Raw genomic sequence first — 72,089 nt, 5'->3', positions numbered from 1 at the left:
GCCCCTCCATCAAACTGATCCACCCACAGAACTCGGCCCGGTTACCTAGGATCCAACAGCCACAACAAGCCTCGTGGAACACACCAACATTCCACCTGGAATCCAACCGGTAACTGCCATCCCCAATGGTTGCTGCATCTTGTCAGTGTTGGGGGAGGGGCTGGATCCGACGAGAGGTTCCTAAAGTCAATGTGGTTCTGCCCACTAGGGTCCCATGGGCCTTTCTTCTTCCCTCTTTCCCTTTGTTCAGATCTGTATGCACAGTACCAATGGAGAGAAGTGTGTCCCTTTTCAGTTGAAGGTTTCACACGTCTTTAAACTTTCTAAGAGTTCACAGTACACAGAGACCCAGTAAAGGAGACTTATGTTCCTATAATATCCGTACAACCGGAATACATATGCGTCGCATGATTTCTGCTGAAAAACCCACACTCTCAGGACATGGATCTATTGGTTTCATGGGGGCTGAATTTCCAAGAAATGAAACCAACCCCAATGTGCACTTTACTGTCTGTCTCTTTTGCTCTTAGTACACTTTGGCAGAGCTACTTGCCTTTGTTATAGGCTTCTTACAATTCTTCTCTACGTAGCGTAGAATATGGCATTCCTTCGTCCTGTTGGAAGACATACAAGACTACATCACGGACTAGGAATCCATTGGATTCCAAATCGGCATTTGGGTGAGGTCACGATATGCTCTTATGAATCTATATTTACGAATATGAATGCACGCCTCTGATTTCCGAATACAAGTGTGCTGAGTACATGCAAGCCGCAATACTGGGTCGATGCGTGCTGAATGATCCTTGACATCACCTTGAGTATTTTATTTGAATAATCATGTTTCCCATGGTATATGTCAGCCAACCGTACCATTTTGGTGCATGTTTGTTGGTTTGATTCTTTGTTGGTCTGCTTCTCACTTGTTTGGCAAACACGTCAGGACATGCATCTCTCCTTTTGCTTCAAACAGAGAGTCAAATAAGCTGATTCACTTAAGAGAGTGCTTCCAATCACCTATGATTTCCTGCTTCCCTCTCCAATCTTTAAGGTTTTGATGTCCTCCTTGCCTTCTTCTTGTTTCTTCTTTGCCACTGATGCTCTTCTTGCATTTCCAATAATGGTTTTCTTCTTTCCATTTCATCTTGCTGCTTTTCTATTCTGGGGAGTATTCTCAACCTTCCTTTTAGAAGAAGTTTTGAAGTGCTGAATTCTTTTATGATTTGCCGGTCTGTGGATTGCTCTAGCTCTGCCGTTATTAGAAATGGTGGTCATGTGGCATAGGCTACCCTAGGTTGCAGCCTTTGGCCATTCAGGATATGGTCTGTGTCCTGGCACTCCTCCCTGTCTTGCAATATTGCTGCCGAGTTATAAGCTGAAACCTCTCTGGAGGTTCCCTTGTGACTATGTTGTTTCCTACAGGTGCATTTTAAATCATTGTGATATTCGTGAACTTTGTTGATTGGAATCATACAGCTGCTTGTAGGTCTATTGGGATTCCACCTCCTTTGGATGCTGTGTAATTCCTGAATTCGCATAGATGATTTTTTCTTGGCTTTCAACAAGTTTCAGTCTGATATTTCTACAGATAAATTTTCAGACATGTTTTATTTCTTTATCTCTTGCTTTTCCATCTGGGACTCTTATGAATTCTAGTCTTTCATGCCCTGTCTTAACCCAGGATACAACAGCAATATTTTCATTGTTTTGCACTTGCTTTCCTATGTCCGAATCTGACCGAGGGATTTCTGTTCCCCTGTCTTCACAGTCATTCACGCGTCCCTCTGCATTATCTAGTCTGCTAAGGTCTGAATTTTAGCCCTGATATTATCACATCCACTGAGTTTTCTGATATTTTTTGGCTCGTCTTTAGACTTTCTCTTCCCCTTTTCTGGTATTCTGCCTTTTGTGATTCTGAGACCCTTTTGTTCTTCAGTGTTTTCCTGACCTCCATTTTCAACACTTGGACTGCATAGCGTTTTGAAGTCTAGTTGTTTGAAAGCTTATCTTTTGGGCCTTCAATATCTTTGGAACTGAAAATGGTACTTCCTATTTCTTTTACTGTACTTCTTCATCTCTACTGGTCAGGTAATATCAGGTATCTAATGTAGATTTTTAGGGCTATGTTAAGTGAAAATTTTAGACTCTTGTCTCTACGCAATTACAAGGGATTTCTGTGAGGACAATTCCTCCTAGACATTGATGCCATATTCTGTTTCTGTGTGTGTTGTCTTGTATATCTCCAATTTCTGGTGTTGCATTTGTTGTGATGAACAACCCATACTATTTCGATTAGCATAACTTCATTTTGATTACGCTTATCTCACAATTCTGAAAGTGCGCAGGACACGGCCTCTTGTGGAAATGAGGATTCTAAAGGTTCTCAGCTCTGCATTCTGCTCTATGTCATTTTGGAGTGTTTCCAAAACAGCAAACAGAGAGTGCGCTTGTGCTTTGTAGTGCCACGGGAATGTCCCAATGAAAGCAGTTTTTCCCAGAGTTTCTCTGTCTACTGAAACACCAGTGGAAGCACATCCATGGATGTCACAAATCAGGGCCTGCTGGAATGATCCCGCAGACCGACCTTGGTGTCCTCGCTGCCGTACCGTGCCGGTGCCATCCAAAATGTAGCATCCGATTTTGGGAGATAGTGCTGAAGGAAATGCTTCCTCTTCTCACGCTGTGGACTTGGACCACTCTACCTTGTCCTATCATCCTTGTGGCACGTGTGCACGAAGGCCACCACAGAGCTTTTGCGCATCCTGTGCCTCAAACCAAACAATAATCCCATCCCAGGTTATGAATGTAGCAGATCCTAAGGCTTTTCATTCTGATTTCAAACCCAAGGCCCCCTGGATCCCTCAGACCAGATGCACGATAGCTCTGATTCAGCCCCACACGTGCTCTATTGGCAAAATGCCCAATTGGTCCCTGGTCCTGCAGATGCACTGGGTGTGGCCATGGGACATATCGGTAATCTCAACCACGCGAACACTGTGGTTGATTTATCATTGGTACACTGTTCGGTTTGCTCTCTTGATTAGACCCACCACATCCCACAACGCACTCCAGATCCCTGAGACTCAGCGTATGCCATCAACCGTAGCCCTATACCTCACTTACCGATGCCCCTGCTAACTGTAATTTGGCATCACGGATCTTGGTCTCAGAATCAACTGTGGGGATATTTTGCGCTGGTTTCTTTGAGTTCTGTCAGCCAAGCATCTGCTGTGCACTCTTGTAAATCTCAGCACATCACCTTCAATCTCATGTCTCCTGTCCGCTTGAGAGGTTTCGTCCAAGTTAAACAGGGTTTCACCCTTGTTGGTCAGACCCTGCACTGGTTTCCATTCCCTGCTTTGCCTTCTCCTGCTTCCAGGTGTCCTGAGGCCTCATCCTGTCTTTGGAAGTAACAGACCTCTCTTCGGCAAGTGTCCTGTGCCAAAGGCTGGGTGAGTGGAGTTTTACATTTCTCTGTACAAGGGAGTGCGTGAGTGCAGTTTGCACTTCTTCTCTGCCAACTGGGCATCGATGAATCAACACTATCCAGATACATTTCACTGAAATGTGATATTTGCTTAGCTCTTTGTTTTATACAGCCGTGGTGGGAGGGGTTGTCCAAAGAAAACTGTTTTGACATTGTGTTGATATCTCATTTGCAGTCTTTAAGAATTTTAACAGAATTCATTTCCATGTTTTGGGAGTTATACGAAAATGAAGTTATTTTTTGAAACACACTAAATCGACCTAGAAGCCAGACTTGTCAATTTTGGTAACATTTTGTCTGCTCTAAGGAAAACCTAGACAGATAGAATGCAAACTAGCAGTCCAAACTGTTAAAGGAGTCATGTCTGCTCTTTACGGTTGAAGCCTTCGAGACCAACAGGAAACATGAAATAACTATTGGAAACATGAAATAACCCCCAACCTTGGATACACTTGGGCATGTGGTGCCCTTTAGACCTATTTGTCACCTACTGGCCAATGTTGGCATTTCAAGGGGTAACATCCCTCTCTAGGAAAATACAAGAGGTAACAAACCAAATATATACATTTAGGTTTGAATCCAAAAGCAACTAGAGGCATTATAACTAGGACAACTCTGCTGCATTTATGCTTGTCTATGGAGAACCAGGTGTTATTCTATCAGTGATGAGAACAGTTAATCCTCCTATCATGTTGGGTAAAGCCATTTAACGCAACCAAGTCTGCACCCACATGATATAGTGCCCCCGGGGGCTTGACTGAAGTGAAAGACGATCCACATAAGCTGTGTCATTTATGTCATTGGCGACTTTTACAGTACACTTCACTTTCTGACTTGTACTATTTACCTATACTGTCTTGATAAACTGAGGCCTAATACAGATTCAAGTTCAGTCCAAGATTCCCCTCACTTACCACACTCCCTTCACCCCAGGGAAGACATAAACACAACATCTGTTGAATCTAGCGGAAGGCCATCGTTTCTAGGTGTGAGCTAAGTATTCAATTCCTATCTATTTCAGCCGAGACTATTTGACCTTTAAGGAGTTCACTGTTGTTCACATATTGTGAAGCTGGAGGAACTCTGATTCTAGGAGGGACTTGCCCTTCTCCTAATGGCTTCATTGCCGCTCAGGTACTGAACCTTCAAAATGGTTGCGTGAGTGGAGGGGAGGGAAGGGCAAGTGCTTGCTAGCTAGGCCCAAACCTGGGAAAAGGCTTACCTGGGCTTGGTGAATTTTGGTCTGAATGGCTTGGGAAGGCCCCTTGGGACGTGTGGATTCTCACGACCTCTTCCAAGAACAGGAGCGTTTTGATCATCTCTGCCATCTCTTCTCTTGCACACGTCAGGGACTTTGGACCCGTTCTTGGAGAAGAGAATTGAGGAACTTCCTCAAGTCCACGTTGGCACTCCGTATGTTTCTGCCAGTATCAGCGAGGTTCAATATGTCTCCTGAATGTCTTTTGAGCCTGGTATCCTCTACAGCTGTCTCCACGCCAGTATTCTCCATTGTAGCAGAACATCTCTCATCCTTGTGTTCGCATCTCTCCTCAATCCGTGCAGCCAGCTTTTCGGCCAGCTTCTCTTCGTGACTCCCCTAAAGTCGACTTCACCAGGACTGGGCAAGTCTGAAAGTACCTCGGAGCCTCACCAGTAAGCTGATGACAGGCAGATCTTCCACTGTCTGCCCTTTCAGGTTCTGGAAACTGACCTGTGAACTCAGGTCTTTGGGCAGCAGAAGTATCTCGAACTTACACAGCTTCCCGGACCAAACACCTAAGCCAAGCTCCACAGAGGCCTGCAGCCCCTCCATCAAACTGATACACCCACAGAACTCGGCCCGGTTACCTAGGATCCAACAGCCACAACAAGCCTCGTGGAACACACCAACATTCCACCTGGAATCCAACCGGTAACTGCCATCCCCAATGGTTGCTGCATCTTGTCAGTGTTGGGGGAGGGGCTGGATCCGACGAGAGGTTCCTAAAGTCAATGTGGTTCTGCCCACTAGGGTCCCATGGGCCTTTCTTCTTCCCTCTTTCCCTTTGTTCAGATCTGTATGCACAGTACCAATGGAGAGAAGTGTGTCCCTTTTCAGTTGAAGGTTTCACACGTCTTTAAACTTTCTAAGAGTTCACAGTACACAGAGACCCAGTAAAGGAGACTTATGTTCCTATAATATCCGTACAACCGGAATACATATGCGTCGCATGATTTCTGCTGAAAAACCCACACTCTCAGGACATGGATCTATTGGTTTCATGGGGGCTGAATTTCCAAGAAATGAAACCAACCCCAATGTGCACTTTACTGTCTGTCTCTTTTGCTCTTAGTACACTTTGGCAGAGCTACTTGCCTTTGTTATAGGCTTCTTACAATTCTTCTCTACGTAGCGTAGAATATGGCATTCCTTCGTCCTGTTGGAAGACATACAAGACTACATCACGGACTAGGAATCCATTGGATTCCAAATCGGCATTTGGGTGAGGTCACGATATGCTCTTATGAATCTATATTTACGAATATGAATGCACGCCTCTGATTTCCGAATACAAGTGTGCTGAGTACATGCAAGCCGCAATACTGGGTCGATGCGTGCTGAATGATCCTTGACATCACCTTGAGTATTTTATTTGAATAATCATGTTTCCCATGGTATATGTCAGCCAACCGTACCATTTTGGTGCATGTTTGTTGGTTTGATTCTTTGTTGGTCTGCTTCTCACTTGTTTGGCAAACACGTCAGGACATGCATCTCTCCTTTTGCTTCAAACAGAGAGTCAAATAAGCTGATTCACTTAAGAGAGTGCTTCCAATCACCTATGATTTCCTGCTTCCCTCTCCAATCTTTAAGGTTTTGATGTCCTCCTTGCCTTCTTCTTGTTTCTTCTTTGCCACTGATGCTCTTCTTGCATTTCCAATAATGGTTTTCTTCTTTCCATTTCATCTTGCTGCTTTTCTATTCCGGGGAGTATTCTCAACCTTCCTTTTAGAAGAAGTTTTGAAGTGCTGAATTCTTTTATGATTTGCCGGTCTGTGGATTGCTCTAGCTCTGCCGTTATTAGAAATGGTGGTCATGTGGCATAGGCTACCCTAGGTTGCAGCCTTTGGCCATTCAGGATATGGTCTGTGTCCTGGCACTCCTCCCTGTCTTGCAATATTGCTGCCGAGTTATATGCTGAAACCTCTCTGGAGGTTCCCTTGTGACTATGTTGTTTCCTACAGGTGCATTTTAAATCATTGTGATATTCGTGAACTTTGTTGATTGGAATCATACAGCTGCTTGTAGGTCTATTGGGATTCCACCTCCTTTGGATGCTGTGTAATTCCTGAATTCGCATAGATGATTTTTTCTTGGCTTTCAACAAGTTTCAGTCTGATATTTCTACAGATAAATTTTCAGACATGTTTTATTTCTTTATCTCTTGCTTTTCCATCTGGGACTCTTATGAATTCTAGTCTTTCATGCCCTGTCTTAACCCAGGATACAACAGCAATATTTTCATTGTTTTGCACTTGCTTTCCTATGTCCGAATCTGACCGAGGGATTTCTGTTCCCCTGTCTTCACAGTCATTCACGCGTCCCTCTGCATTATCTAGTCTGCTAAGGTCTGAATTTTAGCCCTGATATTATCACATCCACTGAGTTTTCTGATATTTTTTGGCTCGTCTTTAGACTTTCTCTTCCCCTTTTCTGGTATTCTGCCTTTTGTGATTCTGAGACCCTTTTGTTCTTCAGTGTTTTCCTGACCTCCATTTTCAACACTTGGACTGCATAGCGTTTTGAAGTCTAGTTGTTTGAAAGCTTATCTTTTGGGCCTTCAATATCTTTGGAACTGAAAATGGTACTTCCTATTTCTTTTACTGTACTTCTTCATCTCTACTGGTCAGGTAATATCAGGTATCTAATGTAGATTTTTAGGGCTATGTTAAGTGAAAATTTTAGACTCTTGTCTCTACGCAATTACAAGGGATTTCTGTGAGGACAATTCCTCCTAGACATTGATGCCATATTCTGTTCCTGTGTGTGTTGTCTTGTATATCTCCAATTTCTGGTGTTGCATTTGTTGTGATGAACAACCCATACTATTTCGATTAGCATAACTTCATTTTGATTACGCTTATCTCACAATTCTGAAAGTGCGCAGGACACGGCCTCTTGTGGAAATGAGGATTCTAAAGGTTCTCAGCTCTGCATTCTGCTCTATGTCATTTTGGAGTGTTTCCAAAACAGCAAACAGAGAGTGCGCTTGTGCTTTGTAGTGCCACGGGAATGTCCCAATGAAAGCAGTTTTTCCCAGAGTTTCTCTGTCTACTGAAACACCAGTGGAAGCACATCCATGGATGTCACAAATCAGGGCCTGCTGGAATGATCCCGCAGACCGACCTTGGTGTCCTCGCTGCCGTACCGTGCCGGGGCCATCCAAAATGTAGCATCCGATTTTGGGAGATAGTGCTGAAGGAAATGCTTCCTCTTCTCACGCTGTGGACTTGGACCACTCTACCTTGTCCTATCATCCTTGTGGCACGTGTGCACGAAGGCCACCACAGAGCTGTTGCGCATCCTGCGCCTCAAACCAAACCATAATCCCAGCCCAGGTTATGAATGTAGCAGATCCTAAGGCTTTTCATTCTGATTTCAAACCCAAGGCCCCCTGGATCCCTCAGACCAGATGCACGATAGCTCTGATTCAGCCCCACACGTGCTCTATTGGCAAAATGCCCAATTGGTCCCTGGTCCTGCAGATGCACTGGGTGTGGCCATGGGACATATCGGTAATCTCAACCACGCGAACACTGTGGTTGATTTATCATTGGTACACTGTTCGGTTTGCTCTCTTGATTAGACCCACCACATCCCACAACGCACTCCAGATCCCTGAGACTCAGCGTATGCCATCAACCGTAGCCCTATACCTCACTTACCGATGCCCCTGCTAACTGTAATTTGGCATCACGGATCTTGGTCTCAGAATCAACTGTGGGGATATTTTGCGCTGGTTTCTTTGAGTTCTGTCAGCCAAGCATCTGCTGTGCACTCTTGTAAATCTCAGCACATCACCTTCAATCTCATGTCTCCTGTCCGCTTGAGAGGTTTCGTCCAAGTTAAACAGGGTTTCACCCTTGTTGGTCAGACCCTGCACTGGTTTCCATTCCCTGCTTTGCCTTCTCCTGCTTCCAGGTGTCCTGAGGCCTCATCCTGTCTTTGGAAGTAACAGACCTCTCTTCGGCAAGTGTCCTGTGCCAAAGGCTGGGTGAGTGGAGTTTTACATTTCTCTGTACAAGGGAGTGCGTGAGTGCAGTTTGCACTTCTTCTCTGCCAACTGGGCATCGATGAATCAACACTATCCAGATACATTTCACTGAAATGTGATATTTGCTTAGCTCTTTGTTTTATACAGCCGTGGTGGGAGGGGTTGTCCAAAGAAAACTGTTTTGACATTGTGTTGATATCTCATTTGCAGTCTTTAAGAATTTTAACAGAATTCATTTCCATGTTTTGGGAGTTATACGAAAATGAAGTTATTTTTTGAAACACACTAAATCGACCTAGAAGCCAGACTTGTCAATTTTGGTAACATTTTGTCTGCTCTAAGGAAAACCTAGACAGATAGAATGCAAACTAGCAGTCCAAACTGTTAAAGGAGTCATGTCTGCTCTTTACGGTTGAAGCCTTCGAGACCAACAGGAACCATGAAATAATTATTGGAAACATGAAATAACCCCCAACCTTGGATACACTTGGGCATGTGGTGCCCTTTAGACCTATTTGTCACCTACTGGCCAATGTTGGCATTTCAAGGGGTAACATCCCTCTCTAGGAAAATACAAGAGGTAACAAACCAAATATATACATTTAGGTTTGAATCCAAAAGCAACTAGAGGCATTATAACTAGGACAACTCTGCTGCATTTATGCTTGTCTATGGAGAACCAGGTGTTATTCTATCAGTGATGAGAACAGTTAATCCTCCTATCATGTTGGGTAAAGCCATTTAACGCAACCAAGTCTGCACCCACATGATATAGTGCCCCCGGGGGCTTGACTGAAGTGAAAGACGATCCACATAAGCTGTGTCATTTATGTCATTGGCGACTTTTACAGTACACTTCACTTTCTGACTTGTACTATTTACCTATACTGTCTTGATAAACTGAGGCCTAATACAGATTCAAGTTCAGTCCAAGATTCCCCTCACTTACCACACTCCCTTCACCCCAGGGAAGACATAAACACAACATCTGTTGAATCTAGCGGAAGGCCATCGTTTCTAGGTGTGAGCTAAGTATTCAATTCCTATCTATTTCAGCCGAGACTATTTGACCTTTAAGGAGTTCACTGTTGTTCACATATTGTGAAGCTGGAGGAACTCTGATTCTAGGAGGGACTTGCCCTTCTCCTAATGGCTTCATTGCCGCTCAGGTACTGAACCTTCAAAATGGTTGCGTGAGTGGAGGGGAGGGAAGGGCAAGTGCTTGCTAGCTAGGCCCAAACCTGGGAAAAGGCTTACCTGGGCTTGGTGAATTTTGGTCTGAATGGCTTGGGAAGGCCCCTTGGGACGTGTGGATTCTCACGACCTCTTCCAAGAACAGGAGCGTTTTGATCATCTCTGCCATCTCTTCTCTTGCACACGTCAGGGACTTTGGACCCGTTCTTGGAGAAGAGAATTGAGGAACTTCCTCAAGTCCACGTTGGCACTCCGTATGTTTCTGCCAGTATCAGCGAGTTTCAATATGTCTCCTGAATGTCTTTTGAGCCTGGTATCCTCTACAGCTGTCTCCACGCCAGTATTCTCCATTGTAGCAGAACATCTCTCATCCTTGTGTTCGCATCTCTCCTCAATCCGTGCAGCCAGCTTTTCGGCCAGCTTCTCTTCGTGACTCCCCTAAAGTCGACTTCACCAGGACTGGGCAAGTCTGAAAGTACCTCGGAGCCTCACCAGTAAGCTGATGACAGGCAGATCTTCCACTGTCTGCCCTTTCAGGTTCTGGAAACTGACCTGTGAACTCAGGTCTTTGGGCAGCAGAAGTATCTCGAACTTACACAGCTTCCCGGACCAAACACCTAAGCCAAGCTCCACAGAGGCCTGCAGCCCCTCCATCACACTGATCCACCCACAGAACTCGGCCCGGTTACCTAGGATCCAACAGCCACAACAAGCCTCGTGGAACACACCAACATTCCACCTGGAATCCAACCGGTAACTGCCATCCCCAATGGCTGCTGCATCTTGTCAGTGTTGGGGGAGGGGCTGGATCCGACGAGAGGTTCCTAAAGTCAATGTGGTTCTGCCCACTAGGGTCCCATGGGCCTTTCTTCTTCCCTCTTTCCCTTTGTTCAGATCTGTATGCACAGTACCAATGGAGAGAAGTGTGTCCCTTTTCAGTTGAAGGTTTCACACGTCTTTAAACTTTCTAAGAGTTCACAGTACACAGAGACCCAGTAAAGGAGACTTATGTTCCTATAATATCCGTACAACCGGAATACATATGCGTCGCATGATTTCTGCTGAAAAACCCACACTCTCAGGACATGGATCTATTGGTTTCATGGGGGCTGAATTTCCAAGAAATGAAACCAACCCCAATGTGCACTTTACTGTCTGTCTCTTTTGCTCTTAGTACACTTTGGCAGAGCTACTTGCCTTTGTTATAGGCTTCTTACAATTCTTCTCTACGTAGCGTAGAATATGGCATTCCTTCGTCCTGTTGGAAGACATACAAGACTACATCACGGACTAGGAATCCATTGGATTCCAAATCGGCATTTGGGTGAGGTCACGATATGCTCTTATGAATCTATATTTACGAATATGAATGCACGCCTCTGATTTCCGAATACAAGTGTGCTGAGTACATGCAAGCCGCAATACTGGGTCGATGCGTGCTGAATGATCCTTGACATCACCTTGAGTATTTTATTTGAATAATCATGTTTCCCATGGTATATGTCAGCCAACCGTACCATTTTGGTGCATGTTTGTTGGTTTGATTCTTTGTTGGTCTGCTTCTCACTTGTTTGGCAAACACGTCAGGACATGCATCTCTCCTTTTGCTTCAAACAGAGAGTCAAATAAGCTGATTCACTTAAGAGAGTGCTTCCAATCACCTATGATTTCCTGCTTCCCTCTCCAATCTTTAAGGTTTTGATGTCCTCCTTGCCTTCTTCTTGTTTCTTCTTTGCCACTGATGCTCTTCTTGCATTTCCAATAATGGTTTTCTTCTTTCCATTTCATCTTGCTGCTTTTCTATTCCGGGGAGTATTCTCAACCTTCCTTTTAGAAGAAGTTTTGAAGTGCTGAATTCTTTTATGATTTGCCGGTCTGTGGATTGCTCTAGCTCTGCCGTTATTAGAAATGGTGGTCATGTGGCATAGGCTACCCTACGTGGCAACATTTGGCCATTCAGGATATGGTCTGTGTCCTGGCACTCCTCCCTGTCCTGCAATATTGCTGCCGAGTTATAAGCTGAAACCCCTCTGGAGGTTCCCTTGTGACTATGTTGTTTCCTCCAGGTGCATTTAAAATCAGTGTGATATTCGTGAACTTTGTTGATTGGAATCATACAGCTGCTTTTAGGTCTATTGGGATTCCACCTCCTTTGGATGCTGTGTAATTCCTGAATTCGCATAGATGATTTTTTCTTGGCTTTCAACAAGTTTCAGTCTGATATTTCTACAGATAAATATTCAGACATATTTTATTTCTTTATCTCTTGCCTTTCCATCTGGGACTCTTATGAATTCTAGTCTTTCATGCCCTGTCTTTACCCAGGATACAACAGCAATATTTTCATTGTTTTGCACTTGCTTTCCTATGTCCGAATCTGACCGAGGGATTTCTGTTCCCCTGTCTTCACAGACATTCACGCGTCCCTCTGCATTATCTAGTCTGCTAAGGACTGAATTTTAGCCCTGATATTATCACATCCACTGAGTTTTCTGATATGTTTTGGCTCGTCTTTAGACTTTCTCTTCCCCTTTTCTGGTATTCTGCCTTTTGTGATTCTGAGACCCTTTTGTTCTTCAGTGTTTTCCTGACCTCCATTTTCAACACTTGGACTGCATAGCGTTTTGCAGTCTAGTTGTTTGAAAGCTTATCTTTTGGGCCTTCAATATCGTTGGAACTGAAAATGGTACTTCCTATTTCTTTTACTGTATTTCTTCATCTCTACTGGTCAGGTAATATCAGGTATCTAATGTAGATTTTTAGGGCTATGTTAAGTGAAAATTTTAGACTCTTGTCTCTACGCAATTCCAAAGGATTTCTGTGAGGACAATTTCTCCTAGACATTGATGCCCAATTCTGTTCCTGTGTGTGTTGTCTGGTATATCTCCAATTGCTGGTGTTGCATTTGTTGTGATGAACAACCCATACTATTTCGATTAGCATAACTTCATTTTGATTACGCTTATCTCACAATTCTGAAAGTGCGCAGGACACGGCCTCTTGTGGAAATGAGGATTCTAAAGGTTCTCAGCTCTGCATTCTGCTCTATGTCATTTTGGAGTGTTTCCAAAACAGCAAACTGAGAGTGCGCTTGTGCTTTGTAGTGCCACGGGAATGTCCCAATGAAAGCAGTTCTTCCCAGAGCTTCTCTGTCTACTGAAACACCAGTGGAAGCACATCCATGGATGTCACACATCAGGGCCTGCTGGAATGATCCCGCAGACCGACCTTGGTGTCCTCGCTTCCGTACCGTGCCGGTGCCATCCAAAATGTAGCATCCGATTTTGGGAGATAGTGCTGAAGGAAATGCTTCCTCTTCTCACGCTGTGGACTTGGACCACTCTACCTTGTCCTATCATCCTTGTGGCACGGGTGCACGAAGGCCACCACAGAGCTGTTGCGCATCCTGTGCCTCAAACCAAGCCATAATCCCAGCCCAGGTTATGAATGTAGCAGATCCTAAGGCTTTTCATTCTGATTTCAAACCCAAGGCCCCCTGGATCACTCAGACCAGATGCACGATAGCTCTGATTCAGCCCCACACGTGCTCTATTGGCAAAATGCCCAATTGGTCCCTGGTCCTGCAGATGCACTGGGTGTGGCCATGGGACATATCGGTAATCTCAACCACGCGACCAGTGTGGTTGATTTATCATTGGTACACTGTTCGGTTTGCTCTCTTGATTAGACCCACCACATCCCACAACGCACTCCAGATCCCTGAGACTCAGCGTATGCCATCAACCGTAGCCCTATACCTCACTTACCGATGCCCCTGCTAACTGTAATTTGGCATCACGGATCTTGGTCTCAGAATCAACTGTGGGGATATTTTGCGCTGGTTTCTTTGAGTTCTGTCAGCCAAGCATCTGCTGTGCACTCTTGTAAACCTCAGCACATCACCTTCAATCTCATGTCTCCTGTCCGCTTGAGAGGGTGCGTCCAAGTTAAACAGGGTATCAATTTTTGGTCAGAACCTGCCCTGGTTTCCATTCCCTGCTTTGCCTTCTCCTGCTTCCAGGTGTCCTGAGGCCTCATCCTGTCTTTGGAAGTAACAGACCTCTCTTCGGCAAGTGTCCTGTGCCAAAGGCTGGGTGAGTGGAGTTTTACATTTCTCTGTACAAGGGAGCGCGTGAGTGCAGGTTGCACTTCTTCTCTGCCAACTGGGCATCGATGAATCAACACTATCCAGATACATTTCACAGAAATGTGATATTTGCTTAGCTCTTGGTTTCTATACAGCCGTGGTGGGAGGGGTTGTCCAAAGAAACCTGTTTTGACATTGTGTTGATATCTCATTTGCAGTCTTTAAGAATTTTAAAAGAATTCATTTCCATGTTTTGGGAGTTATACGAAAATGAAGTTATTATTTGAAACACACTAAATCGACTTAGAAGCCAGACTTGTCAATTTTGGTAACATTTTTTCAGCTCTACGGAAAACCTAGACAGATAAAATGCAAACTAGCAGTCCAAACTGTTAAAGGGGTCATGTCAGCTCTTTATGGTTGAAGCCTCCGAGACCAACAGGAACCATGAAATAACTATTGGAAACATGAAATAACCCCCAACCTTGGATACAATTGGGCATGTGGTGCCCTTTAGTCCTATTTGTCACCTACTGGCCAATGTTGGAATTTCAAGGGGTAACATCCCTCTCTAGGAAAATACAAGAGGAAACAAACCAAATATATACATTTAGGTTTGAATCCAAAAGCACCTAGAGGCATTATAGCTAGAAGAACCCTTCTGCAGTTATGCTTGTCTATGGAGAACCAGGTGTTCTTCTATCAGTGATGAGAAGAGTTAATCTTCCGATCATGTTGGGTAAAGCCATTTAACGCAACCAAGTCTGCACCCACATGATATAGAGCCCCCGGGGGCTTGACTCAAGTGAAAGACGATCCACATAAGCTATGTCTTTAATGTTAATGGCGACTTTTACAGTACACTTCACTTTCTGACTTGTACTATTTACCTATACTGTCTTGAAAAACTGAGGCCTAATACAGATTCAAGTTCAGTCAAAGATTCCCCTCACTTACCACACTCCCTTCACCCCAGGGAAGACATAAACACAACATTTGCTGAATCTAGCGGAAGGCCATCGTTTCTAGGTGTGAGCTAAGTATTCAATTCCTATCTATTTCAGCCGAGACTATTTGACCTTTAAGGAGTTCACTGTTGTTCACATATTGTGAAGCTGGAGGAACTCTGATTCTAGGAGGGACTTGCCCTTCTCCTAATGGCTTCATTGCCGCTCAGGTACTGAACCTTCAAAATGGATGCGTGAGTGGAGGGGAGGGAAGGGCAAGTGCTTGCTAGCTAGGCCCAAACCTGGGAAAAGGCTTACCTGGGCTTGGTGAATTTTGGTCTGAATGTCTTGGGAAGGCCCCTTGGGACGTGTGGATTCTCACGACCTCTTCCAAGAACAGGAGCATTTTGATCATCTCTGCCATCTCTTCTCTTGCACACGTCAGGGACCTTGGACCCGTTCTTGGAGAAGAGAATTGAGGAACTTCCTCAAGTCCACGTTGGCACTCCGTATGTTTCTGCCAGTATCAGCGAGGTTCAATATGTCTCCTGAATGTCTTTTGAGCCTGGTATCCTCTACAGCTGTCTCCACGCCAGTATTCTCCATTGTAGCAGAACATCTCTCATCCATGTGTTCGCATCTCTCCTCAATGCGTGTAGCCAGCTTTTCGGCAAGCTTCTCTTCGTGACTCCCCTAAAGTCGACTTCACCAGGACTGGGCAAGTCTGAAAGTACCTCGGAGCCTCACCAGTAAGCTGATGACAGGCAGATCTTCCACTGTCTGCCCTTTCAGGTTCTGGAAACTGACCTGTGAACTCAGGTCTTTGGGCAGCAGAAGTATCTCGAACTTACACAGCTTCCCGGACCAAACACCTAAGCCAAGCTCCACAGAGGCCTGCAGCCCCTCCATCACACTGATCCACCCACAGAACTCGGCCCGGTTACCTAGGATCCAACAGCCACAACAAGCCTCGTGGAACACACCAACATTCCACCTGGAATCCAACCGGTAACTGACATCCCCAATGGCTGCTGCATCTTGTCAGTGTTGGGGGAGGGGCTGCATCCGACGAGAGGTTCCTAAAGTAAATGTGGTTCTGCCCACTAGCGTCCCATGGGCCTTTCTTCTTCCCTCTTTCCTTTTGTTCAGATCTGTATGCACAGTACCAATGGAGAGAAGTGTGTCCCTTTTCAGTTGAAGGTTTCACACGTCTTTAAACTTTCTAAGAGTTCACAGTACACAGAGACCCAGTAAAGGAGACTTATGTTCCTATAATATCCGTACAACCGGAATACATATGCGTCGCATGATTTCTGCTGAAAAACCCACACTCTCAGGACATGGATCTATTGGTTTCATGGGGACTGAATGTCTAAGAAATGAAACCAACCCCAATGTGCACTTTACTGTCTGTCTCTTTTGCTCTTAGTACACTTTGGCAGAGCTACTTGCCTTTGTTATAGGCTTCTTACTATTCTTCTCTACGTAGCGTAGAATATGGCATTCCTTCATCCTGTTGGAAGACATACAAGACTACATCACGGACTAGGAATCCATTGGATTCCAAATCGGCATTTGGGTGAGGTCACGATATGCTCTTATGAATCTATATTTACGAATATGAATGCACGCCTCTGATTTCCGAATACAAGTGTGCTGAGTACATGCAAGCCGCAATACTGGGTCGATGCGTGCTGAATGATCCTTGACATCACCTTGAGTATTTTCTTTTGAATAATCATGTTTCCCATGGTATATGTCAGCCAACCGTACCATTTTGGTGCATGTTTGTTGGTTTGATTCTTTGTTGGTCTGCTTCTCGCTTGTTTTGCAAACACGTCAGGACATGCATCTCTCCTTTCGCTTCAAACAGAGAGTCAAATAAGCTGATTCACTTAAGAGAGTGCTTCCAATCACCTATGATTTCCTGCTTCCCTCTCCAATCTTTAAGGTTTTGATGTCCTCCTTGCCTTCTTCTTGTTTCTTCTTTGCCACTCATGCTCTTCTTGCATTTCCAATAATGGTTTTCTTCTTTCCATTTCATCTTGCTGCTTTTCTATTCCGGGGAGTATTCTCAACCTTCCTTTTAGAAGAAGTTTTGAACTGCTGAATTCTTTTATGATTTGCCGGTCTGTGGATTGCTCTAGCTCTGCCGTTATTAGAAATGGTGGTCATGTGGCATAGGCTACCCTATGTGGCAGCCTTTGGCCATTCAGGATATGGTCTGTGTCCTGGCACTCCTCCCTGTCCTGCAATATTGCTGCCGAGTTATAAGCTGAAACCCCTCTGGAGGTTCCCTTGTGAATATGTTGTTTCCTCCAGGTGCATTTTAAATCACTGTGATATTCGTGAACTTTGTTGAATGGAATCATACAGCTGCTGGTAGGTCTATTGGGATTCCACCTCCTTTGGATGCTGTGTAATTCCTGAATTCGCATAGATGATTTTGTCTTGGCTTTCAACAAGTTTCAGTCTGATATTTCTACAGATAAATTTTCAGACATATTTTATTTCTTTATCTCTTGCTTTTCCATCTGGGACTCTTATGAATTCTAGTCTTTCATGCCCTGTCTTAACCCAGGATACAACAGCAATATTTTCATTGTTTTGCACTTGCTTTCCTATGTCCGAATCTGACCGAGGGATTTCTGTTCCCCTGTCTTCACAGTCATTCACGCGTCCCTCTGCATTATGTAGTCTGCTAAGGACTGAATTTTAGCCCTGATATTATCACATCCACTGAGTTTTCTGATATTTTTTGGCTCGTCTTTAGACTTTCTCTTCCCCTTTTCTGGTATTCTGCCTTTTGTGATTCTGAGACCCTTTTGTTCTTCAGTGTTTTCATGACCTCCATTTTCAACACTTGGACTGCATAGCGTTTTGCAGTCTAGTTGTTTGAAAGCTTATCTTTTGGGCCTTCTATATCTTTGGAACTGAAAATGGTACTTCCTATTTCTTTTACTGTACTTCTTCATCTCTACTGGTCAGGTAATATCAGGTATCTAATGTAGATTTTTAGGGCTATGTTAAGTGAAAATTTTAGACTCTTTTCTCTACGCAATTCCAAGGGATTTCTGTGAGGACAATTTCTCCTAGACATTGATGCCCTATTCTTTTCCTGTGTGTGTTGTCTGGTATATCTCCAATTGCTGGTGTTGCATTTGTTGTGATGAACAACCCATACTATTTCGATTAGCATAACTTCATTTTGATTACGCTTATCTCACAATTCTGAAAGTGAGCAGGACACGGCCTCTTGTGGAAATGAGGATTCTAAAAGTTCTCAGCTCTGCATTCTGCTCTATGTCATTTTGGAGTGTTTCCAAAACAGCAAACTCAGAGTGCGCTTGTGCTTTTTATTGCCACGGGAATGTCCCAATGAAAGCAGTTCTTCCCAGAGCTTCTCTGTCTACTGAAACACCAGTGGAAGCACATCCATGGATGTCACAAATCAGGGCCTGCTGGAATGATCCCGCAGACCGACCTTGGTTTCCTCGCTGCCGTACCGTGCCGGTGCCATCCAAAATGTAGCATCCGATTTTGGGAGATAGTGCTGAAGGAAATGCTTCCTCTTCTCACGCTGTGGACTTGGACCACTCTACCTTGTCCTATCATCCTTGTGGCACGGGTGCACGAAGGCCACCACAGAGCTGTTGCGCATCCTGTGCCTCAAACCAAACCATAATCCCAGCCCAGGTTATGAATGTAGCAGATCCTAAGGCTTTTCATTCTGATTTCAAACCCAAGGCCCCCTGGATCCCTCAGACCAGATGCACGATAGCTCTGATTCAGCCCCACACGTGCTCTATTGGCAAAATGCCCAATTGGTCCCTGGTCCTGCAGATGCACTGGGTGTGGCCATGGGACATATCGGTAATCTCAACCGCGCGACCAGTGTGGTTGATTTATCATTGGTACACTGTTCGGTTTGCTCTCTTGATTAGACCCACCACATCCCACAACGCACTCCAGATCCCTGAGACTCAGCGTATGCCATCAACTGTAGCCCTATACCTCACTTACCGATGCTCCTGCTAACTGTAATTTGGCATCACGGATCTTGGTCTCAGAATCAACTGTGGGGATATTTTGCGCTGGTTTCTTTGAGTACTGTCAGCCAAGCATCTGCTGTGCACTCTTGTAAATCTCAGCACATCACCTTCAATCTCATGTCTCCTGTCCGCTTGAGAGGGTGCGTCCAATTTAAACAGGGTTTCACCCTTGTTGGTCAGACCCTGCACTGGTTTCCATTCCCTGCTTTGCCTTCTCCTGCTTCCAGGTGTCCTGAGGCCTCATCCTGTCTTTGGAAGTAACAGACCTCTCTTCGGCAAGTGTCCTGTGCCAAAGGCTGGGTGAGTGGGGTTTTGCATTTCTCTGTACAAGGGAGCGCGTGAGTGCAGGTTGCACTTCTTCTCTGCCAACTGGGCATTGATGAATCAACACTATCCAGATACATTTCACAGAAATGTGATATTTCCTTAGCTCTTGGTTTCTATACAGCCATGGTGGGAGGGGTTGTCCAAAGAAACCTGTTTTGACATTGTGTTGATATCTCATTTGCAGTCTTTAAGAATTTTAACAGAATTCATTTACATATTTTGGGAGTTATACGAAAATGAAGTTATTTTTTGAAACACACTAAATCGACCTAGAAGCCAGACTTGTCAATTTTGGTAACATTTGGTCAGCTCTACGGAAAACCTAGACAGATAGAATGCAAACTAGCAGTCCAAACTGTTAAAGGGGTCATGTCAGCTCTTTACGGTTGAAGCCTCCGAGACCAACAGGAACCATGAAATAACTATTGGAAACATGAAATAACCCCCAACCTTGGATACACTTGGGCATGTGGTGCCCTTTAGTCCTATTTGTCACCGACTGGCCAATGTTGGCATTTCAAGGGGTAACATCCCTCTCTAGGAAAATACAAGAGGAAACAAACCAAATATATACATTTAGGTTTGAATCCAAAAGCACCTAGAGGCATTATAGCTAGGAGAACCCTGCTGCAGTTATGCTGGTCTATGGAGAACCAGGTGTTCTTCTATCAGTGATGAGAACCGTTAATCTTCCTATCATGTAGGGTAAAGCCATTTAACGCAACCAAGTCTGCACCCACATGATATAGTGCCCCCGGGGGATTGACTCAAGTGAAAGACGATCCACATAAGCTGTGTCTTTAATGTCATTGGCGACTTTTACAGTACACTTCACTTTCTGACTTGTACTATTTACCTATACTGTCTTGAAAAACTGAGGCCTAATACAGATTCAAGTTCAGTCAAAGATTCCCCTCACTTACCACACTCCCTTCACCCCAGGGAAGACATAAACACAACATTTGCTGAATCTAGCGGAAGGCCATCGTTTCTAGGTGTGAGCTAAGTATTCAATTCCTATCTATTTCAGCCGAGGCTATTTGACCTTTAAGGAGTTCACTGTTGTTCACAGAGTGTGAAGCTGGAGGAACTCTGATTCTAGGAGGGACTTGCCCTTCTCCTAATGGCTTCATTGCCGCTCAGGTACTGAACCTTCAAAATGGATGCGTGAGTGGAGGGGAGGGAAGGGCAAGTGCTTGCTAGCTAGGCCCAAACCTGGGAAAAGGCTTACCTGGGCTTGGTGAATTTTGGTCTGAATGGCTTGGGAAGGCCCCTTGGGACGTGTGGATTCTCACGACCTCTTCCAAGAACAGGAGCGTTTTGATCATCTCTGCCATCTCTTCTCTTGCACACGTCAGGGACCTTGGACCCGTTCTTGGAGAAGAGAATTGAGGAACTTCCTCAAGTCCACGTTGGCACTCCGTATGTTTCTGCCAGTATCAGCGAGGTTCAATATGTCTCCTGAATGTCTTTTGAGCCTGGTATCCTCTACAGCTGTCTCCACGCCAGTATTCTCCATTGTAGCAGAACATCTCTCATCCATGTGTTCGCATCTCTCCTCAATGCGTGCAGCCAGCTTTTCGGCCAGCTTCTCTTCGTGACTCCCCTAAAGTCGACTTCACCATGACTGGGCAAGTCTGAAAGTACCTCGGAGCCTCACCAGTAAGCTGATGACAGGCAGATCTTCCACTGTCTGCCCTTTCAGGTTCTGGAAACTGACCTGTGAACTCAGGTCTTTGGGCAGCAGAAGTATCTCGAACTTACACAGCTTCCCGGAACAAACACCTAAGCCAAGCTCCACAGAGGCCTGCAGCCCCTCCATCACACTGATCCACCCACAGAACTCGGCCCGGTTACCTAGGATCCAACAGCCACAACAAGCCTCGTGGAACACACCAACATTCCACCTGGAATCCAACCGGTAACTGACATCCCCAATGGCTGCTGCAGCATGTCAGTGTTGGGGGAGGGGCTGCATCCGACGAGAGGTTCCTAAAGTCAATGTGGTTCTGCCCACTAGAGTCCCATGGGCCTTTCTTCTTCCCTCTTTCCTTTTGTTCAGATCTGTATGCACAGTACCAATGGAGAGAAGTGTGTCCTTTTTCAGTTGAAGGTTTCACACGTCTTTAAACTTTCTAAGAGTTCACAGTACACAGAGACCCAGTAAAGGAGACTTATGTTCCTATAATATCCGTACAACCGGAATACATATGCGTCGCATGATTTCTGCTGAAAAACCCACACTCTCAGGACATGGATCTATTGGTTTCATGGGGGCTGAATTTCCAAGAAATGAAACCAACACCAATGTGCACTTTACTGTCTGTCTCTTTTGCTCTTAGTACACTTTGGCAGAGCTACTTGCCTTTGTTATAGGCTTCTTACAATTCTTCTCTACGTAGCGTAGAATATGGCATTCCTTCATCCTGTTGGAAGACATACAAGACTACATCACGGACTAGGAATCCATTGGATACCAAATCGTCATTTGGGTGAAGTCACGATATGCTCTTATGAATCTATATTTACTAATATGAATGCACGCCTCTGATTTCCGAATACAAGTGTGCTGAGTACATGCAAGCCGCAATACTGGGTCGATGCGTGCTGAATGATCCTTGACATCACCTTGAGTATTTTCTTTTGAATAATCATGTTTCCCATGGTATATGTCAGCCAACCGTACCATTTTGGTGCATGTTTGTTGGTTTGATTCTTTGTTGGTCTGCTTCTCGCTTGTTTTGCAAACACGTCAGGACATGCATCTATCCTTTCGCTTCAAACAGAGAGTCAAATAAGCTGATTCACTTAAGAGTGTGCTTCCAATCACCTATGATTTCCTGCTTCCCTCTCCAATCTTTAAGGTTTTGATGTCCTCCTTGCCTTCTTCTTGTTTCTTCTTTGCCACTCATGCTCTTCTTGCATTTCCAATAATGGTTTTCTTCTTTCCATTTCATCTTGCTGCTTTTCTATTCCGGGGAGTATTCTCAACCTTCCTTTTAGAAGAAGTTTTGAACTGCTGAATTCTTTTATGATTTGCCGGTCTGTGGATTGCTCTAGCTCTGCCGTTATAAGAAATGGTGGTCATGTGGCATAGGCTACCCTAGGTGGCAGCATTTGGCCATTCAGGATATGGTCTGTGTCCTGGCACTCCTCCCTGTCCTGCAATAATGCTGCCGAGTTATATGCTGAAACCTCTCTGGAGGTTCCCTTGTGACTATGTTGTTTCCTCCAGGTGCATTTTAAATCACTGTGATATTCGTGAACTTTGTTGATTGGAATCATACAGCTGCTTGTAGGTCTATTGGGATTCCACCTCCTTTGGATGCCGTGTAATTCCTGAATTCGCATAGATGATTTTTTCTTGGCTTTCAACAAGTTTCAGTCTGATATTTCTACAGATAAATTTTCAGACATATTTTATTTCTTTATCTCTTGGTTTTCCATCTGGGACTCTTATGAATTCTAGTCTTTCTTGCCGTGTCTTAACCCAGGATACAACAGCAATATTTTCATTGTTTTGCACTTGCTTTCCTATGTCCGAATCTGACCGAGGGATTTCTGTTCCCCTGTCTTCACAGTCATTCACGCGTCCCTCTGCATTATCTAGTCTGCTAAGGACTGAAGTTCAGCCCAGATATTATCACATCCACTGAGTTTTCTGATATATTTTGGATCGTCTTTAGACTTTCTCTTCCCCTTTTCTGGTATTCTGCCTTTTGTGATTCTGAGACCCTTTTGTTTTTCAGTGTTTTCCTGACCTCCATTTTCAACACTTGGTCTGCATAGCGTTTTGCAGTCTAGTTGCTTGAAAGCTTATCTTTTGGGCCTTCAATATCTTTGGAACTGAAAATGGTACTTCCTATTTCTTTTACTGTACTTCTTCATCTCTACTGGTCAGGTAATATCAGGTATCTAATGTAGATTTTTAGGGCTATGTTAAGTGAAAATTTTAGACTCTTGTCTCTACGCAATTCCAAGGGATTTCTGTGAGGACAATATCTCCTAGACATTGATGCCATATTCTGTTCCTGTGTGTGTTGTCTGGTATATCTCCAATTGCTGGTGTTGCATTTGTTGTGATGAACAACCCATACTATTTCGATTAGCATAACTTCATTTTGATTACGCTTATCTCACAATTCTGAAAGTGCGCAGGACACGGCCTCTTGTGGAAATGAGGATTCTAAAGGTTCTCAGCTCTGCATTCTGCTCTATGTCATTTTGGAGTGTTTCCAATACAGCAAACTGAGAGTGCGCTTGTGCTTTGTAGTGCCACGTGAAAGTCCCAATGAAAGCAGTTCTTCCCAGAGCTTCTCTTTCTACTGAAACACCAGTGGAAGCACATCCATGGATGTCACAAATCAGGGCCTGCTGGAATGATCCCGCAGACCGACCTTGGTGTCCTCGCTGCCGTACCGTGCCGGTGCCATCCAAAATGTAGCATCCGATTTTGGGAGATAGTGCTGAAGGAAATGCTTCCTTTTCTCACGCTGTGGACTTGGACCACTCTACCGTGTCCTATCATCCTTGTGGCACGGGTGCACGAAGGCCACCACAGAGCTGTTGCGCATCCTGTGCCTCAAACCAAATCATAATCCCAGCCCAGGTTATGAATGTAGCAAATCCTAAGGCTTTTCATTCTGATTTCAAACCCAAGGCCCCCTGGATCCCTCAGACCAGATGCACAATATCTCTGATTCAGCCCCACACGTGCTCTATTGGCAAAATGCCCAGTTGGTCCCTGGTCCTGCAGATGCACTCGGTGTGGCCATGGGACATATCGGTAATCTCAACCACGCGACCAGTGTGGTTGATTTATCATTGGTACACTGTTCGGTTTGCTCTCTTGATTAGACCCACCACATCCCACAACGCACTCCAGATCCCTGAGACTCAGCGTATGCCATCAACCGTAGCTCTATACCTCACTTACCGATGCCCAAGCTAACTGTAATTTGGCATCACGGATCTTGGTCTCAGAATCAACTGTGGGGATATTTTGCGCTGGTTTCTTTGAGTTCTGTCAGCCAAGCATCTGCTGTGCACTCTTGTAAATCTCAGCACATCATCTTCAATCTCATGTCTCCTGTCCGCTTGAGAGGGTGCGTCCAAGTTAAACAGGGTTTCACCCTTGTTGGTCAGACCCTGCACTGGTTTCCATTCCCTGCTTTGCCTTCTCCTGCTTCCAGGTGTCCTGAGGCCTCATCCTGTCTTTGGAAGTAACAGACCTCTCTTCGGCAAGTGTCCTGTGCCAAAGGATGGGTGAGTGGAGTTTTACATTTCTCTGTACAAGGGAGCGCGTGAGTGCAGGTTGCACTTCTTCTCTGCCAACTGGGCATCGATGAATCAACACTATCCAGATACATTTCACAGAAATGTGATATTTGCTTAGCTCTTTGTTTCTATACAGCCGTGGTGGGAGGGGATGTCCAAAGAAACCTTTTTTGACATTGTGTTGATATCTCATTTGCAGTCTTTAAGAATTTTAACAGAATTCATTTCCATGTTTTGGGAGTTATACGAAAATGAAGTTATTTTTTGAAACACACTAAATGGACATAGAAGCCAGACTTGTCAATTTTGGTAACATTTTGTCAGCTCTACGGAAAACCTAGACAGATAGAATGCAAACTAGCAGTCCAAACTATTAAAGGGGTCATGTCAGCTCTTTACGGTTGAAGCCTCTGAGACCAACAGGAACCATGAAATAAGTATTGGAAACATGAAATAACCCCCAACATTGGATACACTTGGTCATGTGGTGCCCTTTAGTCCTATTTGTCACCTACTGGCCAATGTTGGCCTTTCAAGGGGTAACATACCTCTCTAGGAAAATACAAGATTAAACAAACCAAATATATACATTTAGGTTTGAATCCAAAAGCACCTAGAGGCATTATAGCTAGGAGAACCCTGCTGCAGTTATGCTTGTCTATGGAGAACCAGGTGTCCTTCTATCAGTGATGAGAACAGTTAATCTTCCGATCATGTTGGGTAAAGCCATTTAACGCAACCAAGTCTGCACCCACATGATATAGTGCCCCCGGGGGCTTGACTCAAGTGAAAGACGATCCACATAAGCTGTGTCTTTAATGTCATTGGCGACTTTTACAGTACACTTCACTTTCTGACTTGTACTATTTACCTATACTGTTTTGAAAAACTGAGGCCTAATACAGATTCATGTTCAGTCAAAGATTCCCCTCACTTACCACACTCCCTTCACCCCAGGGAAGACATAAACACAATATTTGCTGAATCTAGCGGAAGGCCATCGTTTCTAGGTTTGAGCTAAGTATTCAATTCCTATCTATTTCAGCCGAGACTATTTGACCTTTAAGGAGTTCACTGTTGTTCACAGAGTGTGAAGATGTAGGAACTCTGATTCTAGGAGGGACTTGCCCTTCTCCTAATGGCTTCATTGCCGCTCAGGTACTGAACCTTCAAAATGGATGCGTGAGTTGGGGGGAGGGAAGGGCAAGTGCTTGCTAGCTAGGCCCAAACCTGGGAAAAGGCTTACCTGGGCTTGGTGAATTTTGGTCTGAATGGCTTGGGAAGGCCCCTTGGGACGTGTGGATCCTCACGACCTCTTCCAAGAACAGGAGCGTTTTGATCATCTCTGCCATCTCTTCTCTTGCACACGTCAGGGACCTTGGACCCGTTCTTGGAGAAGAGAATTGAGGAACTTCCTCAAGTCCACGTTGGCACTCCGTATGTTTCTGCCAGTATCAGCGAGGTTCAATATGTCTCCTGAATGTCTTTTGAGCCTGGTATCCTCTACAGCTGTCTCCACGCCAGTATTCTCCATTGTAGCAGAACATCTCTCATCCATGTGTTCGCATCTCTCCTCAATCCGTGCAGCCAGCTTTTCGGCCAGCTTCTCTTCGTGACTCCCCTAAAGTCGACTTCACCAGGACTGGGCAAGTCTGAAAGTACCTCGGAGCCTCACCAGTAAGCTGATGACAGGCAGATCTTCCACTGTCTGCCCTTTCAGGTTCTGGAAAATGACCTGTGAACTCAGGTCTTTGGGCAGCAGAAGTATCTCGAAATTACACAGCTTCCCGGACCAAACACCTAAGCCAAGCTCCACAGAGGCCTGCAGCCCCTCCATCACACTGATCCACCCACAGAACTCGGCCCGGTTACCTAGGATCCAACAGCCACAACAAGCCTCGTGGAACACACCAACATTCCACCTGGAATCCAACCGGTAACTGCCATCCCCAATGGCTGCTGCATCTTGTCAGTGTTGGGGGAGGGGCTGCATCCGACGAGAGGTTCCTAAAGTCAATGTGGTTCTGCCCACTAGCGTCCCATGGGCCTTTCTTCTTCCCTCTTTCCTTTTGTTCAGATCTGTATGCACAGTACCAATGGAGAGAAGTGTGTCCCTTTTCAGTTGAAGGTTTCACACGTCTTTAAACTTTCTAAGAGTTCACAGTACACAGAGACCCAGTAAAGGAGACTTATGTTCCTATAATATCCGTACAACCGGAATACATATGCGTCGCATGATTTCTGCTGAAAAACCCACACTCTCAGGACATGGTTCTATTTGTTTCATGGGGGCTGAATTTCCAAGAAATGAAACCAACACCAATGTGCACTTTACTGTCTGACTCTTTTGCTCTTAGTACACGTTGGCAGAGCTACTTGCCTTTGTTATAGGCTTCTTACAATTCTTCTCTACGTAGCGTAGAATATGGCATTCCTTCATCCTGTTGGAAGACATACAAGACTACATCACGGACTAGGAAACCATTGGATTCCAAATCGGCATTTGGGTGAGGTCACGATATGCTCTTATGAATCTATATTTACGAATATGAATGCACGCCTCTGATTTCCGAATACAAGTGTGCTGAGTACATGCAAGCCGCAATACTGGGTCGATGCGTGCTGAATGATCCTTGACATCACCTTGAGTATTTTATTTGAATAATCATGTTTCCCATGGTATATGTCAGCCAACCGTACCATTTTGGTGCATGTTTGTTGGTTTGATTCTTTGTTGGTCTGCTTCTCACTTGTTTGGCAAACACGTCAGGACATGCATCTCTCCTTTCGCTTCAAACAGAGAGTCAAATAAGCTGATTCACTTAAGAGAGTGCTTCCAATCACCTATGATTTCCTGCTTCCCTCTCCAATCTTTAAGGTTTTGATGTCCTCCTTGCCTTCTTCTTGTTTCTTCTTTGCCACTCATGCTCTTCTTGCATTTCCAATAATGGTTTTCTTCTTTCCATTTCATCTTGCTGCTTTTCTATTCCGGGGAGTATTCTCAACCTTCCTTTTAGAAGAAGTTTTGAACTGCTGAATTCTTTTATGATTTGCCAGTCTGTGGATTGCTCTAGCTCTGCCGTTATAAGAAATGGTGGTCATGTGGCATAGGCTACCCTAGGTGGCAGCATTTGGCCATTCAGGATATGGTCTGTGTCCTGGCACTCCTCCCTGTCCTGCAATATTGCTGCCGAGTTATAAGCTGAAACCCCTCTGGAGGTTCCCTTGTGACTATGTTGTTTCCTCCAGGTGCGTTTTAAATCACTGTGATATTCGTGAACTTTGTTGATTGGAATCATACAGCTGCTTGTAGGTCTATTGGGATTCCACCTCCTTTGGATGCTGTGTAATTCCTGAATTCGCATAGATGATTTTTTCTTGGCTTTCAACAAGTTTCAGTCTGATATTTCTACAGATAAATTTTCAGACATATTTTATTTCTTTATCTCTTGCTTTTCCATCTGGGACTCTTATGAATTCTAGTCTTTCATGCCCTGTCTTAACCCAGGATACAACAGCAATATTTTCATTGTTTTGCACTTGCTTTCCTATGTCCGAATCTGACCGAGGGATTTCTGTTCCCCTGTCTTCACAGTCATTCACGCGTCCCTCTGCATTATCTAGTCTGCTAAGGACTGAATTTTAGCCCTGATATTATCACATCCACTGAGTTTTCTGATATCTTTTGGCTCGTCTTTAGACTTTCTCTTCCCCTTTTCTGGTATTCTGCCTTTTGTGATTCTGAGACCCTTTTGTTCTTCAGTGTTTTCCTGACCTCTTTTTTCAACACTTGGTCTGCATAGCGTTTTGCAGTCTAGTTGTTTGAAAGCTTATCTTTTGGGCCTTCAATATCTTTGGAACTGAAAATGGTACTTCCTATTTCTTTTACTGTACTTCTTCATCTCTACTGGTCAGGTAATATCAGGTATCTAATGTAGAATTTTAGGGCTATGTTAAGTGAAAATTTTAGACTCTTGTCTCTACGGAATTCCAAGGGATTTCTGTGAGGACAATTTCTCCTAGACATTGATGCCATATTCTGTTCCTGTGTGTGTTGTCTGGTATATCTCCAATTGCTGGTGTTGCATTTGTTGTGATGAACATCCCATACTATTTCGATTAGAATAACTTCATATTGATTAGGCTTATCTCACAATTCTGAAAGTGCGCAGGACACGGCCTCTTGTGGAAATGAGGATTCTAAAGGTTCTCAGCTCTGCATTCTGCTCTGTGTCATTTTGGAGTGTTTCCAGAACAGCAAACTGAGAGTGCGCTTGTGCTTTGTAGTGCCACGGGAATGTCCCAATGAAAGCAGTACTTCCCAGAGCTTCTGTGTCTACTGAAACACCAGTGGAAGCACATCCATGGATGTCACAAATCAGGGCCTGCTGGAATGATCCCGCAGACCGACCTTGGTGTCCTCGCTGCCGTACCGTGCCGGTGCCATCCAAAATGTAGCATCCGATTTTGGGAGATAGTGCTGAAGGAAATGCTTCCTCTTCTCACGCTGTGGACTTGGACCACTCTACCTTGTCCTATCATCCTTGTGGCACGGTTGCACGAAGGCCACCACAGAGCTGTTGCGCATCCTGTGCCTCAAACCAAACCATAATCCCAGCCCAGGTTATGAATGTAGCAGATCCTAAGGCTTTTCATTCTGATTTCAAACCCAAGGCCCCCTGGATCCCTCAGACCAGATGCACGATAGCTCTGATTCAGCCCCACACGTGCTCTATTGGCAAAATGCCCAATTGGTCCCTGGTCCTGCAGATGCACTGGGTGTGGCCATGGGACATATCGGTAATCTCAACCGCGCGACCAGTGTGGTTGATTTATCATTGGTACACTGTTCGGTTTGCTCTCTTGATTAGACCCACCACATCCCACAACGCACTCCAGATCCCTGAGACTCAGCGTATGCCAACAACCGTAGCCCTATTCCTCAATTACCGATGCCCCTGCTAACTGTAATTTGGCATCACAGATCTTGGTCTCAGAATCAACTGTGGGGATATTTTGCGCTGGTTTCTTTGAGTACTGTCAGCCAAGCATCTGCTGTGCACTCTTGTAAATCTCAGCACATCACCTTCAATCTCATCTCTCCTGTCCGCTTGAGAGGGTGCGTCCAAGTTAAACAGGGTTTCACCCTTGTTGGTCAGACCCTGCACTGGTTTCCATTCCCTGCTTTGCCTTCTCCTGATTCCAGGTGTCCTGAGGCCTCATCCTGTCTTTGGAAGTAACAGACCTCTCTTCGGCAAGTGTCCTGTGCCAAAGGCTGGGTGAGTGGAGTTTTACATTTCTCTGTACAAGGGAGCGCGTGAGTGCAGGTTGCACTTCTTCTCTGCCAACTGGGCATCGATGAATCAACACTATCCAGATACTTTTCACAGAAATGTGATATTTGCTTAGCTCTTGGTTTCTATACAGCCGTGGTGGGAGGGGTTGTCCAAAGAAATCTGTTTTGACATTGTGTTGATATCTCATTTGCAGTCTTTAAGAATTTTAACAGAATTCATTTCCATGTTTTGGGAGTTATACGAAAATGAAGTTATTTTTTGAAACACACTAAATCGACCTAGAAGCCAGACTTGTCAATTTTGGTAACATTTTGTCAGCTCTACGGAAAACCTAGACAGATAGAATGCAAACTAGCAGTCCAAACTGTTAAAGGGGTCATGTCAGCTCTTTACGGTTGAAGCCTCCGAGACCAACAGGAACCATGAAATAACTATTGGAAACATGAAATAACACCCAACTTTGGATACACTAGGGCATGTGGTGCCCTTTAGTCCTATTTGTCACTGACTGGCCAATGTTGGCATTTCAAGGGGTAACATCCCTCTTTAGGAAAATACAAGAGGAAACAAACCAAATATATACATTTAGGTTTGAATCCAAAAGCACCTAGAGGCATTATAGCTAGGAGAACCCTGCTGCAGTTATGCTTGTCTATGGAGAACCAGGTGTTCTTCTATCAGTGATGAGAACAGTTAATCTTCCGATCATGTTGGGTAAAGCCATTTAACGCAACCAAGTCTGCACCCACATGATATAGTGCCCCCGGGGGCTTGACTCAAGTGAAAGACGATCCACATAAGCTGTTTCTTTAATGTCATTGGCGACTTTTACAGTACACTTCACTTTCTGACTTGTACTATTTACCTATACTGTCTTGAAAAACTGAGGCCTAATACAGATTCAAGTTCAGTCAAAGATTCCCCTCACTTACCACACTCCCTTCACCCCAGGGAAGACATAAACACAACATTTGCTGAATCAAGCGGAAGGCCATCGTTTCTAGGTGTGAGCTAAGTATTCAATTCCTATCTATTTCAGCCGAGACTATTTGACCTTTAAGGAGTTCACTGTTGTTCACAGAGTGTGAAGCTGGAGGAACTCTGATTCTAGGAGGGACTTGCCCTTCTCCTAATGGCTTCATTGCCGCTCAGGTACTGAACCTTCAAAATGGATGCGTGAGTGGAGGGGAGGGAAGGGCAAGTGCTTGCTAGCTAGGCCCAAACCTGGGAAAAGGCTTACCTGGGCTTGGTGAATTTTGGTCTGAATGGCTTGGGAAGGCCCCTTGGGACGTGTGGATTCTCACGACCTCTTCCAAGAACAGGAGCGTTTTGATCATCTCTGCCATCTCTTCTCTTGCACACGTCAGGGACCTTGGACCCGTTCTTGGAGAAGAGAATTGAGGAACTTCCTCAAGTCCACGTTGGCACTCCGTATGTTTCTGCCAGTATCAGCGAGGTTCAATATGTCTCCTGAATGTCTTTTGAGCCTGGTATCCTCTACAGCTGTCTCCACGCCAGTATTCTCCATTGTAGCAGAACATCTCTCATCCATGTGTTCGCATCTCTCCTCAATCCGTGCAGCCAGCTTTTCGGCCAGCTTCTCCTCGTGACTCCCCTAAAGTCGACTTCACCAGGACTGGGCAAGTCTGAAAGTACCTCGGAGCCTCACCAGTAAGCTGATGACAGGCAGATCTTCCACTGTCTGCCCTTTCAGGTTCTGGAAACTGACCTGTGAACTCAGGTCTTTGGGCAGCAGAAGTATCTCGAACTTACACAGCTTCCCGGACCAAACACCTAAGCCAAGCTCCACAGAGGCCTGCAGCCCCTCCATCACACTGATCCACCCACAGAACTCGGCCCGGTTACCTAGGATCCAACAGCCACAACAAGCCTCGTGGAACACACCAACATTCCACCTGGAATCCAACCGGTAACTGCCATCCCCAATGGCTGCTGCATCTTGTCAGTGTTGGGGGAGGGGCTGCATCCGAAGAGAGGTTCCTAAAGTAAATGTGGTTCTGCCCACTAGCGTTCCATGGGCCTTTCTTCTTCCCTCTTTCCTTTTGTTCACATCTGTATGCACAGTACCAATGGAGAGAAGTGTGTCCCTTTTCAGTTGAAGGTTTCACACGTCTTTAAACTTTCTAAGAGTTCACAGTACACAGAGACCCAGTAAAGGAGACTTATGTTCCTATAATATCCGTACAACCAGAATACATATGCGTCGCATGATTTCTGCTGAAAAACCCACACTCTCAGGACATGGATCTATTTGTTTCATGGGGGCTGAATTTCCAAGTAATGAAACCAACCCCAATGTGCACTTTACTGTCTGTCTCTTTTGCTCTTAGTACACTTTGGCAGAGCTACTTGCCTTTGTTATAGGCTTCTTACAATTCTTCTCTACGTAGCGTAGAATATGGCATTCCTTCATCCTGTTGGAAGTCATACAAGACTACATCACGGACTAGGAATCCAGTGGATTCCAAATCGGCATTTGGGTGAGGTCACGATATGCTCTTATGAATCTATATTTACGAATATGAATGCACGCCTCTGATTTCCGAATACAAGTGTGCTGAGTACATGCAAGCCGCAATACTGGGTCGATGCGTGCTGAATGAACCTTGACATCACCTTGAGTATTTTCTTTTGAATAATCATGTTTCCCATGGTATATGTCAGCCAACCGTACCATTTTGGTGCATGTTTGTTGGTTTGATTTTTTGTTGGTCTGCTTCTCGCTTGTTTTGCAAACACGTCAGGACATGCATCTCTCCTTTCGCTTCAAACAGAGAGTCAAATAAGCTGATTCACTTAAGAGAGTGCTTCCAATCACCTAAGATTTCCTGCTTCCCTCTCCAATCTTTAAGGTTTTGATGTCCTCCTTGCCTTCTTCTTGTTTCTTCTTTGCCACTCATGCTCTTCTTGCATTTCCAAAAATGGTTTTCTTCTTTCCATTTCATCTTGCTGCTTTTCTATTCCGGGGAGTGTTCTCAACCTTCCTTTTAGAAGAAGTTTTGAACTGCTGAATTCTTTTATGATTTGCCGGTCTGTGGATTGCTCTAGCTCTGCCGTTATTAGAAATGGTGGTCATGTGGCATAGGCTACCCAAGGTGGCAGCCTTTGGCCATTCAGGATATGGTCTGTGTCCTGCCACTCCTCCCTGTCCTGCAATATTGCTGCCGAGTTATAAGCTGAAACCCCTCTGGAGGTTCCCTTGTGACTATGTTGTTTCCTCCAGGTGCATTTTAAATCATTGTGATATTCGTGAACTTTGTTGATAGGAATCATACAGCTGTTGGTAGGTCTATTGGGATTCAACCTCCTTTGGATGCTGTGTAATTCCTGAATTCGCATAGATGATTTTGTCTTGGCTTTCAACAAGTTTCAGTCTGATATTTCTACAGATAAATTTTCAGACATATTTTATTTCTTTATCTCTTGCTTTTCCATCTGGGACTCTTATGATTTCTAGTCTTTCATGCCCTGTCTTAACCCAGGATACAACAGCAATATTTTCATTGTTTTGCACTTGCTTTCCTATGTCCGAATCTGACCGAGGGATTTCTGTTCCCCTGTCTTCACAGTCATTCACGCGTCCCTCTGCAATATCTAGTCTGCTAAGGACTGAATTTTAGCCCTGATATTATCACATCCACTGAGTTTTCTGATATCTTTTGGCTCGTCTTTAGACTTTCTCTTCCCCTTTTCTGGTATTCTGCCTTTTGTGATTCTGAGACCCTTTTGTTCTTCAGTGTTTTCCTGACCTCCATTTTCAACACTTGGACTGCATAGCGTTTTGCAGTCTAGTTGTTTGAAAGCTTATCTTTTGGGCCTTCAATATCTTTGGAACTGAAAATGGTACTTCCTATTTCTTTTACTGTACTTCTTCATCTCTACTGGTCAGGTAATATCAGGTATCTAATGTAGATTTTAAGGGCTATGTTAAGTGAAAATTTTAGACTCTTGACTCTACGCAATTCCAAGGGATTTCTGTGAGGACAATTTCTCCTAGACATTGATGCCATATTCTGTTCCTGTGTGTGTTGTCTGGTATATCTCCAATGGCTGGTGTTGCATTTGTTGTGATGAACAACCCATACTATTTCGATTAACATAACTTCATTTTGATTAGGCTTATCTCACAATTCTGATAGTGCGCAGGACACGGCCTCTTGTGGAAATGAGGATTCTAAACGTTCTCGTCTCTGCATTCTGCTCTATGTCATTTTGGAGTGTTTCCAAAATAGCAAACAGAGAGTGCGCTTGTGCTTTGTAGTGCCACGGGAATGTCCCAATTAAAGCAGTTCTTCCCAGAGTTTCTCTGTCTACTAAAACACCATTGGAAGCACATCCATGGATGTCACACATCAGGGCCTGCTGGAATGATCCCGCAGACCGACCTTGGTGTCCTCGCTGCCGTACCGTGCCGGTGCCATCCAAAATGTAGCATCTGATTTTGGGAGATAGTGCTGAAGGAAATGCTTCCTCTTTTCACGCTGTGGACTTGGACCACTCTACCTTGTCCTATCATCCTTGTGGCACGGGTGCACGAAGGCCACCACAGAGCTTTTGCGCATCCCGTGCCTCAATCCAAACCATAATCCCAGCCCAGGTTATGAATGTAGCAGATCCTAAGGCTTTTCATTCTGATTTCAAACCCAAGGCCCCCTGGATCACTCAGACCAGATGCACGATAGCTCTGATGCAGCCCCACACTTGCTCTATTGGCAAAATGCCCAAATGGTCCCTGGTCCTGCAGATGCACTGGGTGTGGCCATGGGACATATCGGTAATCTCAACCGCGCAACCAGTGTGGTTCATTTATCATTGGTACACTGTTCGGTTTGCTCCCTTGATTAGACCCACCAAATCCCACAACGCACTCCAGATCCCTGAGACTCAGCGTATGCCATCAACCGTTGCCCTATACCTCACTTACCGATGCCCCTGCTAACTGTAATTTGGCATCACGGATCTTGGTCTCAGAATCAACTGTGGGGATATGTTGCGCTGGTTTCTTTGAGTTCTGTCAGCCAAGCATCTGCTGTGCACTCTTGTAAATCTCAGCACATCACCTTCAATCTCATGCCTCCTGTCCGCTTGAGAGGGTGCGTCCAAGTTAAACAGGGTTTCACCCTTGTTGGTCAGACCCTGCACTGGTTTCCATTCCCTGCTTTGCCTTCTCCTGTTTCCAGGTGTCCTGAGGCCTCATCCTCTCTTTGGAAGTAACAGACCTCTCTTCGGCAAGTGTCCTGTGCCAAAGGCTGGGTGAGTGGAGTTTTACATTTCTCTGTACAAGTGATCGCGTGAGTGCAGGTTGCACTTCTTCTCTGCCAACTGGGCATCGATGAATCAACACTATTCAGATACATTTCACAGAAATGTGATATTTGCTTTGCTCTTGGTTTCTATACAGCCATGGTGGGAGGGGTTGTCCAAAGAAAGCTGTTTTGACATTGTGTTGATATCTCATTTGCAGTCTTTAAGAATTTTAACAGAATTCATTTCCATGTTTTGGGAGTTATACGAAAATGAAGTTATTTTTTGAAACACACTAAATCGACCTAGAAGCCAGACTTGTCAATTTTGGTAACATTTGGTCAGCTCTACGGAAAACATAGACAGATAGAATGCAAACTAACAGTCCAAACTGTTAAAGGGGTCATGTCAGCTCTTTACGGTTGAAGCCTCCGAGACCAACAGGAACCATGAAATAACTATTGGAAACCTGAAATAACCCCCAACCTTGGATACACTTGGGCATGTGGTGCCCTTTAATCCTATTTGTCACCTACTGGCCAATGTTGGCATTTCAAGGGGTAACATCCCTCTCTAGGAAAATACAAGAGGAAACAATCCAAATATATACATTTAGGTTTGAATCCAAAAGCACCTAGAGGCATTATAGCTAGGAGAACCCTGCTGCTGTTATGCTTGTCTATGGAGAACCAGGTGTTCTTCTATCAGTGATGAGAACAGTTAATCTTCCGATCATGTTGGGTAAAGCCATTTAACGCAACCAAGTCTGCACCCACATGGTATAGTGCCCCCGGGGGCTTGACTCAAGTGAAAGACGATCCACATAAGCTGTGTCTTTAATGTCATTGGCGACTTTTACAGTACACTTCACTTTCTGACTTGTACTATTTACCTATACTGTCTTGAAAAACTGAGGCCTAATACAGATTCAAGTTCAGTCAAAGATTCCCCTCACTTACCACACTCCCTTCACCCCAGGGAAGACATAAACACAAAATTTGCTGAATCTAGCGGAAGGCCATCGTTTCTAGGTGTGAGCTAAGTATTCAATTCCTATCTATTTCAGCCGAGACTATTTGACCTTTAAGGAGTTCACTGTTGTTCACAGAGTGTGAAGCTGGAGGAACTCTGATTCTAGGAGGGACTTGCCCTTCTCCTAATGGCTTCATTGCCGCTCAGGTACTGAACCTTCAAAATGGATGCGTGAGTGGAGGGGAGGGAAGGGCAAGTGCTTGCTAGCTAGGCCCAAACCTGGGAAAAGGCTTACCTGGGCTTGGTGAATTTTGGTCTGAATGGCTTGGGAAGGCCCCTTGGGACGTGTGGATTCTCACGACCTCTTCCAAGAACAGGAGCGTTTTGATCATCTCTGCCATCTCTTCTCTTGCACACGTCAGGGACCTTGGACCCGTTCTTGGAGAAGAGAATTGAGGAACTTCCTCAAGTCCACGTTGGCACTCCGTATGTTTCTGCCAGTATCAGCGAGGTTCAATATGTCTCCTGAATGTCTTTTGAGCCTGCTATCCTCTACAGCAGTCTCCACGCCAGTATTCTCCATTGTAGCAGAACATCTCTCATCCATGTGTTCGCATCTCTCCTCAATCCGTGCAGCCAGCTTTTCAGCCAGCTTCTCTTCGTGACTCCCCTAAAGTCGACTTCACCAGGACTGGGCAAGTCGGAAAGTACCTCGGAGCCTCACCAGTAAGCTGATGACAGGCAGATCTTCCACTGTCTGCCCTTTCAGGTTCTGGAAACTGACCTGTGAACTCAGGTCTTTGGGCAGCAGAAGTATCTCGAACTTACACAGCTTCCCGGACCAAACACCTAAGCCAAGCTCCACAGAGGCCTGCAGCCCCTCCATCACACTGATCCACCCACAGAACTCGGCCCGGTTACCTAGGATCCAACAGCCACAACAAGCCTCGTGGAACACACCAACATTCCACCTGGAATCCAACCGGTAACTGCCATCCCCAATGGCTGCTGCATCTTGTCAGTGTTGGGGGAGGGGCTGCATCCGACGAGAGGTTCCTAAAGTAAATGTGGTTCTGCCCACTAGCGTCCCATGGGCCTTTCTTCTTCCCTCTTTCCTTTTGTTCAGATCTGTATGCACAGTACCAATGGAGAGAAGTGTGTCCCTTTTCAGTTGAAGGTTTCACACTTCTTTAAACTTTCTAAGAGTTCACAGTACACAGAGACCCAGTAAAGGAGACTTATGTTGTTATAATATCCGTACAACCGGAATACATATGCGTCGCATGATTTCTGCTGAAAAACCCACACTCTCAGGACATGGATCTATTTGTTTCATGGGGGCTGAATTTCCAAGAAATGAAACCAACCCCAATGTGCACGTTACTGTCTGTCTCTTTTGTTCTTAGTACACTTTGGCAGAGCTACTTGCCTTTGTTATAGGCTTCTTACAATTCTTCTCTACGTAGCGTAGAATATGGCATTCCTTCATCCTTTTGGAAGACATACAAGACTACATCACGGACTAGGAATCCATTGGATTCCAAATCGGCATTTGGGTGAGGTCACGATATGCTCTTATGAATCTATATTTACGAATATGAATGCACGCCTCTGATTTCCGAATACAAGTGTGCTGAGTACATGCAAGCCGCAATACTGGGTCGATGCGTGCTGAATGATCCTTGACATCACCTTGAGTATTTTCTTTTGAATAATCATGTTTCCCATGGTATATGTCAGCCAACCGTACCATTTTGGTGCATGTTTGTTGGTTTGATTCTTTGTTGGTCTGCTTCTCGCTTGTTTTGCAAACACGTCATGACATGCATCTCTCCTTTCGCTTCAAACAGAGAGTCAAATAAGCTGATTCACTTAAGAGAGTGCTTCCAATCACCTATGATTTCCTGCTTCCCTCTCCAATCTTTAAGATTTTGATGTCCTCCTTGCCTTCTTATTGTTTCTTCTTTGCCACTCATGCTCTTCTTGCATTTCCAATAATGGTTTTCTTCTTTCCATTTCATCTTGCTGCTTTTCTATTCCGGGGAGTATTCTCAACCTTCCTTTTAGAAGAAGTTTTGAACTGCTGAATTCTTTTATGATTTGCCGGTCTGTGGATTGCTCTAGCTCTACCGTTATTAGAAATGGTGGTCATGTGGCATAGGCTACCCTAGGTGGCAGCATTTGGCCATTCAGGATATGGTCTGTGTCCTGGCACTCCTCCCTGTCCTGCAATATTGCTGCCGAGTTATAAGCTGAAACCCCTCTTGAGGTTCCCTTGTGACTATGTTGTTTCCTCCAGGTGCATTTTAACTCACTGTGATATTCGTGAACTTTGTTGATTGGAATCATACAGCTGCTTGTAGGTCTATTGGGATTCCACCTCCTTTGGATGCTGTGTAATTCCTGAATTCGCATAGATGATTTTTTCTTGGCTTTCAACAAGTTTCAGTCTGATATTTCTACAGATAAATTTTCAGACATATTTTATTTCTTTATCTCTTGCTTTTCCATCTGGGACTCTTATGAATTCTAGTCTTTCATGCCCTGTCTTAACCCAGGATACAACAGCAATATTTTCATTGTTTTGCACTTGCTTTCCTATGTCCGAATCTGACCGAGGGATTTCTGTTCCCCTGTCTTCACAGTCATTCACGCGTCCCTCTGCATTATCTAGTCTGCTAAGGACTGAATTTTAGCCCTGATATTATCACATCCACTGAGTTTTCTGATATCTTTTGGCTCGTCTTTAGACTTTCTCTTCCCCTTTTCTGGTATTCTGCCTTTTGTGATTCTGAGACCCTTTTGTTCTTCAGTGTTTTCCTGACCTCCATTTTCAACACTTGGACTGCATAGCGTTTTGCACTCTAGTTGTTTGAAAGCTTATCTTTTGGGCCTTCAATATCTTTGGAACTGAAAATGGTACTTCCTATTTCTTTTACTGTACTTCTTCATCTCTACTGGTCAGGTAATATCAGGTATCTAATGTAGATTTTTAGGGCTATGTTAAGTGAAAATTTTAGACTCTTGTCTCTACGCAATTCCAAGGGATTTCTGTGAGGACAATTTCTCCTAGACATTGATGCCATATTCTCTTCCTGTGTGTGTTGTCTGGTATATCTCCAATTGCTGGTGTTGCATTTGTTGTGATGAACAACCCATACTATTTCGATTAGCATAACTTCATTTTGATTACGCTTATCTCACAATTCTGAAAGTGTGCAGGACACGGCCTCTTGTGGAAATGAGGATTCTAAAGGTTCTCAGCTCTGCATTCTGCTCTATGTCATTTTGGAGTGTTTCCAAAACAGCAAACTGAGAGTGCGCTTGTGCATTGTAGTGCCACGGGAATGTCCCAATGAAAGCAGTTCTTCCCAGAGCTTCTCTGTCTACTGAAACACCAGTGGAAGCACATCCATGGATGTCACACATCAGGGCCTGCTGGAATGATCCCGCAGACCGACCTTGGTTTCCTCGCTGCCGTACTGTGCCGGTGCCATCCAAAATGTAGCATCCGATTTTGGGAGATAGTGCTGAAGGAAATGCTTCCTCTTCTCACGCTGTGGACTTGGAACACTCTACCTTGTCCTATCATCCTTGTGGCACGGGTGCACGAAGGCCACCACAGAGCTGTTGCGCATCCTGTGCCTCAAACCAAACCATAATCCCATCCCAGGTTATGAATGTAGCAGATCCTAAGGCTTTTCATTCTGATTTCAAACCCAAGGCCCCCTGGATCCCTCAGACCAGATGCACGATAGCTCTGACTCAGCCCCACACGTGCTCTATTGGCAAAATGCCCAATTGGTCCCTGGTCCTGCAGATGCACTGGGTGTGGCCATGGGACATATCGGTAATCTCAACCGCGCGACCAGTGTGGTTGATTTATCATTGGTACACTGTTCGGTTTGCTCTCTTGATTAGACCCACCACATCCCACAACGCACTCCAGATCCCTGAGACTCAGCATATGCCATCAACCGTAGCCCTATACCTCACTTACCGATGCCCCTGCTAACTCTAATTTGGCATCACGGATCTTGGTCTCAGAATCAACTGTGGGGATATTTTGCGCTGGTTTCTTTGAGTTCTGTCAGCCAAGCATCTGCTGTGCAATCTTGTAAATCTCAGCACATCACCTTCAATCTCATGCCTCCTGTCCGCTTGAGAGGGTGCGTCCAAGTTAAACAGGGTTTCACCCTTGTTGGTCAGACCCTGCACTGGTTTCCATTCCCTGCTTTGCCTTCTCCTGCTTCCAGGTGTCCTGAGGCCTCATCCTGTCTTTGGAAGTAACAGACCTCTCTTCGGCAAGTGTCCTGTGCCAAAGGCTGGGTGAGTGGAGTTTTACATTTCTCTGTACAAGGGAGCGCGTGAGTGCAGGTTGCACTTCTTCTCTGCCAACTGGGCATCGATGAATCAACACTATCCAGATACATTTCATAGAAATGTGATATTTGCTTAGCTCTTGGTTTCTATACAGCCGTGGTGGGAGGGGTTGTCCAAAGAAAACTGTTTTGACATTGTTTTGATATCTCATTTGCAGTCTTTAAGAATTTTAACAGAATTCATTTCCATGTTTTGGGAGTTATACGAAAATGAAGTTATTTTTTGAAACACACTAAATCGACCTAGAAGCCAGACTTGTCAATTTTGATAAAATTTTGTCAGCACTACGGAAAACCTAGACAGATAGAATGCAAACTAGCAGTCCAAACTGTTAAAGGGGTCATGTCAGCTCTTTACGGTTGAAGCCTCCGAGACCAACAGGAACCATGAAATAACTATTGGAAACATGAAATAACCCCCAACCTTGGATACACTTGGGCATGTGGTGCTCTTTAGTCCTATTTGTCACCGACTGGCCAATGTTGGCATTTCAAGGGGTAACATCCCTCTCTAGGAAAATACAAGAGGAAACAAACCAAATATATACATTTAGGTTTGAATCCAAAAGCACCTAGAGGCATTATAGCTAGGAGAACCCTGCTGCAGTTATGCTTGTCTATGGAGAACCAGGTGTTCTTCTATCAGTGATGAGAACAGTTAATCTTCCGATCATGTTGGCTAAAGCCATTTAACGCAACCAAGTCTGCACCCACATGATATAGTGCCCCCGGGGGCTTGACTCAAGTGAAAGACGATCCACATAAGCTGTGTCTTTAATGTCATTGGCGACTTTTACAGTACACTTCACTTTCTGACTTGTACTATTTACCTATACTGTCTTGAAAAACTGAGGCCTAATACAGATTCAAGTTCAGTCAAAGATTCCCCTCACTTACCACACTCCCTTCACCCCAGAGAAGACATAAACACAACATTTGCTGAATCTAGCGGAAGGCCATCGTTTCTAGGTGTGAGCTAAGTATTCAATTCCTATCTATTTCAGCCGAGACTATTTGACCTTTAAGGATTTCACTGTTGTTCACAGAGTGTGAAGCAGGAGGAACTCTGATTCTAGGAGGGACTTGCCCTTCTCCTAATGGCTTCATTGCCGCTCAGGTACTGAACCTTCAAAATGGATGCGTGAGTGGAGGGGAGGGAAGGGCAAGTGCTTGCTAGCTAGGCCCAAACCTGGGAAAAGGCTTACCTGGGCTTGGTGAATTTTGGTCTGAATGGCTTGGGAAGGCCCCTTGGGACGTGTGGATTCTCACGACCTCTTCCAAGAACAGGAGCGTTTTGATCATCTCTGCCATCTCTTCTCTTGCACACGTCAGGGACCTGGGACCCGTTCTTGGAGAAGAGAATTGAGGAACTTCCTCAAGTCCACGTTGGCACTCCGTATGTTTCTGCCAGTATCAGCGAGGTTCAATATGTCTCCTGAATGTCTTTTGAGCCTGGTATCCTCTACAGCTGTCTCCACGCCAGTATTCTCCATTGTAGCAGAACATCTCTCATCCATGTGTTCGCATCTCTCCTCAATGCGTGCAGCCAGCTTTTCGGCCAGCTTCTCTTCGTGACTCCCCTAAAGTCGACTTCACCAGGACTGGGCAAGTCTGAAAGTACCTCGGAGCCTCACCAGTAAGCTGATGACAGGCAGATCTTCCACTGTCTGCCCTTTCAGGTTCTGGAAACTGACCTGTGAACTCAGGTCTTTGGGCAGCAGAAGTATCTCGAACTTACACAGCTTCCCGGACCAAACACCTAAGCCAAGCTCCACAGAGGCCTGCAGCCCCTCCATCACACTGATCCACCCACAGAACTCGGCCCGGTTACCTAGGATCCAACAGCCACAACAAGCCTCGTGGAACACACCAACATTCCACCTGGAATCCAACCGGTAACTGCCATCCCCAATGGCTGCTGCATCTTGTCAGTGTTGGGGGAGGGGCTGCATCCGACGAGAGGTTCCTAAAATAAATGTGGTTCTGCCCACTAGAGTCCCATGGGCCTTTCTTCTTCCCTCTTTCCTTTTGTTCAGATCTGTATGCACAGTACCAATGGAGAGAAGTGTGTCCCTTTTCAGTTGAAGGTTTCACACGTCTTTAAACTTTCTAAGACTTCACAGTACACAGAGACCCAGTAAAGGAGACTTATGTTCCTATAATATCCGTACAACCGGAATACATATGCGTCGCATGATTTCTGCTGAAAAACCCACACTCTCAGGACATGGATCTATTGGTTTCATGGTGGCTGAATTTCCAAGAAATGAAACCAACCCCAATGTGCACGTTACAGTCTGTCTCTTTTGCTCTTAGTACACTTTGGCAGAGCTACTTGCCTTTGTTATAGGCTTCTTACAATTCTTCTCTACGTAGCGTAGAATATGGCATTCCTTCATCCTGTTGGAAGACATACAAGACTACATCACGGACTAGGAATCCATTGGATTCCAAATCGGCATTTGGGTGAGGTCACGATATGCTCTTATGAATCTATATTTACGAATATGAATGCACGCCTCTGATTTCCGAATACAAGTGTGCTGAATACATGCAAGCCGCAATACTGGGTCGATGCGTGCTGAATGATCCTTGACATCACCGTGAGTATTTTCTTTTGAATAATCATGTTTCCCATGGTATATGTCAGCCAACCGTACCATTTTGGTGCATGTTTGTTGGTTTGATTCTTTGTTGGTCTGCTTCTCGCTTGTTTTGCAAACACGTCAGGACATGCATCTCTCCTTTCGCTTCAAACAGAGAGTCAAATAAGCTGATTCACTTAAGAGAGTGCTTCCAATCACCTATGATTTCCGGCTTCCCTCTCCAATCTTTAAGGTTTTGATGTCCTCCTTGCCTTCTTCTTGTTTCTTCTTTGCCACTCATGCTCTTCTTGCATTTCCAATAATGGTTTTCTTCTTTCCATTTCATCTTGCTGCTTTTCTATTCCGGGGAGTATTCTCAACCTTCCTTTTAGAAGAAGTTTTGAACTGCTGAATTCTTTTATGATTTGCCGGTCTGTGGATTGCTCTAGCTCTACCGTTATTAGAAATGGTGGTCATGTGGCATAGGCTACCCTAGGTGGCAGCATTTGGCCATTCAGGATATGGTCTGTGTCCTGGCACTCCTCCATGTCCTGCAATATTGCTGCCGAGTTATAAGCTGAAACCCCTCTGGAGGTTCCCTTGTGACTATGTTGTTTCCTCCAGGTGCATTTTAAATCACTGTGATATTCGTGAACTTTGTTGATTGGAATCATACAGCTGCTTGTAGGTCTATTGGGATTTCACCTCCTTTGGATGCTGTGTAATTCCTGAATTCGCATAGATGATTTTGTATTGGCTTTCAACAAGTTTCAGTCTGATATTTCTACAGATAAATTCTCAGACATATTTTATTTCTTTATCTCTTGCTTTTCCATCTGGGACTCTTATGAATTCTAGTCTTTCATGCCGTGTCTTAACCCAGGATACAACAGCAATATTTTCATTGTTTTGCACTTGCTTTCCTATGTCCGAATCTGACCGAGGGATTTCTGTTCCCCTGTCTTCACAGTCATTCACGCGTCCCTCTGCATTATCTAGTCTGCTAAGGACTGAATTTTAGCCCTGATATTATCACATCCACTGAGTTTTCTGATATCTTTTGGCTCGTCTTTAGACTTTCTCTTCCCCTTTTCTGGTATTCTGCCTTTTGTGATTCTGAGACCCTTTTGTTCTTCAGTGTTTTCCTGACCTCCATTTTCAACACTTGGACTGCATAGCGTTTTGCAGTCTAGTTGTTTGAAAGCTTATCTTTTGGGCCTTCAATATCTTTGGAACTGAAAATGGTACTTCCTATTTCTTTTACTGTACTTCTTCATCTCTACTGGTCAAGTAATATCAGGTATCTAATGTAGATTTTTAGGGCTATGTTAAGTGAAAATTTTAGACTCTTGTCTCTACACAATTCCAAGGGATTTCTGTGAGGACAATTTCTCCTAGACATTGATGCCATATTCTGTTCCTGTGTGTGTTGTCTGGTATATCTCCAATTGCTGGTGTTGCATTTGTTGTGATGAACAACACATACTATTTCGATTAGCATAACTTCATTTTGATTACGCTTATCTCACAATTCTGAAAGTGCGCAGGACATGGCCTCTTGTGGAAATGAGGATTCTAAAGGTTCTCAGCTCTGCATTCTGCTCTATGTCATTTTGGAGTGTTTCCAAAACAGCAAACTGAGAGTGCGCTTGTGCTTTTTATTGCCACGGGAATGTCCCAATGAAATCAGTTCTTCCCAGAGCTTCTTTGTCTACTGAAACACCAGTGGAAGCACATCCATGGATGTCACACATCAGGGCCTGCTGGAATGATCCCGCAGACCGACCTTGGTGTCCTCGCTGCCGTATCGTGCCGGTGCCATCCAAAATGTAGCATCCGATTTTGGGAGATAGTGCTGAAGGAAATGCTTCCTCTTCTCACGCTGTGGACTTGGACCACTCTACCTTGTCCTATCATCCTTGTGGCACGGGTTCACGAAGGCCACCACAGAGCTGTTGCGCATCCTGTGCCTCAAACCAAACCATAATCCCAGCCCAGGTTATGAATGTAGCAGATCCTAAGTCTTTTCATTCTGATTTCAAACCCAAGGCCCCCTGGATCCCTCAGACCAGATGCACGATAGCTCTGATTCAGACCCACACGTGCTCTATTGGCAAAATGCCCAATTGGTCCCTGGTCCTGCAGATGCACTTGGTGTGGCCATGGGAAATATCGGTAATCTCAACCACGCGACCAGTGTGGTTGATTTATCATTGGTACACTGTTCGGTTTGCTCTCTTGATTAGACCCACCACATCCCACAACGCACTCCAGATCCCTGAGACTCAGCATATGCCATCAACCGTAGCCCTATACCTCACTTACCGATGCCCCTGCTAACTCTAATTTGGCATCACGGATCTTGGTCTCAGAATCAACTGTGGGGATATTTTGCGCTGGTTTCTTTGAGTTCTGTCAGCCAAGCATCTGCTGTGCAATCTTGTAAATCTCAGCACATCACCTTCAATCTCATGCCTCCTGTCCGCTTGAGAGGGTGCGTCCAAGTTAAACAGGGTTTCACCCTTGTTGGTCAGACCCTGCACTGGTTTCCATTCCCTGCTTTGCCTTCTCCTGCTTCCAGGTGTCCTGAGGCCTCATCCTGTCTTTGGAAGTAACAGACCTCTCTTCGGCAAGTGTCCTGTGCCAAAGGCTGGGTGAGTGGGGTTTTACATTTCTCTGTACAAGGGAGCGCGTGAGTGCAGGTTGCACATCTTCTCTGCCAACTGGGCATCGATGAATCAACACTATCCAGATACATTTCACAGAAATGTGATATTTGCTTAGCTCTTGGTTTCTATACAGCCGTGGTGGGAGGGGTTGTCCAAAGAAAACTGTTTTGACATTGTTTTGATATCTCATTTGCAGTCTTTAAGAATTTTAACAGAATTCATTTCCATGTTTTGGGAGTTATACGAAAATGAAGTTATTTATTGAAACACACTAAATCGACCTAGAAGCCAGACTTGTCAATTTTGATAAAATTTTGTCAGCACTACGGAAAACCTAGACAGATAGAATGCAAACTAGCAGTCCAAACTGTTAAAGGGGTCATGTCAGCTCTTTACGGTTGAAGCCTCCGAGACCAACAGGAACCATGAAATAACTATTGGAAACATGAAATAACCCCCAACCTTGGATACACTTGGGCATGTGGTGCTCTTTAGTCCTATTTGTCACCGACTGGCCAATGTTGGCATTTCAAGGGGTAACATCCCTCTCTAGGAAAATACAAGAGGAAACAAACCAAATATATACATTTAGGTTTGAATCCAAAAGCACCTAGAGGCATTATAGCTAGGAGAACCCTGCTGCAGTTATGCTTGTCTATGGAGAACCAGGTGTTCTTCTATCAGTGATGAGAACAGTTAATCTTCCGATCATGTTGGCTAAAGCAATTTAACGCAACCAAGTCTGCACCCACATGATATAGTGCCCCTGGGGGCTTGACTCAAGTGAAAGACGATCCACATAAGCTGTGTCTTTAATGTCATTGGCGACTTTTACAGTACACTTCACTTTCTGACTTGTACTATTTACCTATACTGTCTTGAAAAACTGAGGCCTAATACAGATTCAAGTTCAGTCAAAGATTCCCCTCACTTACCACACTCCCTTCACCCCAGAGAAGACATAAACACAACATTTGCTGAATCTAGCGGAAGGCCATCGTTTCTAGGTGTGAGCTAAGTATTCAATTCCTATCTATTTCAGCCGAGACTATTTGACCTTTAAGGAGTTCACTGTTGTTCACAGAGTGTGAAGCTGGAGGAACTCTGATTCTAGGAGGGACTTGCCCTTCTCCTAATGGCTTCATTGCCGCTCAGGTACTGAACCTTCAAAATGGATGCGTGAGTGGAGGGGAGGGAAGGGCAAGTGCTTGCTAGCTAGGCCCAAACCTGGGAAAAGGCTTACCTGGGCTTGGTGAATTTTGGTCTGAATGGCTTGGGAAGGCCCCTTGGGACGTGTGGATTCTCACGACCTCTTCCAAGAACAGGAGCGTTTTGATCATCTCTGCCATCTCTTCTCTTGCACACGTCAGGGACCTTGGACCCGTTCTTGGAGAAGAGAATTGAGGAACTTCCTCAAGTCCACGTTGGCACTCCGTATGTTTCTGCCAGTATCAGCGAGGTTCAATATGTCTCCTGAATGTCTTTTGAGCCTGGTATCCTCTACAGCTGTCTCCACGCCGGTATTCTCCATTGTAGCAGAACATCTCTCATCCATGTGTTCGCATCTCTCCTCAATCCGTGCAGCCAGCTTTTCGGCCAGCTTCTCTTCGTGACTCCCCTAAAGTCGACTTCACCAGGACTGGGCAAGTCTGAAAGTACCTCGGAGCCTCACCAGTAAGCTGATGACAGGCAGATCTTCCACTGTCTGCCCTTTCAGGTTCTGGAAACTGACCTGTGAACTCAGGTCTTTGGGCAGCAGAAGTATCTCGAACTTACACAGCTTCCCGGACCAAACACCTAAGCCAAGCTCCACAGAGGCCTGCAGCCCCTCCATCACACTGATCCACCCACAGAACTCGGCCCGGTTACCTAGGATCCAACAGCCACAACAAGCCTCGTGGAACACACCAACATTCCACCAGGAATCCAACCGGTAACTGCCAACCCCAATGGCTGCTGCATCTTGTCAGTGTTAGGGGAGGGGCTGCATCCGACGAGAGGTTCCTAAAGTAAATGTTGTTCTGCCCACTAGCATCCCATGGGCCTTTATTCTTCCCTCTTTCCCTTTGTTCAGATCTGTATGCACAGTACCAATGGAGAGAAGTGTGTCCCTTTTCAGTTGAAGGTTTCACACGTCTATACACTTTCTAAGAGTTCACAGTACACAGAGACCCAGTAAAGGAGACTTATGTTCCTATAATATCCGTACAACCGGAATACATATGCGTCGCATGATTTCTGCTGAAAAACCCACACTCACAGGACATGGATCTATTGGTTTCATGGGGGCTGAATTTCCAAGAAATGAAACCAACCCCAATGTGCACTTTACTGTCTGTCTCTTTTGCTCTTAGTACACTTTGGCAGAGCTACTTGACTTTGTTATAGGCTTCTTACAATTCTTCTCTACGTAGCGTAGAATATGGCATTCCTTCATCCTGTTGGAAGACATACAAGACTACATCACGGACTAGGAATCCATTGGATTCCAAATCGGCATTTGGGTGAGGTCACGATATGCTCTTATGAATCTATATTTACGAATATGAATGCACGCCTCTGATTTCCGAATACAAGTGTGCTGAGTACATGCAAGCCGCAATACTGGGTCGATGCGTGCTGAATGATCCTTGACATCACCTTGAGTATTTTCTTTTGAATAATCATGTTTCCCATGGTATATGTCAGCCAACCGTACCATTTTGGTGCATGTTTGTTGGTTTGATTCTTTGTTGGTCTGCTTCTCGCTTGTTTTGCAAACACGTCAGGACATGCATCTCTCCTTTCGCTTCAAACAGAGAGTCAAATAAGCTGATTCACTTAAGAGAGTGCTTCCAATCACCTATGATTTCCTGCTTCCCTCTCCAATCTTTAAGGTTTTGATGTCCTCCTTGCCTTCTTCTTGTTTCTTCTTTGCCACTCATGCTCTTCTTGCATTTCCAATAATGGTTTTCTTCTTTCCACTTCATCTTGCTGCTTTTCTATTCCGGGGAGTATTCTCAACCTTCCTTTTAGAAGAAGTTTTGAACTGCTGAATTCTTTTATGATTTGCCGGTCTGTGGATTGCTCTAGCTCTGCCGTTATTAGAAATGGTGGTCATGTGGCATAGGCTACCCTAGGTGGCAGCATTTGGCCATTCAGGATATGGTCTGTGTCCTGGCACTCCTCCCTGTCCTGCAATATTGCTGCCGAGTTATAAGCTGAAACCCCTCTGGAGGTTCCCTTGTGACTATGTTGTTTTCTCCAGGTGCATTTTAAATCACTGTGATATTCGTGAACGTTGTTGAATGGAATCATACAGCTGCTGGTAGGTCTATTGGGATTCCACCTCCTTTGGATGCTGTGTAATTCCTGAATTCGCATAGATGATTTTTTCTTGGCTTTCAACAAGTTTCAGTCTGATATTTCTACAGATAAATTTTCAGACATATTTTATTTCTTTATCTCTTGCTTTTCCATCTGGGACTCTTATGAATTCTAGTCTTTCATGCCATGTCTTAACCCAGGATACAATAGCAATATTTTCATTGTTTTGCACTTGCTTTCCTATGTCCGAATCTGACCGAGGGATTTCTGTTCCCCTGTCTTCACAGTCATTCACGCGTCCCTCTGCATTATCTAGTCTGCTAAGGACTGAATTTTAGCCCTGATATTATCACATCCACTGAGTTTTCTGATATCTTTTGGCTCATCTTTAGACTTTCTCTTCCCCTTTTCTGGTATTCTGCCTTTTGTGATTCTGAGACCCTTTTGTTCTTCAGTGTTTTCCTGACCTCCATTTTCAACACTTGGACTGCATAGCGTTTTGCAGTCTAGTTGTATGAAAGCTTATCTTTTGGGCCTTCAATATCTTTGGAACTGAAAATGGTACTTCCTATTTCTTTTACTGTACTTCTTCATCTCTACTGGTCAGGTAATATCAGGTATCTAATGTAGATTTTTAGGGCTATGTTAAGTGAAAATTTTAGACTCTTGTCTCTACGCAATTCCAAGGGATTTCTGTGAGGACAATTTCTCCTAGACATTGATGCCATATTCTCTTCCTGTGTGTGTTGTCTGGTATATCTCCAATTGCTGGTGTTGCATTTGTTGTGATGAACAACCCATACTATTTCGATTAGCATAACTTCATTTTGATAACGCTTATCTCACAATTCTGAAAGTGCGCAGGACACGGCCTCTTGTGGAAATGAGGATTCTATAGGTTCTCAGCTCTGCATTCTGCTCTATGTCATTTTGGAGTGTTTCCAAAACAGCAAACTGAGAGTGCGCTTGTGCTTTGTAGTGCCACGGGAATGTCCCAATGAAAGCAGTTCTTCCCAGAGCTTCTCTGTCTACTGAAACACCAGTGGAAGCACATCCATGGATGTCACAAATCAGGGCCTGCTGGAATGATCCCGCAGACCTACCTTGGTGTCCTAGCTGCCGTACCGTGCCGGTGCCATCCAAAATGTAGCATCCGATTTTGGGAGATAGTGCTGAAGGAAATGCTTCCTCTTCTCACGCTGTGGACTTGGACCACTCTAACTTGTCCTATCATCCTTGTGGCACGGGTGCACGAAGGCCACCACAGAGCTGTTGCGCATCCTGTGCCTCAAACCAAACCATAATCCCAGCCCAGGTTATGAATGTAGCAGATCCTAAGGCTTTTCATTCTGATTTCAAACCCAAGGCCCCCTGGATCCCTCAGACCAGATGCACTTTAGCTCTGATTCAGCCCCACACGTGCTCTATTGGCAAAATGCCCAATTGGTCCCTGGTCCTGCAGATGCACTGGGTGTGGCCATGGGACATATCGGTAATCTCAACCGCGCGACCAGTATGGTTGATTTATCATTGTTACACTGTTCGGTTTGCTCTCTTGATTAGACCCACCACATCCCACAACGCACTCCAGATCCCTGAGACTCAGCGTATGCCATCAACCGTAGCCCTATACCTCACTTACCGATGCCCCTGCTAACTGTAATTTGGCATCACGGATCTTGGTCTCAGAATCAACTGTGGGGATATTTTGCGCTGGTTTCTTTGAGTTCTGTCAGCCAAGCATCTGCTGTGCACTCTTGTAAATCTCAGCACATCACCTTCAATCTCATGCCTCCTGTCCGCTTGAGAGGGTGCGTCCAAGTTAAACAGGGTTTCACCCTTGTTGGTCAGACCCTGCACTGGTTTCCATTCCCTGCTTTGCCTTCTCCTGCTTCCAGGTGTCCTGAGGCCTCATCCTGTCTTTGGAATTAACAGACCTCTCTTCGGCAAGTGTCCTGTGCCAAAGGCTGGGTGAGTGGAGTTTTACATTTCTCTGTACAAGGGAGCGCGTGAGTGCAGGTTGCACTTCTTCTCTGCCAACTGGGCATCGATGAATCAACACTATCCAGATACATTTCACAGAAATGTGATATTTGCTTAGCTCTTGGTTTCTATACAGACGTGGTGGGAGGGGTTGTCCAAAGAAACCTGTTTTGACATTGTGTTGATATCTCATTTGCAGTCTTTGAGAATTTTAACAGAATTCATTTCCATGTTTTGGGAGTTATACGAAAATGAAGTTATTTTTTGAAACACACTAAATCGACCTAGAAGCCAGACTTGTCAATTTTGGTAACATTGTGTCAGCTCTACGGAAAACCTAGACAGATAGAATGCAAACTAGCAGTCCAAACTCTTAAAGGGTTCATGTCAGCTCTTTACGGTTGAAGCCTCCGAGACCAACAGGAACCATGAAATAACTATTGGAAACATGAAATAACCCCCAACCTTGAATACACTTGGGCATGTGGTGCCCTTTAGTCCTATTTGTCACCTACTGGCCAATGTTGGCATTTCAAGGGGTAACATCCCTCTCTAGGAAAATACAAGAGGAAACAATCCAAATATATACATTTAGGTTTGAATCCAAAAGCACCTAGAGGCATTATAGCTAGGAGAACCCTGCTGCAGTTATGCTTGTCTATGGAGAACCAGGTGTTTTTCTATCAGTGATGAGAACAGTTAATCTTCCGATCATGTTGGGTAAAGCCATTTAACGCAACCAAGTCTGCACCCACATGATATAGTGCCCCCGGGGGCTTGACTCAAGTGAAAGACGATCCACATAAGCTGTGTCTTTAATGTCATTGGCGACTTTTACAGTACACTTCACTTTCTGACTTGTACTATTTACCTATACTGTCTTGAAAAACTGAGGCCTAATACAGATTCAAGTTCAGTCAAACATTCCCCTCACTTACCACACTCCCTTCACCCCAGAGAAGACATAAACACAACATTTGCTGAATCTAGCGGAAGGCCATCGTTTCTAGGTGTGAGCTAAGTATTCAATTCCTATCTATTTCAGCCGAGACTATTTGACCTTTAAGGAGTTCACTGTTGTTCACAGAGTGTGAAGCTGGAGGAACTCTGATTCTAGGAGGGACTTGCCCTTCTCCTAATGGCTTCATTGCCACTCAGGTACTGAACCTTCAAAATGGATGCGTGAGTGGAGGGGAGGGAAGGGCAAGTGCTTGCTAGCTAGGCCCAAACCTGGGAAAAGGCTTACCTGGGCTTGGTGAATTTTGGTCTGATTGGCTTGGGAAGGCCCCTTGGGACGTGTGGATTCTCATGACCTCTTCCAAGAACAGGAGCGTTTTGATCATCTCTGCCATCTCTTCTCTTGCACACGTCAGGGACCTTGGACCCGTTCTTGGAGAAGAGAATTGAGGAACTTCCTCAAGTCCACGTTGGCACTCCGTATGTTTCTGCCAGTATCAGCGAGGTTCAATATGTCTCCTGAATGTCTTTTGAGCCTGGTATCCTCTACAGCTGTCTCCACGCCAGTATTCTCCATTGTAGCAGAACATCTCTCATCCATGTGTTCGCATCTCTCCTCAATCCGTGCCGCCAGCTTTTCGGCCAGCTTCTCTTCGTGACTCCCCTAAAGTCGACTTCACCAGGACTGGGCAAGTCTGAAAGTACCTCGGAGCCTCACCAGTAAGCTGATGACAGGCAGATCTTCCACTGTCTGCCCTTTCAGGTTCTGGAAACTGACCTGTGAACTCAGGTCTTTGGGCAGCAGAAGTATCTCGAACTTACACAGCTTCCCGGACCAAACACCTAAGCCAAGCTCCACAGAGGCCTGCAGCCCCTCCATCACACTGATCCACCCACAGAACTCGGCCCGGTTACCTAGGATCCAACAGCCACAACAAGCCTCGTGGAACACACCAACATTCCACCTGGAATCCAACCGGTAACTGCCAACCCCAATGGCTGCTGCATCTTGTCAGTGTTAGGGGAGGGGCTGCATCCGACGAGAGGTTCCTAAAGTAAATGTTGTTCTGCCCACTAGCATCCCATGGGCCTTTATTCTTCCCTCTTTCCCTTTGTTCAGATCTGTATGCACAGTACCAATGGAGAGAAGTGTGTCCCTTTTCAGTTGAAGGTTTCACACGTCTATACACTTTCTAAGAGTTCACAGTACACAGAGACCCAGTAAAGGAGACTTATGTTCCTATAATATCCGTACAACCGGAATACATATGCGTCGCATGATTTCTGCTGAAAAACCCACACTCTCAGGACATGGATCTATTGGTTTCATGGGGGCTGAATTTCCAAGAAATGAAACCAACCCCAATGTGCACGTTACTGTCTGTCTCTTTTGCTCTTAGTACACTTTGGCAGAGCTACTTGCCTTTGTTATAGGCTTCTTACAATTCTTCTCTACGTAGCGTAGAATATGGCATTCCTTCATCCTGTTGGAAGACATACAAGACTACATCACGGACTAGGAATCCATTGGATTCCAAATCGGCATTTGGGTGAGGTCACGATATGCTCTTATGAATCTATATTTACGAATATGAATGCACGCCTCTGATTTCCGAATACAAGTGTGCTGAGTACATGCAAGCCGCAATACTGGGTCGATGCGTGCTGAATGATCCTTGACATCACCTTGATTATTTTCTTTTGAATAATCATGTTTCCCATGGTATATGTCAGCCAACCGTACCATTTTGGTGCATGTTTGTTGGTTTGATTCTTTGTTGGTCTGCTTCTCGCTTGTTTTGCAAACACGTCAGGACATGCATCTCTCCTTTCGCTTCAAACAGAGAGTCAAATAAGCTGATTCACTTAAGAGAGTGCTTCCAATCACCTATGATTTCCTGCTTCCCTCTCCAATCTTTAAGGTTTTGATGTCCTCCTTGCCTTCTTCTTCTTTCTTCTTTGCCACTCATGCTCTTCTTGCATTTCCAATAATGGTTTTCTTCTTTCCACTTCATCTTGCTGCTTTTCTATTCCGGGGAGTATTCTCAACCTTCCTTTTAGAAGAAGTTTTGAACTGCTGAATTCTTTTATGATTTGCCGGTCTGTGGATTGCTCTAGCTCTGCCGTTATTAGAAATGGTGGTCATGTGGCATAGGCTACCCTAGGTGGCAGCATTTGGCCATTCAGGATATGGTCTGTGTCCTGGCACTCCTCCCTGTCCTGCAATATTGCTGCCGAGTTATAAGCTGAAACCCCTCTGGAGGTTCCCTTGTGACTATGTTGTTTTCTCCAGGTGCATTTTAAATCACTGTGATATTCGTGAACGTTGTTGAATGGAATCATACAGCTGCTGGTAGGTCTATTGGGATTCCACCTCCTTTGGATGCTGTGTAATTCCTGAATTCGCATAGATGATTTTTTCTTGGCTTTCAACAAGTTTCAGTCTGATATTCTACAGATAAATTTTCAGACATATTTTATTTCTTTATCTCTTGCTTTTCCATCTGGGACTCTTATGAATTCTAGTCTTTCATGCCATGTCTTAACCCAGGATACAACAGCAATATTTTCATTGTTTTGCACTTGCTTTCCTATGTCCGAATCTGACCGAGGGATTTCTGTTCCCCTGTCTTCACAGTCATTCACGCGTCCCTCTGCATTATCTAGTCTGCTAAGGACTGAATTTTAGCCCTGATATTATCACATCCACTGAGTTTTCTGATATCTTTTGGCTCGTCTTTAGACTTTCTCTTCCCCTTTTCTGGTATTCTGCCTTTTGTGATTCTGAGACCCTTTTGTTCTTCAGTGTTTTCCTGACCTCCATTTTCAACACTTGGACTGCATAGCGTTTTGCCGTCTAGTTGTATGAAAGCTTATCTTTTGGGCCTTCAATATCTTTGGAACTGAAAATGGTACTTCCTATTTCTTTTACTGTACTTCTTCATCTCTACTGGTCAGGTAATATCAGGTATCTAATGTAGATTTTTAGGGCTATGTTAAGTGAAAATTTTAGACTCTTGTCTCTACGCAATTCCAAGGGATTTCTGTGAGGACAATTTCTCCTAGACATTGATGCCATATTCTCTTCCTGTGTGTGTTGTCTGGTATATCTCCAATTGCTGGTGTTGCATTTGTTGTGATGAACAACCCATACTATTTCGATTAGCATAACTTCATTTTGATAACGCTTATCTCACAATTCTGAAAGTGCGCAGGACACGGCCTCTTGTGGAAATGAGGATTCTATAGGTTCTCAGCTCTGCATTCTGCTCTATGTCATTTTGGAGTGTTTCCAAAACAGCAAACTGAGAGTGCGCTTGTGCTTTGTAGTGCCACGGGAATGTCCCAATGAAAGCAGTTCTTCCCAGAGCTTCTCTGTCTACTGAAACACCAGTGGAAGCACATCCATGGATGTCACAAATCAGGGCCTGCTGGAATGATCCCGCAGACCTACCTTGGTGTCCTAGCTGCCGTACCGTGCCGGTGCCATCCAAAATGTAGCATCCGATTTTGGGAGATAGTGCTGAAGGAAATGCTTCCTCTTCTCACGCTGTGGACTTGGACCACTCTTACTTGTCCTATCATCCTTGTGGCACGGGTGCACGAAGGCCACCACAGAGCTGTTGCGCATCCTGTGCCTCAAACCAAACCATAATCCCAGCCCAGGTTATGAATGTAGCAGATCCTAAGGCTTTTCATTCTGATTTCAAACCCAAGGCCCCCTGGATCCCTCAGACCAGATGCACTTTAGCTCTGATTCAGCCCCACACGTGCTCTATTGGCAAAATGCCCAATTGGTCCCTGGTCCTGCAGATGCACTGGGTGTGGCCATGGGACATATCGGTAATCTCAACCGCGCGACCAGTGTGGTTGATTTATCATTGTTACACTGTTCGGTTTGCTCTCTTGATTAGACCCACCACATCCCACAACGCACTCCAGATCCCTGAGACTCAGCGTATGCCATCAACCGTAGCCCTATACCTCACTTACCGATGCCCCTGCTAACTGTAATTTGGCATCACGGATCTTGGTCTCAGAATCAACTGTGGGGATATTTTGCGCTGGTTTCTTTGAGTTCTGTCAGCCAAGCATCTGCTGTGCACTCTTGTAAATCTCAGCACATCACCTTCAATCTCATGCCTCCTGTCCGCTTGAGAGGGTGCGTCCAAGTTAAACAGGGTTTCACCCTTGTTGGTCAGACCCTGCACTGGTTTCCATTCCCTGCTTTGCCTTCTCCTGCTTCCAGGTGTCCTGAGGCCTCATCCTGTCTTTGGAATTAACAGACCTCTCTTCGGCAAGTGTCCTGTGCCAAAGGCTGGGTGAGTGGAGTTTTACATTTCTCTGTACAAGGGAGCGCGTGAGTGCAGGTTGCACTTCTTCTCTGCCAACTGGGCATCGATGAATCAACACTATCCAGATATATTTCACAGAAATGTGATATTTGCTTAGCTCTTGGTTTCTATACAGACGTGGTGGGAGGGGTTGTCCAAAGAAACCTGTTTTGACATTGTGTTGATATCTCATTTGCAGTCTTTGAGAATTTTAACAGAATTCATTTCCATGTTTTGGGAGTTATACGAAAATGAAGTTATTTTTTGAAACACACTAAATCGACCTAGAAGCCAGACTTGTCAATTTTGGTAACATTGTGTCAGCTCTACGGAAAACCTAGACAGATAGAATGCAAACTAGCAGTCCAAACTCTTAAAGGGTTCATGTCAGCTCTTTACGGTTGAAGCCTCCGAGACCAACAGGAACCATGAAATAACTATTGGAAACATGAAATAACCCCCAACCTTGAATACACTTGGGCATGTGGTGCCCTTTAGTCCTATTTGTCACCTACTGGCCAATGTTGGCATTTCAAGGGGTAACATCCCTCTCTAGGAAAATACAAGAGGAAACAATCCAAATATATACATTTAGGTTTGAATCCAAAAGCACCTAGAGGCATTATAGCTAGGAGAACCCTGCTGCAGTTATGCTTGTCTATGGAGAACCAGGTGTTTTTCTATCAGTGATGAGAACAGTTAATCTTCCGATCATGTTGGGTAAAGCCATTTAACGCAACCAAGTCTGCACCCACATGATATAGTGCCCCCGGGGGCTTGACTCAAGTGAAAGACGATCCACATAAGCTGTGTCTTTAATGTCATTGGCGACTTTTACAGTACACTTCACTTTCTGACTTGTACTATTTACCTATACTGTCTTGAAAAACTGAGGCCTAATACAGATTCAAGTTCAGTCAAACATTCCCCTCACTTACCACACTCCCTTCACCCCAGAGAAGACATAAACACAACATTTGCTGAATCTAGCGGAAGGCCATCGTTTCTAGGTGTGAGCTAAGTATTCAATTCCTATCTATTTCAGCCGAGACTATTTGACCTTTAAGGAGTTCACTGTTGTTCACAGAGTGTGAAGCTGGAGGAACTCTGATTCTAGGAGGGACTTGCCCTTCTCCTAATGGCTTCATTGCCACTCAGGTACTGAACCTTCAAAATGGATGCGTGAGTGGAGGGGAGGGAAGGGCAAGTGCTTGCTAGCTAGGCCCAAACCTGGGAAAAGGCTTACCTGGGCTTGGTGAATTTTGGTCTGATTGGCTTGGGAAGGCCCCTTGGGACGTGTGGATTCTCATGACCTCTTCCAAGAACAGGAGCGTTTTGATCATCTCTGCCATCTCTTCTCTTGCACACGTCAGGGACCTTGGACCCGTTCTTGGAGAAGAGAATTGAGGAACTTCCTCAAGTCCACGTTGGCACTCCGTATGTTTCTGCCAGTATCAGCGAGGTTCAATATGTCTCCTGAATGTCTTTTGAGCCTGGTATCCTCTACAGCTGTCTCCACGCCAGTATTCTCCATTGTAGCAGAACATCTCTCATCCATGTGTTCGCATCTCTCCTCAATCCGTGCCGCCAGCTTTTCGGCCAGCTTCTCTTCGTGACTCCCCTAAAGTCGACTTCACCAGGACTGGGCAAGTCTGAAAGTACCTCGGAGCCTCACCAGTAAGCTGATGACAGGCAGATCTTCCACTGTCTGCCCTTTCAGGTTCTGGAAACTGACCTGTGAACTCAGGTCTTTGGGCAGCAGAAGTATCTCGAACTTACACAGCTTCCCGGACCAAACACCTAAGCCAAGCTCCACAGAGGCCTGCAGCCCCTCCATCACACTGATCCACCCACAGAACTCGGCCCGGTTACCTAGGATCCAACAGCCACAACAAGCCTCGTGGAACACACCAACATTCCACCTGGAATCCAACCGGTAACTGCCAACCCCAATGGCTGCTGCATCTTGTCAGTGTTAGGGGAGGGGCTGCATCCGACGAGAGGTTCCTAAAGTAAATGTTGTTCTGCCCACTAGCATCCCATGGGCCTTTATTCTTCCCTCTTTCCCTTTGTTCAGATCTGTATGCACAGTACCAATGGAGAGAAGTGTGTCCCTTTTCAGTTGAAGGTTTCACACGTCTATACACTTTCTAAGAGTTCACAGTACACAGAGACCCAGTAAAGGAGACTTATGTTCCTATAATATCCGTACAACCGGAATACATATGCGTCGCATGATTTCTGCTGAAAAACCCACACTCTCAGGACATGGATCTATTGGTTTCATGGGGGCTGAATTTCCAAGAAATGAAACCAACCCCAATGTGCACGTTACTGTCTGTCTCTTTTGCTCTTAGTACACTTTGGCAGAGCTACTTGCCTTTGTTATAGGCTTCTTACAATTCTTCTCTACGTAGCGTAGAATATGGCATTCCTTCATCCTGTTGGAAGACATACAAGACTACATCACGGACTAGGAATCCATTGGATTCCAAATCGGCATTTGGGTGAGGTCACGATATGCTCTTATGAATCTATATTTACGAATATGAATGCACGCCTCTGATTTCCGAATACAAGTGTGCTGAGTACATGCAAGCCGCAATACTGGGTCGATGCGTGCTGAATGATCCTTGACATCACCTTGATTATTTTCTTTTGAATAATCATGTTTCCCATGGTATATGTCAGCCAACCGTACCATTTTGGTGCATGTTTGTTGGTTTGATTCTTTGTTGGTCTGCTTCTCGCTTGTTTTGCAAACACGTCAGGACATGCATCTCTCCTTTCGCTTCAAACAGAGAGTCAAATAAGCTGATTCACTTAAGAGAGTGCTTCCAATCACCTATGATTTCCTGCTTCCCTCTCCAATCTTTAAGGTTTTGATGTCCTCCTTGCCTTCTTCTTCTTTCTTCTTTGCCACTCATGCTCTTCTTGCATTTCCAATAATGGTTTTCTTCTTTCCACTTCATCTTGCTGCTTTTCTATTCCGGGGAGTATTCTCAACCTTCCTTTTAGAAGAAGTTTTGAACTGCTGAATTCTTTTATGATTTGCCGGTCTGTGGATTGCTCTAGCTCTGCCGTTATTAGAAATGGTGGTCATGTGGCATAGGCTACCCTAGGTGGCAGCATTTGGCCATTCAGGATATGGTCTGTGTCCTGGCACTCCTCCCTGTCCTGCAATATTGCTGCCGAGTTATAAGCTGAAACCCCTCTGGAGGTTCCCTTGTGACTATGTTGTTTTCTCCAGGTGCATTTTAAATCACTGTGATATTCGTGAACGTTGTTGAATGGAATCATACAGCTGCTGGTAGGTCTATTGGGATTCCACCTCCTTTGGATGCTGTGTAATTCCTGAATTCGCATAGATGATTTTTTCTTGGCTTTCAACAAGTTTCAGTCTGATATTCTACAGATAAATTTTCAGACATATTTTATTTCTTTATCTCTTGCTTTTCCATCTGGGACTCTTATGAATTCTAGTCTTTCATGCCATGTCTTAACCCAGGATACAACAGCAATATTTTCATTGTTTTGCACTTGCTTTCCTATGTCCGAATCTGACCGAGGGATTTCTGTTCCCCTGTCTTCACAGTCATTCACGCGTCCCTCTGCATTATCTAGTCTGCTAAGGACTGAATTTTAGCCCTGATATTATCACATCCACTGAGTTTTCTGATATCTTTTGGCTCGTCTTTAGACTTTCTCTTCCCCTTTTCTGGTATTCTGCCTTTTGTGATTCTGAGACCCTTTTGTTCTTCAGTGTTTTCCTGACCTCCATTTTCAACACTTGGACTGCATAGCGTTTTGCCGTCTAGTTGTATGAAAGCTTATCTTTTGGGCCTTCAATATCTTTGGAACTGAAAATGGTACTTCCTATTTCTTTTACTGTACTTCTTCATCTCTACTGGTCAGGTAATATCAGGTATCTAATGTAGATTTTTAGGGCTATGTTAAGTGAAAATTTTAGACTCTTGTCTCTACGCAATTCCAAGGGATTTCTGTGAGGACAATTTCTCCTAGACATTGATGCCATATTCTCTTCCTGTGTGTGTTGTCTGGTATATCTCCAATTGCTGGTGTTGCATTTGTTGTGATGAACAACCCATACTATTTCGATTAGCATAACTTCATTTTGATAACGCTTATCTCACAATTCTGAAAGTGCGCAGGACACGGCCTCTTGTGGAAATGAGGATTCTATAGGTTCTCAGCTCTGCATTCTGCTCTATGTCATTTTGGAGTGTTTCCAAAACAGCAAACTGAGAGTGCGCTTGTGCTTTGTAGTGCCACGGGAATGTCCCAATGAAAGCAGTTCTTCCCAGAGCTTCTCTGTCTACTGAAACACCAGTGGAAGCACATCCATGGATGTCACAAATCAGGGCCTGCTGGAATGATCCCGCAGACCTACCTTGGTGTCCTAGCTGCCGTACCGTGCCGGTGCCATCCAAAATGTAGCATCCGATTTTGGGAGATAGTGCTGAAGGAAATGCTTCCTCTTCTCACGCTGTGGACTTGGACCACTCTTACTTGTCCTATCATCCTTGTGGCACGGGTGCACGAAGGCCACCACAGAGCTGTTGCGCATCCTGTGCCTCAAACCAAACCATAATCCCAGCCCAGGTTATGAATGTAGCAGATCCTAAGGCTTTTCATTCTGATTTCAAACCCAAGGCCCCCTGGATCCCTCAGACCAGATGCACTTTAGCTCTGATTCAGCCCCACACGTGCTCTATTGGCAAAATGCCCAATTGGTCCCTGGTCCTGCAGATGCACTGGGTGTGGCCATGGGACATATCGGTAATCTCAACCGCGCGACCAGTGTGGTTGATTTATCATTGTTACACTGTTCGGTTTGCTCTCTTGATTAGACCCACCACATCCCACAACGCACTCCAGATCCCTGAGACTCAGCGTATGCCATCAACCGTAGCCCTATACCTCACTTACCGATGCCCCTGCTAACTGTAATTTGGCATCACGGATCTTGGTCTCAGAATCAACTGTGGGGATATTTTGCGCTGGTTTCTTTGAGTTCTGTCAGCCAAGCATCTGCTGTGCACTCTTGTAAATCTCAGCACATCACCTTCAATCTCATGCCTCCTGTCCGCTTGAGAGGGTGCGTCCAAGTTAAACAGGGTTTCACCCTTGTTGGTCAGACCCTGCACTGGTTTCCATTCCCTGCTTTGCCTTCTCCTGCTTCCAGGTGTCCTGAGGCCTCATCCTGTCTTTGGAATTAACAGACCTCTCTTCGGCAAGTGTCCTGTGCCAAAGGCTGGGTGAGTGGAGTTTTACATTTCTCTGTACAAGGGAGCGCGTGAGTGCAGGTTGCACTTCTTCTCTGCCAACTGGGCATCGATGAATCAACACTATCCAGATATATTTCACAGAAATGTGATATTTGCTTAGCTCTTGGTTTCTATACAGACGTGGTGGGAGGGGTTGTCCAAAGAAACCTGTTTTGACATTGTGTTGATATCTCATTTGCAGTCTTTGAGAATTTTAACAGAATTCATTTCCATGTTTTGGGAGTTATACGAAAATGAAGTTATTTTTTGAAACACACTAAATCGACCTAGAAGCCAGACTTGTCAATTTTGGTAACATTGTGTCAGCTCTACGGAAAACCTAGACAGATAGAATGCAAACTAGCAGTCCAAACTCTTAAAGGGTTCATGTCAGCTCTTTACGGTTGAAGCCTCCGAGACCAACAGGAACCATGAAATAACTATTGGAAACATGAAATAACCCCCAACCTTGAATACACTTGGGCATGTGGTGCCCTTTAGTCCTATTTGTCACCTACTGGCCAATGTTGGCATTTCAAGGGGTAACATCCCTCTCTAGGAAAATACAAGAGGAAACAATCCAAATATATACATTTAGGTTTGAATCCAAAAGCACCTAGAGGCATTATAGCTAGGAGAACCCTGCTGCAGTTATGCTTGTCTATGGAGAACCAGGTGTTTTTCTATCAGTGATGAGAACAGTTAATCTTCCGATCATGTTGGGTAAAGCCATTTAACGCAACCAAGTCTGCACCCACATGATATAGTGCCCCCGGGGGCTTGACTCAAGTGAAAGACGATCCACATAAGCTGTGTCTTTAATGTCATTGGCGACTTTTACAGTACACTTCACTTTCTGACTTGTACTATTTACCTATACTGTCTTGAAAAACTGAGGCCTAATACAGATTCAAGTTCAGTCAAACATTCCCCTCACTTACCACACTCCCTTCACCCCAGAGAAGACATAAACACAACATTTGCTGAATCTAGCGGAAGGCCATCGTTTCTAGGTGTGAGCTAAGTATTCAATTCCTATCTATTTCAGCCGAGACTATTTGACCTTTAAGGAGTTCACTGTTGTTCACAGAGTGTGAAGCTGGAGGAACTCTGATTCTAGGAGGGACTTGCCCTTCTCCTAATGGCTTCATTGCCACTCAGGTACTGAACCTTCAAAATGGATGCGTGAGTGGAGGGGAGGGAAGGGCAAGTGCTTGCTAGCTAGGCCCAAACCTGGGAAAAGGCTTACCTGGGCTTGGTGAATTTTGGTCTGATTGGCTTGGGAAGGCCCCTTGGGACGTGTGGATTCTCATGACCTCTTCCAAGAACAGGAGCGTTTTGATCATCTCTGCCATCTCTTCTCTTGCACACGTCAGGGACCTTGGACCCGTTCTTGGAGAAGAGAATTGAGGAACTTCCTCAAGTCCACGTTGGCACTCCGTATGTTTCTGCCAGTATCAGCGAGGTTCAATATGTCTCCTGAATGTCTTTTGAGCCTGGTATCCTCTACAGCTGTCTCCACGCCAGTATTCTCCATTGTAGCAGAACATCTCTCATCCATGTGTTCGCATCTCTCCTCAATCCGTGCCGCCAGCTTTTCGGCCAGCTTCTCTTCGTGACTCCCCTAAAGTCGACTTCACCAGGACTGGGCAAGTCTGAAAGTACCTCGGAGCCTCACCAGTAAGCTGATGACAGGCAGATCTTCCACTGTCTGCCCTTTCAGGTTCTGGAAACTGACCTGTGAACTCAGGTCTTTGGGCAGCAGAAGTATCTCGAACTTACACAGCTTCCCGGACCAAACACCTAAGCCAAGCTCCACAGAGGCCTGCAGCCCCTCCATCACACTGATCCACCCACAGAACTCGGCCCGGTTACCTAGGATCCAACAGCCACAACAAGCCTCGTGGAACACACCAACATTCCACCTGGAATCCAACCGGTAACTGCCAACCCCAATGGCTGCTGCATCTTGTCAGTGTTAGGGGAGGGGCTGCATCCGACGAGAGGTTCCTAAAGTAAATGTTGTTCTGCCCACTAGCATCCCATGGGCCTTTATTCTTCCCTCTTTCCCTTTGTTCAGATCTGTATGCACAGTACCAATGGAGAGAAGTGTGTCCCTTTTCAGTTGAAGGTTTCACACGTCTATACACTTTCTAAGAGTTCACAGTACACAGAGACCCAGTAAAGGAGACTTATGTTCCTATAATATCCGTACAACCGGAATACATATGCGTCGCATGATTTCTGCTGAAAAACCCACACTCACAGGACATGGATCTATTGGTTTCATGGGGGCTGAATTTCCAAGAAATGAAACCAACCCCAATGTGCACTTTACTGTCTGTCTCTTTTGCTCTTAGTACACTTTGGCAGAGCTACTTGACTTTGTTATAGGCTTCTTACAATTCTTCTCTACGTAGCGTAGAATATGGCATTCCTTCATCCTGTTGGAAGACATACAAGACTACATCACGGACTAGGAATCCATTGGATTCCAAATCGGCATTTGGGTGAGGTCACGATATGCTCTTATGAATCTATATTTACGAATATGAATGCACGCCTCTGATTTCCGAATACAAGTGTGCTGAGTACATGCAAGCCGCAATACTGGGTCGATGCGTGCTGAATGATCCTTGACATCACCTTGATTATTTTCTTTTGAATAATCATGTTTCCCATGGTATATGTCAGCCAACCGTACCATTTTGGTGCATGTTTGTTGGTTTGATTCTTTGTTGGTCTGCTTCTCGCTTGTTTTGCAAACACGTCAGGACATGCATCTCTCCTTTCGCTTCAAACAGAGAGTCAAATAAGCTGATTCACTTAAGAGAGTGCTTCCAATCACCTATGATTTCCTGCTTCCCTCTCCAATCTTTAAGGTTTTGATGTCCTCCTTGCCTTCTTCTTCTTTCTTCTTTGCCACTCATGCTCTTCTTGCATTTCCAATAATGGTTTTCTTCTTTCCACTTCATCTTGCTGCTTTTCTATTCCGGGGAGTATTCTCAACCTTCCTTTTAGAAGAAGTTTTGAACTGCTGAATTCTTTTATGATTTGCCGGTCTGTGGATTGCTCTAGCTCTGCCGTTATTAGAAATGGTGGTCATGTGGCATAGGCTACCCTAGGTGGCAGCATTTGGCCATTCAGGATATGGTCTGTGTCCTGGCACTCCTCCCTGTCCTGCAATATTGCTGCCGAGTTATAAGCTGAAACCCCTCTTGAGGTTCCCTTGTGACTATGTTGTTTTCTCCAGGTGCATTTTAAATCACTGTGATATTCGTGAACGTTGTTGAATGGAATCATACAGCTGCTGGTAGGTCTATTGGGATTCCACCTCCTTTGGATGCTGTGTAATTCCTGAATTCGCATAGATGATTTTTTCTTGGCTTTCAACAAGTTTCAGTCTGATATTCTACAGATAAATTTTCAGACATATTTTATTTCTTTATCTCTTGCTTTTCCATCTGGGACTCTTATGAATTCTAGTCTTTCATGCCATGTCTTAACCCAGGATACAACAGCAATATTTTCATTGTTTTGCACTTGCTTTCCTATGTCCGAATCTGACCGAGGGATTTCTGTTCCCCTGTCTTCACAGTCATTCACGCGTCCCTCTGCATTATCTAGTCTGCTAAGGACTGAATTTTAGCCCTGATATTATCACATCCACTGAGTTTTCTGATATCTTTTGGCTCGTCTTTAGACTTTCTCTTCCCCTTTTCTGGTATTCTGCCTTTTGTGATTCTGAGACCCTTTTGTTCTTCAGTGTTTTCCTGACCTCCATTTTCAACACTTGGACTGCATAGCGTTTTGCAGTCTAGTTGTATGAAAGCTTATCTTTTGGGCCTTCAATATCTTTGGAACTGAAAATGGTACTTCCTATTTCTTTTACTGTACTTCTTCATCTCTACTGGTCAGGTAATATCAGGTATCTAATGTAGATTTTTAGGGCTATGTTAAGTGAAAATTTTAGACTCTTGTCTCTACGCAATTCCAAGGGATTTCTGTGAGGACAATTTCTCCTAGACATTGATGCCATATTCTCTTCCTGTGTGTGTTGTCTGGTATATCTCCAATTGCTGGTGTTGCATTTGTTGTGATGAACAACCCATACTATTTCGATTAGCATAACTTCATTTTGATTACGCTTATCTCACAATTCTGAAAGTGCGCAGGACACGGCCTCTTGTGGAAATGAGGATTCTAAAGGTTCTCAGCTCTGCATTCTGCTCTATGTCATTTTGGAGTGTTTTCAAAACAGCAAACTGAGAGTGCGCTTGTGCTTTGTAGTGCCACGGGAATGTCCCAATGAAAGCAGTTCTTCCCAGAGCTTCTCTGTCTACTGAAACACCAGTGGAAGCACATCCATGGATGTCACAAATCAGGGCCTGCTGGAATGATCCCGCAGACCTACCTTGGTGTCCTAGCTGCCGTACCGTGCCGGTGCCATCCAAAATGTAGCATCCGATTTTGGGAGATAGTGCTGAAGGAAATGCTTCCTCTTCTCACGCTGTGGACTTGGACCACTCTAACTTGTCCTATCATCCTTGTGGCACGGGTGCACGAAGGCCACCACAGAGCTGTTGCGCATCCTGTGCCTCAAACCAAACCATAATCCCAGCCCAGGTTATGAATGTAGCAGATCCTAAGGCTTTTCATTCTGATTTCAAACCCAAGGCCCCCTGGATCCCTCAGACCAGATGCACGTTAGCTCTGATTCAGCCCCACACGTGCTCTATTGGCAAAATGCCCAATTGGTCCCTGGTCCTGCAGATGCACTGGGTGTGGCCATGGGACATATCGGTAATCTCAACCGCGCGACCAGTGTGGTTGATTTATCATTGGTACACTGTTCGGTTTGCTCTCTTGATTAGACCCACCACATCCCACAACGCACTCCAGATCCCTGAGACTCAGCGTATGCCATCAACCGTAGCCCTATACCTCACTTACCGATGCCCCTGCTAATTGTAATTTGGCATCACGGATCTTGGTCTCAGAATCAACTGTGGGGATATTTTGCGCTGGTTTCTTTGAGTTCTGTCAGCCAAGCATCTGCTGTGCACTCTTGTAAATCTCAGCACATCACCTTCAATCTCATGCCTCCTGTCCGCTTGAGAGGGTGCGTCCAAGTTAAACAGGGTTTCACCCTTGTTGGTCAGACCCTGCACTGGTTTCCATTCCCTGCTTTGCCTTCTCCTGCTTCCAGGTGTCCTGAGGCCTCATCCTGTCTTTGGAATTAACAGACCTCTCTTCGGCAAGTGTCCTGTGCCAAAGGCTGGGTGAGTGGAGTTTTACATTTCTCTGTACAAGGGAGCGCGTGAGTGCAGGTTGCACTTATTCTCTGCCAACTGGGCATCGATGAATCAACACTATCCAGATACATTTCACTGAAATGTGATATTTGCTTAGCTCTTTGTTTTATACAGCCGTGGTGGGAGGGGTTGTCCAAAGAAAACTGTTTTGACATTGTGTTGATATCTCATTTGCAGTCTTTAAGAATTTTAACAGAATTCATTTCCATGTTTTGGGAGTTATACGAAAATGAAGTTATTTTTTGAAACACACTAAATCGACCTAGAAGCCAGACTTGTCAATTTTGGTAACATTTTGTCTGCTCTAAGGAAAACCTAGACAGATAGAATGCAAACTAGCAGTCCAAACTGTTAAAGGAGTCATGTCTGCTCTTTACGGTTGAAGCCTTCGAGACCAACAGGAAACATGAAATAACTATTGGAAACATGAAATAACCCCCAACCTTGGATACACTTGGGCATGTGGTGCCCTTTAGACCTATTTGTCACCTACTGGCCAATGTTGGCATTTCAAGGGGTAACATCCCTCTCTAGGAAAATACAAGAGGAAACAAACCAAATATATACATTTAGGTTTGAATCCAAAAGCAACTAGAGGCATTATAACTAGGACAACTCTGCTGCATTTATGCTTGTCTATGGAGAACCAGGTGTTATTCTATCAGTGATGAGAACAGTTAATCTTCCTATCATGTTGGGTAAAGCCATTTAACGCAACCAAGTCTGCACCCACATGATATAGTGCCCCCGGGGGCTTGACTGAAGTGAAAGACGATCCACATAAGCTGTGTCATTTATGTCATTGGCGACTTTTACAGTACACTTCACTTTCTGACTTGTACTATTTACCTATACTGTCTTGAAAAACTGAGGCCTAATACAGATTCAAGTTCAGTCCAAGATTCCCCTCACTTACCACACTCCCTTCACCCCAGGGAAGACATAAACACAACATCTGTTGAATCTAGCGGAAGGCCATCGTTTCTAGGTGTGAGCTAAGTATTCAATTCCTATCTATTTCAGCCGAGACTATTTGACCTTTAAGGAGTTCACTGTTGTTCACATATTGTGAAGCTGGATGAACTCTGATTCTAGGAGGGACTTGCCCTTCTCCTAATGGCTTCATTGCCGCTCAGGTACTGAACCTTCAAAATGGTTGCGTGAGTGGAGGGGAGGGAAGGGCAAGTGCTTGCTCGCTATGCCCAAACCTGGGAAAAGGCTTACCTGGGCTTGGTGAATTTTGGTCTGAATGGCTTGGGAAGGCCCCTTGGGACGTGTGGATTCTCACGACCTCTTCCAAGAACAGGAGCGTTTTGATCATCTCTGCCATCTCTTCTCTTGCACACGTCAGGGACTTTGGACCCGTTCTTGGAGAAGAGAATTGAGGAACTTCCTCAAGTCCACGTTGGCACTCCGTATGTTTCTGCCAGTATCAGCGAGGTTCAATATGTCTCCTGAATGTCTTTTGAGCCTGGTATCCTCTACAGCTGTCTCCACGCCAGTATTCTCCATTGTAGCAGAACATCTCTCATCCTTGTGTTCGCATCTCTCCTCAATCCGTGCAGCCAGCTTTTCGGCCAGCTTCTCTTCGTGACTCCCCTAAAGTCGACTTCACCAGGACTGGGCAAGTCTGAAAGTACCTCGGAGCCTCACCAGTAAGCTGATGACAGGCAGATCTTCCACTGTCTGCCCTTTCAGGTTCTGGAAACTGACCTGTGAACTCAGGTCTTTGGGCAGCAGAAGTATCTCGAACTTACACAGCTTCCCGGACCAAACACCTAAGCCAAGCTCCACAGAGGCCTGCAGCCCCTCCATCAAACTGATCCACCCACAGAACTCGGCCCGGTTACCTAGGATCCAACAGCCACAACAAGCCTCGTGGAACACACCAACATTCCACCTGGAATCCAACCGGTAACTGCCATCCCCAATGGTTGCTGCATCTTGTCAGTGTTGGGGGAGGGGCTGGATCCGACGAGAGGTTCCTAAAGTCAATGTGGTTCTGCCCACTAGGGTCCCATGGGCCTTTCTTCCCTCTTTCCCTTTGTTCAGATCTGTATGCACAGTACCAATGGAGAGAAGTGTGTCCCTTTTCAGTTGAAGGTTTCACACGTCTTTAAACTTTCTAAGAGTTCACAGTACACAGAGACCCAGTAAAGGAGACTTATGTTCCTATAATATCCGTACAACCGGAATACATATGCGTCGCATGATTTCTGCTGAAAAACCCACACTCTCAGGACATGGATCTATTGGTTTCATGGGGGCTGAATTTCCAAGAAATGAAACCAACCCCAATGTGCACTTTACTGTCTGTCTCTTTTGCTCTTAGTACACTTTGGCAGAGCTACTTGCCTTTGTTATAGGCTTCTTACAATTCTTCTCTACGTAGCGTAGAATATGGCATTCCTTCGTCCTGTTGGAAGACATACAAGACTACATCACGGACTAGGAATCCATTGGATTCCAAATCGGCATTTGGGTGAGGTCACGATATGCTCTTATGAATCTATATTTACGAATATGAATGCACGCCTCTGATTTCCGAATACAAGTGTGCTGATTACATGCAAGCCGCAATACTGGGTCGATGCGTGCTGAATGATCCTTGACATCACCTTGAGTATTTTATTTGAATAATCATGTTTCCCATGGTATATGTCAGCCAACCGTACCATTTTGGTGCATGTTTGTTGGTTTGATTCTTTGTTGGTCTGCTTCTCACTTGTTTGGCAAACACGTCAGGACATGCATCTCTCCTTTTGCTTCAAACAGAGAGTCAAATAAGCTGATTCACTTAAGAGAGTGCTTCCAATCACCTATGATTTCCTGCTTCCCTCTCCAATCTTTAAGGTTTTGATGTCCTCCTTGCCTTCTTCTTGTTTCTTCTTTGCCACTGATGCTCTTCTTGCATTTCCAATAATGGTTTTCTTCTTTCCATTTCATCTTGCTGCTTTTCTATTCCGGGGAGTATTCTCAACCTTCCTTTTAGAAGAAGTTTTGAAGTGCTGAATTCTTTTATGATTTGCCGGTCTGTGGATTGCTCTAGCTCTGCCGTTATTAGAAATGGTGGTCATGTGGCATAGTCTACCATAGGTGGCAACATTTGGCCATTCAGGATATGGTCTGTGTCCTGGCACTCCTCCCTGTCCTGCAATATTGCTGCCGAGTTATAAGCTGAAACCCCTCTGGAGGTTCCCTTGTGACTATGTTCTTTCCTCCAGGTGCATTTTAAATCACTGTGATATTCGTGAACTTTGTTGATTGGAATCATACAGCTGCTTTTAGGTCTATTGGGATTCCACCTCCTTTGGATGCTGTGTAATTCCTGAATTCGCATAGATGATTTTTTCTTGGCTTTCAACAAGTTTCAGTCTGATATTTCTACAGATAAATATTCAGACATATTTTATTTCTTTATCTCTTGCCTTTCCATCTGGGACTCTTATGAATTCTAGTCTTTCATGCCCTGTCTTAACCCAGGATAAAACAGCAATATTTTCATTGTTTTGCACTTGCTTTCCTATGTCCGAATCTGACCGAGGGATTTCTGTTCCCCTGTCTTCACAGACATTCACGCGTCCCTCTGCATTATCTAGTCTGCTAAGGACTGAATTTTAGCCCTGATATTATCACATCCACTGAGTTTTCTGATATCTTTTGGCTCGTCTTTAGACTTTCTCTTCCCCTTTTCTGGTATTCTGCCTTTTGTGATTCTGAGACCCTTTTGTTCTTCAGTGTTTTCCTGACCTCCATTTTCAACACTTGGACTGCATAGCGTTTTGCAGTCTAGTTGTTTGAAAGCTTATCTTTTGGGCTTTCAATATCGTTGGAACTGAAAATGGTACTTCCTATTTCTTTTACTGTATTTCTTCATCTCTACTGGTCAGGTAATATCAGGTATCTAATGTAGATTTTTAGGGCTATGTTAAGTGAAAATTTTAGACTCTTGTCTCTACGCAATTCCAAAGGATTTCTGTGAGGACAATTTCTCCTAGACATTGATGCCCAATTCTGTTCCTGTGTGTGTTGTCTGGTATATCTCCAATTGCTGGTGTTGCATTTGTTGTGATGAACAACCCATACTATTTCGATTAGCATAACTTCATTTTGATTACGCTTATCTCACAATTCTGAAAGTGCGCAGGACACGGCCTCTTGTGGAAATGAGGATTCTAAAGGTTCTCAGCTCTGCATTCTGCTCTATGTCATTTTGGAGTGTTTCCAAAACAGCAAACTGAGAGTGCGCTTGTGCTTTGTAGTGCCACGGGAATGTCCCAATGAAAGCAGTTCTTCCCAGAGCTTCTCTGTCTACTGAAACACCAGTGGAAGCACATCCATGGATGTCACAAATCAGGGCCTGCTGGAATGATCCCGCAGACCGACCTTGGTGTCCTCGCTGCCGTACCGTGCTGGTGCCATCCAAAATTTAGCATCCGATTTTGGGAGATAGTGCTGAAGGAAATGCTTCCTCTTCTCACGCTGTGGACTTGGACCTCTCTACCTTGTCCTATCATCCTTGTGGCACGGGTGCACGAAGGCCACCACAGAGCTGTTGCGCATCCTGTGCCTCAAACCAAACCATAATCCCAGCCCAGGTTATGAATGTAGCAGATCCTAAGGCTTTTCATTCTGATTTCAAACACAAGGCCCCCTGGATCCATCAGACCAGATGCACGATAGCTCTGATTCAGCCCCACACGTGCTCTATTGGCAAAATGCCCAATTGGTCCCTGGTCCTGCAGATGCACTGTGTGTGGCCATGGGACATATCGGTAATCTCAACCGCGCGACCAGTGTGGTTGATTTATCATTGGTACACTGTTCGGTTTGCTCTCTTGATTAGACCCACCACATCCCACAACGCACTCCAGATCCATGAGACTCAGCGTATGCCATCAACCGTAGCCCTATACCTCACTTACCGATGCTCCTACTAACTGTAATTTGGCATCACGGATCTTGGTCTCAGAATCAACTGTGGGGATAATTTGCGCTGGTATCTTTAAGTTCTGTCAGCCAAATATCTTCTGTGCACTCTTGTAAATCTCAGCACATCACCTTCAATCTCATGTCTCCTGTTAGCTTGAGAGGGTGCGTCCAAGTTAAA

The sequence above is a fragment of the Vicugna pacos genome, unplaced genomic scaffold, assembly GCF_048564905.1.
Source record: "Vicugna pacos unplaced genomic scaffold, VicPac4 scaffold_20, whole genome shotgun sequence".
Taxonomy (NCBI): Eukaryota; Metazoa; Chordata; class Mammalia; order Artiodactyla; family Camelidae; genus Vicugna; species Vicugna pacos.
The sequence above is the reverse complement of the archived record's forward strand: the minus strand, read 5'-3'. Positions refer to the sequence as shown.